Genomic DNA, 68,021 nt, shown 5'->3' on the forward strand with positions numbered 1-68,021 from the left:
CGTCGGATTTTGAGAATAAGTTCGAAGAAAGGATGGGGAAGTTAGAGAGAATGCTAAGTACTGTGGTGGAGAAAGTTGCAACTGCTGGACAACCGACAGAAAAGCCATGTGGAGCGTGTGGTAGCTTTGGCCATGCGAGCTTGCAATGCACCGGGGGCAACGAAGATCTTCAAGCCCAAGCGAATTCTTCTCACAACTTTTACAGTTGTTCTGATCCACTGCCCCATTTGTCCAAACAGGACCCCTACTCGAGCAACTACAATGCGTCGTGGAGAGATCATCCTAATTTTCGTTGGAGAGACCAAAGCAATCAAGTGCAGCAGCAGCAGCAGAGTTATAGACCGCCTCATCAAAGAGGATTCCAACAAGCACCACCACCTCCACAAGAAAATCAAGGAAAAGCTCTTGAAGAGATGATGAGAGAGTTGATTGGCTCACAACAATTGTTGCAAAATAATTTGCAAACAACCAATGAAGCGGTGCTAAAACTTCAACAGTCTCAAGCAGAGCAAAGGATTCAGATCGAAGGGTTGGCTCGTCAAGTGTCTCAGCTTGCAACGTCCGTGAATCAACTCAAGGGCAATCAAGGCAAGTTACCATCTCAAGTCCAATTGAATCCGATGGAGAACGTTAGTATGATCACTTTGAGGAGTAGCAAGGGGTTGAGTGAGCCCACAATCCAGAATACAAGGAGTGGCTTTAGCAAGGACTCTGGAGCCGAATCGCAACCGCAACAATCCGGAAATTCTGGAGAGAAAATCGATTCTGCTGCCCAGAATACAGATACGTCCGGTTTGGCCAAACAGAACGGTGACTCCACAACTGTGCAGAAAGGAAAAGAGGCAGAACACGAGTTGGTTGAGGGTGAGCAGACCAAGGTTCATAAACCTTCGAGCCTACATGATCCCAAGATCGAGATACCTATTCCCTTTCCTAGAAGGTTAGCAAGGAAGAAGCCTGAGGAAGAGATCAATGACTTCATGAAGATATTCGAGAAGTTGGAGATCAATCTTCCATTCCTCCAAGCACTCAAACTCCCTCATCTGAGCAAGTTTTTGAAGGACTTCATCGCTGGAAAGTCTAAGAAATCTGGAAAAATTGTGATGGGCGAGAACGTGTCAGCAGTGATACGAAAAGAGTTGCCGCCTAAATGCAAGGATCCAGGTATGTTTTCTCTGTCATGTTTCATAGGTGACACCAAGATTGAGCATGCCATGTGTGATCTAGGAGCTTCTATTAATGTCATGCCTTTAGCTGTTTATAATAGCCTAATTGGTGTGAAGTTGGTGCATACTAAGGTGGTGATTCAATTGGCTGATGGGTCATATGTTCATCCTGCGGGTCTTCTAGAGAATGTTCTTGTAAAGGTGTATGATTTTGTTTATCCTGCTGACTTTTATGTGGTGAAGATGAGTGGTATGCAATCGAAAGAGTCAGCTGGTGTTCTGTTAGGCCGTCCTTTCTTAAGGACCTTAGGGCACTCATTGATGTTTATAGTGGTACTATTTGTTTGGATTATCATGGAGAGAAGTTCACTTTCAATATTGATGATACCATGAAAAATCCTCTTATTGTTAAAACTGTTTGTGCCACTAACATTACTGACCCTTCTGTCCAAGAACATCTTGAGACTAAATCTGTGCAGGACAAGTTGGAACTGACCTTGATCAAAAGAGCAACTGGTCTTGATGCTCGTGGGATGAACAATGAAGAAGTCAAAGAATCTACCAAGTCTCTTCATGCTCACTCGAAATTGGCAGATTTTGGAAATACGTTCTGTTTGCCCAAACAGGACAAGCCCCTCTATGCTCAGTCGGAATTGATAGGTTCTGGACATACGGACTGTTTGCCCAAACGGAAGCCACGCGACAGAAGTCTGCATTTTGATGTGGAACCGCCCGACTTAAAAGATAAGTGTGTGGAGGAGCTTCGTCTTGAAGCTTATGACGTCACGATGTGGTATAAGGATCGCACCAAGATGTGGCACGACAAGAACTTGCAAGGAAAGACATTTACAGTTGACCAAAAGGTACTTTTGTTCCAGTCAAAGCTACGGTTGATGACCGGAAAATTGAAGACGAAGTGGATTGGCCCCTTCGTGATACAGTCTGTTTGCCCAGACGGGGCGTTTGAGATTCGCAGTTTAGACACGGCTAAGATATTCACCGTGAATGGACAACGTTTGAAGCCGTACTACGATGCCTCTTCTTTAGTTCCAGCGGATTCTGTTTCGCTGTTTGTTCCAGACATCTTTTGAGCATTCGAGAGTCGAGCCAACGACGTTAAATAATGGAGCTTATTGGGAGGCAACCCGACTTTCTTCCCTTTTAATTTTCCGTTTTGTTCTTCTTTCTTTAATTCTCGTTTTTCGTTTAGTTTTTTTTAAGTTTCTTAGTTTCCCTTCCTTAGTTTTAATTTTTTTTTGTTACGTTTCAGTAAAAAAAAAAAAAAAACAGATCGACGGGAACGTGGCTGCACTACAGGAAAGCATCACGAATTTGACCGCCACGATTCGACAGGAGTTGAAGCGGCAGCGCACACGGTGACTTCCTTCCTTGTCTTGCTTTGTTTCGTGTGTTTGTGTTGTTTTTACCTTTGTTATCTTTTCGTTGTGCGTTTGTGTGCTCCTTTGCTTATGCTTTGTTTTGTTTGCTTGAGGGCAAGCAAAATCTAAGTGTGAGGGGGGCGTCTTTGAGTTTGTGTTCTGTTGAGTCCGTTTTTTATGTCGTTTTGTGTGTTGTGAGCCTTGTGATTGTTGAAGTATTAGTGATAAACATGCTGCCCGGTTGAGTTGTGTGATGAACGTGAGGTTTGATACTTGAGATTTGGGATTTTGAGATTGAAAATTTGTGTTTTTATTGGATGACATTTGGGATGACAAATAAGAGCAACAATGAGTAAAAAGCCACATATAAGTGAGAATTGAGCTTATTAGAGTAGAGCACTCTCTACTATCTTATTCTTGTTGAGTGGTTTGTCGTTCATGAAGTTGTGATATGTTGTGAGTCATTGGTGATGCATGATAGAAGGCACTAGGGTAGCCATTTGGCCTGCTTTTGAATTCCTACCTGAACATTAACCCCTAGTGAACCTCGTTTGAAGCCTTGAACCTTTTTGTTCTTAATAGTCACTAAAAATAATTAAGCCAATGCCTGTTTTGGACTTTCTCTTGACCCTGTGATGCTTGTTTAATCTTGAACCTCATTCCATCTATTATTAGAGAGAATTACACTGTGTATTTATGTGTCGTTTGCCCAAACTGATGTCTTGTGTAAAATGATACGGATCTGTGATCTGTTTGGCCAAACAGTGGCACGATCAGATCAGTCTTGATTAGATGCAGGATTGGGAGATAGAATTATGGGGAATGTTATATCTGATGATCATGTGTTGGAAGTGAAAATAAAAATGGGTGTTGTTGTATGCTGTAAAAAAAGAAGAAAAAAAAAGAGAAAAAAAAAGAAGAATAAAAAGAGAAAAATAAAAGAAAGAGAGAAAGAAGTGCAGCACCAAATTTTTGAAACACGTTGGAGTTTTTGATGAGTTTTCCCCTTAGCTTTGTAGTGTTTCATTCTCTCTATAGTCTTGATTGTAGGGATGATGGTTTGGATTGAACATGCACACTTTGAGTTTCAATGCTTGAGCTTAGGACCCCTAGGATCTTGCCAACATCATGAATGGTCCTTAGCCCCATTAAAACCAATGAGAAAAGACCTTTTTGAGTTACTGTGTGACCATGACATATCACGACTAAGTGGATTTTCCTTCTTGTGTGTGAAATTCCAAAATAAATTCTTGAGAGAAGAGTGAACCTTGAGAGGAGCTCGTTATTGCTTGTTTTGGACTAGATTGACAATGAAAACACTTGTTTTGCATTTCATTTTCTTGATTTGAGAGTTGAGAATCGATTGTGAGTTGCATAGTTCGATTTGGCAGTATGTTACGTTACTAGTGTTTTGATGATTACTTGGCTATTGGTTTAGTTGAGTTCGTCGTTGTTTAGTGTCTTCTTTCTGTTTAGTTTCGTTTGCTTGTTAGTTTGTTCTTTGCTTTTGGAGTCTTTTGTGTTGTGTCGAGGGAGGAAGTTGTCTATAGTGGCTAATTTTCACCATTAAATTCTTCTTTCACGTCATACTTGAGGACAAGTATGATCTAAGTGTGAGGGGATTTGATGTGTGTATTTTAGCTACTTAGTTTAGTGTGTGTTTCGCCATGATTTTATATGATTTTACATGGTTTGTGACATTTTGGTGCAGGAATTGCATGAATGGTGAATGGAAGCTGGTGAATGTTAAGAATTGAAGAAAGGCGTGAATTGATTGAAATAGGCGTTGATTTTGAAGAGAAAGTAGAGCTGGGCTTGGAAGTTATTTGTTTTAAATTATATTAAGCCTTAAACTCATTTGTTAATTATTTATTTGGACATATGCGTTTGCTTTCTTTTAGTTATTAGAAGATTAGATTTGATATTATGTTAGTGGGCTTTTACGCCACTTATTTCCTTGATTAGGTTAGATTTTGTTAAAAATACCCTAGTATATATATTAGGACTCAGCCGCAATTTTGGACTGGAGGCGAGAGTTTGACTTTGATTATAATTAGGAACACACTTTATTTTCATTAGTTAGTGCAGACGATTTTCTTTTAAGTTTCATGCATGCAAAGTTTCAATATTTTTACTTGCTTTCTAGCTTTGGAAATTGAATTGTGGAGAAGATTGCGGCTGTAGTGTTCAACCATTAGCACGGTTCCTTTCAATTTTTGATCAATTCAATTCTCGTTATTTATATTTTCGTTCGTATTTTATTTTTTACAATTTCGATTTGTTTATTTTGTGTTTGATTATTATTATATTTTCTTTTATTTCTTTAGTTATTGTTAATTTAATTATGAGTAGCTAAGCTTTTAATTCGGCGAGAATAATGAAACTCTAATTTAATGATCTGTGAGACCTAATTGGTTTAAAATTGATTCCTATTGATTCCGATTAATTCCTAGGTTCAATGATAATTCTGATTTTATTTAAGCCTGATCAACTTAGATTAAATTGGATTACAGTCAGTTAGTTCCTGCCAATCCGTAATTGTTGGAATTGGACTAATTAGTGATACAACTACCGTGTTCGTAGGGGGAATTAATTGGTATATTAATTATTACTAGCGTCTCTAGGATAATTGATATAAATTGGGTTCCTTCATCTTAATGCTATTAGAATATTAAATCTAGGTCTGGCGTCTCCAGCTAGGTTATATTTTAATAAGGGAAATAAGCAGGTCTGGCGTCTCCAGCTGTTTATCGACACAGTAAGTAGGAATTGGGGTACGTCCGTTGCGTTTCACGGTATCCTATAACTGGTTGGTTGATAGGGATTGATTAATTATTGCGTCGAGGATCAGAGTTGAATTAGAGTGGATTTATTTGAGCCGAATTACCTTTTTAATTGATTTACTTCAAACGTATTTTATTTGATTTAATTTTGCATTCTTAGTTTAATTAATTGCACTTAAAATTAAGGCGTGGTGGCATCACCGTTTTTTTATAGATTTAGGGAATTGATGATTAATCTGCTCTCTGTGGGATCGACCCTGCTTATCAGTGTACTAATTTACTCTTGATAATTCTGCAGGAATTATTTTGGTGGTATACGACGTCCACCATTTTTTAATTCTAATTGTGGGGCCCACCTTCATTTCTTCTTCTTCTTCTTCTTCTTCTTCTTCTTCTTCTTCTTCTTCTTCTTCTTCTTCTTCTTCTTCTTCTTCTTCTTCTATGCTTCCTCCTCCTCCTCGAGAAGCATAGATACAATTATATACAATCATGCAAAAAAATTCCTAAAATTGGGCAATGCAATTATGTACCTATAACTTTGAGGCCAAGAGGGGGCCGGGCAGGATCAGGATTCATGAGATCATAGGAAGGGACTCGCGATAGGCCGGTGATGTCAGATTCATTGTCGTCTTCATTGTCATAGCAAACCCTCTCAGCCTCGTCACCTTCATCGTCTGTTTCAATCTCAATTGCCGGAACCAAACCAGAGAGACCACCTTAAATTAACTCTGAGGTTTTGAAGGAAGGTTTCTTTTTTCTTGAAAATTTTAAACTAAATTAGAATTGACCTTTTCTGCAAGGGGACGATGCCTGAGTTGTAGGAGAACTATGAGAAAGAATTATTTTGAACTAATAAATAGACTATTTTCACGGGAAAAAATTAAGACTAATTGGATCCGAGTGATGTATTGGCACGAGCGCTGCTATCTTGAAGCAACAGTATTAATACTAGTGGATTTCCTATAGAAAAATAATCGGCCGATGGCGAGCGACGACGGTGGAGATGATGAGGGAGATGAATACGAGGGTGGCGGCAGCGATTTTCCTGGAGGAGTGGGGGTGGGAGGCGGTGGATGGGAGGGCAGAGGAGGAGGAAGAAGCGTAGAAGAAGAAGAAGAAGAAAGGAAGGTGGGCCCCACAATTAGAATTAAAAAAACAAAAAAAATTACTAACTAACGTTGATTAACGGTGTTAGTCAAGAAGGGGTTAAATGTGCGATTTTTGGTAGTTTAGGGGGTAAGTTGCACACACAGTTAGTAAAGGGAGTAAATCGCTCTAAGGGCTCACGCTTTAGGTGTTTATCTGCACCTTAACCCAAGAAAAAAAGACCCTTCTCAAAAAGGAATTCGTCAAACAGAAGAAAAAAAGTAAAAAGGAAAAACGCAGGACAACCTAAAGCTTTAGCACACGTTTATTTAAAACGTACAACGTACACTCATATATCTAAATAGTGATAATATATGTTTTTTACTGTTAAAATATTTTGATTAAATAAAATAATAGTTATTTTTTATATTTATTTTATTTTTTGGAGGATGAGAGGGAGCCCTAAGACTTGAATTTTAGACCTTATTGCTTACAAATTGAAGTTGCAAAGTTTTAAATAAATAGTTATATCTATTGTTTATATCTCAAATATAGAACATTTAGTAATTAGATATATATATATATATATATATATATATATATATATATCTCTGAAGTAAAAGTTTTAAATTATTAAATTCTGCTTTATAAAAGTATATATAAAACATAATGCAAAATGCAATTTCAAGTAATTCCTTTTAATTAGTTTATGCTTCCCTAATATCCTTCTTTAGCAATATATTTGAACGGTTTAAACAGAGATGTTACTAGAAATATCTCTTAAGATGAAACAGAAAGTGTTGCCAAAGCAAAAAGGAACTATTGAGAAATCTATATATTAAGATAAATATTAAAAGTAAAGAACATATATAAATTAAAACAAGATAATATATGATTTAAAAGAGAAAATAGAAGTAAAAGATTTTGGGCACATAAAAACAAGGCAAAGAAGTAATGTGGGGATGGTTGCATGTGACTTTTAGGAGTAATAATGAGGTGGTCAGCATGCCTAATCATCACCAAATTAACCATTACCGGATGACACAAACACACGACAAATGTGCTTAGCATTCCTCTTTTTTCCATACTTTGGTGGGCTCTTTTGTCCCTCTCTTGCTCCTCTTGTTTTAGAACTATTTCAATATGCTTCTCTCTCTACCACTATATCTTCTTAAACGTCTTTATTACTTCCTCTATCATATCAATCCTTTCTTATAGAATTGAGTATTACAATTTACATTATACTAGTAATTAATAAATATACTTATAAGAAAGATAATTGCAATTTAAATCTTAAAATTTTTAACTTTGTTGCAAATTTAACGATCTGCAATCTAAATCTTAAATTTTGAACTTTGTTGCAAATTAATTTGACTATCTTTAATGCGTTTCAATAATGTCTCAACTTTTCGATATGTTGCAAATTTGTTCCATCTATTTTTTTCGCACGAGTTTGAGTTGAGAATTAAACATACTTGAAACGTCGAAACTACTCAAATTAATTAAGCTAGGGGTTTTGAAGCCCTTTGTACGAGTTATTCTTCTTTGTTATCAATTTCGTCGCCAGACATTTGTTGGCTGAGTAATTGAGTCGGGAGTTGGCGCGACGATTTAATGATTCAAATAGCACAATTTTGAACTTTCAACGACGAAATTGATAATTTAGGAGGGCAACCCAGCCAATTAATGAACTTCAAATGCGCGCCCTCAATCAATTTTGAGTTTCGAAATATCAAGATGGATATCCAAATCTCAACTCCGAACTCTTGCAAATAATAGAAGGGACAAATTTATTACAAATCGAAAAGTCGAGACATTATGGAACGCTTTAAAAATTGGGATTAATTTACAAGAAGATCTAAAAAATGCATTAAATAAAATATTATAAATATATAATTATATATTCTTTCTTATATATAGCTAGAACAAAAGATGCATGTAACATACAAATAATAAAAGAGTAAGTGATCTTCAATGAATTGCATGCTATAGCCTAGCTATAGTTGGAAAGATAAGATTCAAAAATTTTTTGAAGTCTATATATATAATTGGACGTCATTTGTTGAGTAGTGTTCACTTATATATGCTGTGTATAAAGACAAACTCAAATTAAAGAGTACAAATAAAGAGATGGTAATTTTTTCCCAAAACTGCGACTTCACATGCAAAACGTGAGACTTGGTATAATTATTCTTTAGTTATATATTTTTGATTGAGGTGATTTGGTATCATTATACCACAAGCATGGTGACAAAACAATAGATACATATAATCATCTCCAGTATTACCTCAGCCTTCTCTTAATAATTCATTTAATTTCCTTCCTTTTATCTGTAAAGAAATTACTAACTTTTTTTTAAGGGTGAAAAAGGAACTAATAATGTGAAAGTATACATTTGCTACCATTCAAAAACAGTGTAATTATCCATACATCATTTGGTTTGGACATATATAATTAATGAGAATGTCCTGTGTTAATGCTCTCTCTCCCTCTCTCTCAACCACAATTTCAATACTTCGCAAATATTATTTAGCTTTTCTCCATTATTGAAACAAAATTAACCCTAAATTTCAAGAAAACATATAACCTGTTTCTTGCTGGTTTTAGTCTAAAATGGAAAGGTGCAAATCAACCCAATTACTTAACCTAATTTGATTTTTAAAAATATTAGTAAAAGCAATATAATAGCGACACTGAATTGAGTCTTTAAATATGATCATGGGTTTACGTACTCTTAGATAATAATTTACACGACACGACGACTATCAAATAACTAATATGACTATCATTCTATTGCATATTTAGAATTCGAGAAAATTATACATTGCCTTTAACAATATACACGTTTTCATATTCATTCATTAATCCATTATCTTTTCTATCTCTTTGTTTAAAGGAATTCGATCTTAACGACTCTCGCTAAACTGCTCAGATTACTTTGCCAAATTTATCTTCCCATCAATTAGATGAATGTCTACGGGTAGTGGCGGAGCCAGGATTTTTTTTTGGGGGGGGGGGGGGCTGAACTGTGGATTTTTTTGGGGGGGCATTCAATACATTTTAGACATTTTTTTACTAAAATACAAATATAATAATAATAATAATATAATAACAACATTTTCATAGATAATATAGTTCAAAACATTTACTAAATTTTATTTTGAGGGCATTCAATACATTTTAGACATTTTTTACTAAAATACAAATATAATAATAATAATAACAACATTTTCATAGATAATATAGTTCAAAACATTTACTAAAATTTTTTTTGGGGGCATTCAATACATTTTAGACATTTTTTACTAAAATACAAATATAATAATAATAATAATAATAATAATAATAATAATAATAATAATAATAATAATAATAATAATAATAATAATAATAATAATAATAATAATAATAATAATAACAACATTTTCATAGATAATATAGTTCAAAACATTTACTAAAATTTTTTTTGGGGGCATTCAATACATTTTAGACATTTTTTACTAAAATACAAATATAATAATAATAATAATAACAACATTTTCATAGATAATATAGTTCAACATTTACTAAAATTTTTTTTGGGGGCATTCAATACATTTTAGACATTTTTTACTAAAATACAAATATAATAATAATAATAATAATAATAATAATAATAATAATAATAATAATAATAATAATAATAATAATAATAATAATAATAATAACAACAACATTTTTAGACATATTATAATTTTTTTTTTCAAAATTGGGGAGGGGGGGGCTCTAGCCCCCCCTAGCCCCCTGGCTACGCCCCTGTCTACGGGAATTCGTGAGGGTACGTATTTTTTGTAGAATTAATTATAAGAGGTATTTATTATATAACCAACCTGCACGCAGACCAGACTCTACACCACACAAAAGTGGAAAAATAACCGCATACAAGCGGGACCACTATCCACATAAAAGTGGAAAAACTACCAATACAAAGGTGGGACAAGTATTCACACGCAGGCGGGATTAAACCTAGGACCTTTCACAAATAAGAGTTTTTGGGTGCCTCAGCTTTGTCACTTGAGTTAGGCCTCATTGACCTGAGGATATGTGTTTCATATTTGGGTGAGTTTAACTAAATTTAGATAGGTTAATTAATAAGCTTGTATAGTTAATTTTAGTAAAAACGCCTAAGCCATCAATCGATCTCGTATCCTAGAAAAATAAATAGTTCAAAAAAAAAAAAACTATTTCTTGAATGAGGCATACTATCGTGTATAACGATGTATTTATTTTAATTAAATTTTAATTATTATTATTAGTAAGTTTAAATTGAAAAGTAACAAATTTTATTTAGAATTAATAATCCCAAATTAATAAATCTTAATTAAATTCTAAAATTAGCAATTACTTAGTACTCTAATTCATTACTAATTGCGGCTGTTTGCATCAAGCGTGTGACCGCACAACAATTTTTGCCTTGTTGAATTTCGACAATTATTTTGGATTGTAATACAGTGGAGAATTTGTCTAGTATTATAGGCCAAGTGTTTTAAGAACTCTCATCAGACTTTCTCTTAACCGTATTAACCAGGCAATTCGGTTTCAAAATCTTCCAATAAATACTTAATATTCATTTGATCCAACAAAAAAGAAAAAAAAAAGAAAAAAGCCTAAAAAGTAGTAACTGTTAACAAAAGATAATAGCAATTAATTGTTGTAGTCCGCAACCTTTTCATTCCAGTGAAAAAAAATACTCTCTCCGTCCGTCAAGATTATGTCACAATTATTATATCGGGCGTCCGTCAAGATTATGTCACTTTCCTTTTAAGGCAATGGTCACACCATCCTCTTTCATATTTTATCCTTACTAACACTCTTTATTTACAAAAAAATTCATCCAAAAGTCAATTTCAACCACACATCTCATAAAGTGGTGTACTCTTTCTTCACTATATCAAAATCATCACTAATTTTATTAAATCTTGTGCTCAATCAATTTGACATAATCTTGACGGACGAAGAGAGCATGTTGTATCTGAGGAATAAAATCTGTGTATGTGGAAACTTGAAGAAATTAAATTGAATGCAAATCTGGAAGAAAGAATAAGAGGAAAAGACGTGAATTTTTTGTAAAAAGAGATTGTTTGTCCATGTCTTTGGTTGGTACACCACATTTCTCTGTCTAAATTAATTTAGGTTTTTATAATATAAAAAATTGGCATGCACGGAATGCCAAGGTGATTATTGGGGTATGCGAGGAGTTTAAGAACAATATAAAGATATGTGGGCTCCGCTATTATTAGTCAACATTCAACACTCAATTCCTCGTTTTATTTCCCTTTGCAAACGACCCCCTTCTATCTTTACATAAATACATAGACATAGAAATGATTAGGGATGGTCGGCCGGGTTAACTCGCTCGAATTCGGGTCAAATTCATCGGACATTCTCCTATCACACTGCAGGTATTAATGGGACGGATCGGATTGAGATTGAAAAGCGGGTCTGAATGCAGATCAGAATGAATTTGGGTGTTGATCGCGGATCTGGATCGAATAATTTAAAGTAATTAATATTGTGATAAAAAAAAAATAATCGACATGAAGAAAAATAATTTTTGAAACATTACATTTTTCTATATCAATAATTACTTTTTGTTACAATAGTTTAACTTTACCAAAATAAGTACATCGCGGCTGCGCTCTTCGCTCCGAGCCTGCGTCCTCCACTGTTCTACCAGTCAGCACTGGTTGAAAAATATGGATTATTCGAAATAATTATTATTGTGATGAAAAATAACAATCAACATGAATAAAAGTAATATTTTTAAAACTATTACCTTTCTTTATATCAATAATTAATTTTTCTTATAACGATAATTGTTTTTATGGCCTGCCCATAAAAATAACTCACGACTCGCCCAAGTCCCGACTCAACCCGTCTTTTCCATACACTTGATATCACAAGAGACCAACTCTTCTAAAATTATTTAGGAGATTTGAATTTAATATGGTTTTATTAAAAAATTCTCAATTTTAATTCAACCTAAAGTGTACTACCAAGATAACAAAGCTAGTGACTACTTTGGACTAAGTCTTATTTGTTATAGTAAAATTAGTACTCTATTATATTGTCATTATGTAAATAAGTGATAGTATCCGTAGATGTTCTTCTATGAGTTAGCACAATATCTTGGTCAATATCTTCAGATGTTTTAAGTTGCAGTTGAGACATTCAAAGCCTTCATACTTGCGAAGTTAGCAGATAACTTTGGAGTTATCTTATGCGATTTTTTCGGATATACATGACTACGATTTTACAGATTTAATGAAAACCTTATTGGAGCACAATTACAGATACATCAAGATCATCCAAGCAGAGTCCTCATCGAGCTAAAATTTATGTTTTCATCTACAACTAGGAAATGATTAACTTGGCCTAAAATAGAATATTGAAGACTTGATATCTATATAGGGAGGCCATATTTCGTTCAAGATGGCTGGGGAATTTCGTTCATAACAGCTTTCACAATGTAGTCGAGAATTCTTGTTCCTGCTAGGTGTCCATCGGACTTGTTATAGTCTGTAGTACATTCATTGATACATTACTTTTATTTGTCGTCCTAGCAAAAATGTGTTTGTGACTTATACACTTGAGCATACATTGTAAAAGAGTTACATACTCTTCTTATTGTTGGTTCTTGTTTCTCAATGGATTAGGTGCGCCTAGAAAGTTAGTCGTTGTCTAGCTTTCAGTTATTCACCGTTGATGAGGTTTTGGGAAGATGTAGAGGCTACTAAGTAAGAGGGTATCTTATTGTGTAAGTCCTTTGTACATCTTAACTTCATATAGCGGATAATTTTCCTTGGGCGAGGCCCCCCATACGTAGGTTGTTTAACCAAACTGAGTTATCATTCTCTGTGTTTCATCTTTCGTACTCATATTCGTTGTTACAACACATCTCACCACATGTTTTATGGATTAGTCATTATTTCAGTATTCCACGAAGAAAGCTTAGTAAAACTATCGATTTATGCATTACACACGAAAAGAAAATACATCCTAAACACTATTCAAAAGTTCAAGTATCATATCTAATACTATAACAAATAATGTGGTGTAAAAGACAAGGAATAAATTTAAGACAATAAATAAAATTTATTAATTAAATTACGTTTTATAGAAGAAAAAGAAAAAAAATTAAAAAAAAGCCTTTAAAGCACAAGAACGCAGACTAAGGGTTGAGCCCCATCAAAACCTCTTTTAGAGAAGGCCCAATAGAAAAACTCTAAAAGAGGAAAAATAGTACTTGTCTAATACAAAGACGAAGGGAAATGAGAATACACCACAAAAATCTCAAAAAAAAAAAAACAAATGAAAGCGCAAAGGGAACAACGAGGTCAGACTCTAGCGCACCGGAATAACGTAAAAAAATCCGCAGAGGCACCTATAGAGACAGAGAAAAAAACAAGAAAAGTCCCAAGCAACCAAAACAAAGAGCGAAGCCACCACCTTGTGGTCATGGGGGCAGATAACCATTATGGGTGAGCATTCGGTTCGGCCCGAACCGCCGGAGAAAAATTATGCGAATCGACTTGAACAAATTTAAAGCATAGGATTGAATCGGAACCGACCGAAACCGACTCTCGGTTCCGGTCCGGTTTGGTCCAAATCGAGAAAATCCAACAGTTTGAGAATTTTTTTAAAACATATTTTAACTTATTTAACAACAATAATCCAATACACCAAAAAATAATAAAATAAAATCCATTGACTACCTCCAATAAAAAGTTACAAAGTACATAAACAAGTTAAACAACCACCAAAACAAAGTCACAAAGTTCATAAAATTGGAATCCAAAAAAAAAAAAAGTTCACAATTTTCAAGTCCCTGCTTCGTTGCTCTTTCCTTGAGTCACACTACCTTCACTTTTGTCATTGATGGTAAGACTCTTCATAGCTACAAATCAAGACTAAAAATAATCAAAAAGTTTAACTTAATGAATAATAATACAAAGTTTCAATGCAACATATATCATAAAATCGAAACAAACTTTAATGAATTACCTTCTTCGTGCTTCATTATGTCTTCTAAATTCTCTTCAATGATGATTGACTCTTTTGACCTCCTCAACCTATCTTGAGTGCATATGAGTGACTCAACAATCTCGGCTGATAAAGAACTCCTAAAAGCATCAAGCACATTTCCTCCTGTACTAAACGCAGATTTTGAGGCCACGGTAGAAATAGGGACAACCAATACATCACGAACAAGATGACAAAGCACCAAAAACCTATGTTGATTAAGTTTCCACAGCATCAAAATATCAAAGGTTTCATAATCTGCAGATACTAACATCTCATTACAATAAACATCCACTTCATCTATTGCGGAGATTGTTCCACTTTGAACTTTCTGCCTCTTGAAACGCTCAACCAAAGCATATTTCATGAAACCTTGAGATGGTTCCTTGTCTTTTGCTTGTTGAGATTGTGTGACAGATAGGGCTGTAAACGAGCCGAGCCGAGCTGAATACTAGCAAGCTCGAGCTCGGCTCGTTTAAATATTCGGGTGTTCGAGCTCGGCTCGAGCTCGATTCAAGCTTTTATCTTGATGATCGAGCTCGGCTCGTCATCCACTCACTAAGCTCGGGCTCGGTTCGAGTTCGGCTCGAGTGATTCTCGATAATATCGAATTCAAGCTTGAGCTCGAGATCGGCTCGTTAGATGTTTGTATATATGGTGTTTAAGCTTGAATTTGTTATAAGTTTAAGAAAATCTTCTTAATTAATATGTTACACGAGTTCGAGTTCGACTCGTTTAAGGCTCGTGTACTAACTCGATTGAAGGCTTGACTGAAGGTTCGTGAACAGGCTCACGAACATGTTCACGAACAATCGAATTCAAACATGTTCACGAGCTCAACGAGCCAAGCATGTCAGGCTCGAGCTCGGCTCGATAAAAATTTCGAGCTCAAAATTAGGCTCGAGCTTGACTTGTTTATTATCGAATCGAGCTCCGAACGAGCTTTATTCGAGCTGAATCTCGAATAGCTTGCGAGTAGCTCTGTTCATTTACAGCCCTGGTGACAGATGTGGTGGCAGGTTGGTGTAATTTATTGTAAACGCCATAAATCTCATGCAAGCTTTGCATCACACCTTCGCCAACCATCCGTCCACGTTCTTCACCCCACTCTTGAACAAGTGCATATTCTAGGAATTCATACTTGTACCGGGGATCAAGAATAACACTAAAAAAGATGATGTGGTTCATCTTATTTGTATCTCCCCAATACTTATCAAACTTCGTCCTCATTTTTATCCCCATTGACCTCACATCTGCATCCTCACTTCGCATCCAATCATTCAATATCATACTAACAAAAGTAATCTCAGGCACAAATTCATTACAAGTTATATAAAGAAAACCCGATATTCTAACTCTTAACTCAAAAAAAGCAGCAAGAAGTTCACACATTCTCTTTCCATTTTCCCAATCTATCCCCGATGGAACACCCTCATTAGCCCCAAGATCAATGCTAAAAAAAGGATCGATCTTTCTCAACATACGCATCAAAGGCTTTCTCAACACTCAACATCAAATAAGTCGAGTTCCACTGTGTAGCTACATCTAAGCATAATCCACCCTTGGTTTCAATGTTCTATTCTTTACAACATTTCTTAAATTTCACAATCGTAGCTAGGGATTGCCTAATATATTTCACTGCACCTCTAATCTTACTCACTGAATCGCCTACCTCTTTCAAGCCATCCTTGACCACCAATGCAATTATATGAGCATCACATCGCATGCGAAGGAATTTTTCCTTAGCTAGACAACAACCCATTTTGAAGCTAATTTGGTTTTCAAAAAATTCAAACATGTATCATTGGAATAAGCAGTATCAACATTCACAGCAAATACCCTAGCAATTCCCTACTCATGCAAGCAAGAATCAAGCTGCCTACCTAAATCCTCACCCCTTGCCTTTCAATAGTGCAAAAAAAAAAATTGATTATTCTCTTGTTCAACTTCCAATTTTTATCAATATAATGAGCAGTGACAAACATGTAATTCATTTTGTTGCAAAGAAGTCCAAGTGTCTGTAGTAATGTCAACACTTTGATCACTTTCAACAAAATAAGACCGAAGTTTAAGCTTTACATCTAGATACATTTGAAAGCAATCTCGTGAGATTGTCCATCTAGAGACGAGCTTAAACTTAGGCATGCAGAGTCTTCAAAAATTCCTTAAAATCTTCTCATTCAACCACCCTAATAGGGAATTAATCCTTATGACCATGTCAATTAATTTCCTACTACACAGCTCCTTATCAAACTTCCAACTCTTAAGTTCCCCCACAGTCTCCCCTTCACCCTCATCACATGTTGCAAAGAGAATTGACTTTGTCTAATACCAACATAACGAGGAAGTTTTTTGCATATTTTCAAATGTTTCATCATAGATTTCGTATCGTTTTTTTGGTATCTGTGTTGTATTCTTGGCCACAATAATTGCATTTAGCTCTCGGTGCTCCATCTTCATCTGTAAAGGGAGTGGAGTGATCCCAAACTGGTGAAGTTTTTTTTCCCTGTCTGTTCTTTGAAGTGGACTCATTCTCACGTGGATGTTGTGTAGCATTTTGCGGAGCCTCAGTGGAGGTTGCAGGGAGTGTACATTCAGCTTCATATTCCCGACTTTCCGAAGACACCACTAATCTGCCATCATTTTAGCATTAGCCATTAAGCATTTACCAAATATGAAAATATAAAACTAACAATCTGAATGCAATCTGAATATAGCAACATTCCCCAAATTTGAATAAAACTTTTATCATTTCGAATTAATGCAAATCTGTATTTAGGGAACAAACTTTTATAGCAAAAATTTGAATAAAATTGACAATCTGTTCCCAACTTCCCATCATTTCGAACTAATGCAAATTTTTGTTCCCAATCTGTTCCCACTTCCCAATCTCAAATCTTGAATATAGTAATTAGCAAATTTCGGTTCTTAAGAGTTAAGACTTACTAGTAACTATCAAGAACCAAGAACAAGAAGTAACAAATTTCTATTTGCAATCTGAATATATGCCAAGAACAGTAACTACACATACAACAAATATATTTAACTAAATTCACAGCATGTTAGCAACTAGCAAGAAATAGAATAAAAAAGGAATTAATTCACAGCGCACTGGAAACTGTAAAAAAAAAAAAAAAAAAAAATCATGCAATCACCCCTCCCAGGAACAACATACAAAAAAATAAATTAAACAAAATCATGGCCATAACTTATACAACGGAAGTCCCAAAATATATGCCACCACAAAAACCACCATACCATGTCACTAACAGCAACCTGAAACTTGCTGCTTCAAAGCTCGTGTAACTGTCCTGAAGTAAACCATCCTCCCATGACATAGATTATGCTTCCACTTGAAATCTTGAAATGTCGAATCCAGAAAAGAGCCAAACAGATAAACCTTCACCAAAAAATGATGTCGCGGACACATATAACCCAAGGAATGAAGAAAAGAAAATAGGAACAACTGACGGGTAATATGCTTAAAGCTATGCGTAGATATATCACGAGAGACCTCATCAGTAATAGTAATAGTAGGAATAACGTAAAGCCACCATCCCTCGGTCATAGATTGATTAACCATTCTATCCACATCTAAAATTGCCCTATTTGAAAATGCGAGAGACTCGAAAATCAAAATATTTAAGAAGATTTAACGCCCTAAGAAAAATAACTATGAAACCCAAGGAACAAGCATTGAACGAGTCTAAAAAAGACGGACCACGTACGTAGAATCAACCTCTATCCATAGTTGTAGACATCCTCGAGTGTATACGATTTCAATTGTCATGATCTCCGCTAGAAGTTATGCTTCAAAAGCATAACCAACGTCGCATTTAAGATGAAAACAGCCACGAACCCAACTTCGATGATCCCGAAAGACAACACCAGCAGCAATCATACCGGGAGAACCAGACGTCCAGTTATCAATCACAAGCCACCAATAGACATTCACAAAATTTGGAGGGGGCGAAGCACAAGAAGAAACACCAATTTTGCGAATAATAGTGTAGTCTCTCCAAGAGTTAGACATATGGTCTAACTTAGCATAAGATGTATCGCTTTCCTTGAAAACTATTCGCACGATATAAAGAAGCCTTCTGACATTGAAATTATCTCTCTCAAAATGACATTTGTTTCAGACATGCCATGGCCCCCAGACCAGGGTGATAATCCCAAGTTTCCAAAAATTATTAAGCTGTAAGCTGAATTCGACATTCCAAGCGTAACACAAGAAAACTGTGGATTTCTGACAAACATGATTTTCGTACCTCAATATCGCATGAATTGTTGTCATTTTTTCCCATGAATTGACTGTTAATATGTGTTTGTTTCCCAATTTTGAGTTTTGTTGAGATTTGATGCTTGGTGTATCTTTTGGAGTGATTTAAGGAAAAATCAATGATCAATTGAAGGATTATGAGGACATAAGAGTGAAGTACATCTTGAGAGGAATCCGTGAGCATGAATGGCGCCGGAATCAGAGCTCGAACGAGGAAGAACGGAGCCAACAAAGTCGGTTGCGCAGGACCCCACAACCGCGGCAGCCGGCCGTGGCTGAAGAAGAACGGATCGCGGTCCCACCCACGATCGCGGTGGTGACCGCGGCTTCTTGCGCCTGGAGTACAGAATGCATTTGGCTGGCACCCGCGGTCCGAGCCGCGGCCGCGGCCCTTGACCGCGGTCTCCTCTCCTTCCGGCCGCATTCTCGGTCGTGGTTCATGCCGTGGTCGCGGGAAAAAGGCGGGTTTGCACCCTTTGGTGGGCCCAGAACCCCCTTTTTTCCCCTTTTTCTCATATCATTACACACACCAACTCCACCACTCCAAAAACCCTGCACACACTAAACCCTAGCCTCCATTACTACATTCAACCACCAAGATTGGAAGGACATTGAAGAAGAGAGAAGATTGAAGGAAGCTTATTAAATAGGATTTGTCACCTCTTACTCTCTCTTTCATTTATGTACCCATTTGATTTAGGTATGTTATTTGTAAGCATGATAGGCTAAATTCTCCCTTGATTTGGGGATTAGGCTAGATGGATGTTGTATTGGATTAAATATTATGCTCAATATATATCTTATTTGTTTCTATTGCTTTTTATCTTTTCAAGCCCTAGGTTTATATCTTGTATGGATTGTTGGCCACTTTCTATACATTTCTAATTTGTGATTTGAATCGGGAGAGGATAATCATAATATATTAGGAGCTTGAAACATATCAACTCAATAAACCGGGAGGTTGAGAGTTGGGTGAGAGTTTGTCGATCTTTGTGTGCTTTTGGGAGTTATAGGTTAAAAGTTGACCGAAGACGGCAACTATGACCCGTAATATACCGTTTTAGTTGTCCGGGAGGAGGTTAGAACTAATTGGGAGATCACTCTAGATAATTAGGAACATTGAGATTAATATTGAGCTAATTGAAGTCCATTACTTGTCCATTGATGCCTAGTCCCTAAATCACCTTCATCACTTGTTTAATCCACCTTGTTTGTTTGATTTACTTTGTCTTTGAACTTGTTAAGCAATTAGTTAGATAATCAACCCAATCACCTTATTGTTTAGTCTAAATAACCTTAGTGCAATGAATTAGGATAATCACTAGAATTGAACTACTAATCCTTGTGGAATACGACTTTGCTATCCTTATATTGCAACTACACCGTACACTTGCGGCGTAGTGAAAATAAATAGCGAACAATATCATGGCGAGTTAAACTACGTTGCCAAAATAGTTTTTGTTCCATGTTTTAATCGCGTCCCGAAGCCTCTTAAGTTTAAGCATGACTTTAACAATGGGGCATCTAGTATCCACTTGACAACTCCAAGAGTTGGCGACCAAGTTCCAAAAATCAGAGTGGAGCATTCACATGTTGAGAAATTTGAAGGGACGATATACACGACCAACATTGGATGCACATTGTAGAATAATAGAAAAGTGATCCGTCGTTAATCAAGGAAAAGCATGGGTGTTAACCAAGTGCCATAATTCAGCAAAGGACTTAGAGAAGATAGCACATGAGCGGAAAATAAGTGTCTACCAGACCATGTCAACCGCAACCCTGAAGTAGAAGTAGAAGATTTGATGAACCGTAGCATCAATGCAATCACAGAAGTCATGATATGAAGCCGCATTAGGGTGTGGGCGCTCATTCTTTCATGTGCCCCTTTTATAGCATTAAACTCCCTAATAAAAATAGTATTATCATCCGTACAGTTGAGAAGGCCAGCCCAAAGTTGGTGATGAATAATCGGAGACTTTGAACCAATTAGGACCAATTAGACCTCACGAGTTTAAGTGTTCATGCTTAAATCATCTTGCCCAAATCAGGCTAATATACTTAGCTAGACATAAATGAAATAAACGAGGCAAATGACATAAAAGAAAATATACTTAGATAAAAATGAAAACTAAAATTTGAAAATTGTACTTACAGCCAAAAGTGTCGAGCAAAACATCAACAGAAAATAAAGATAACATACCCAACACGGGCGAGTTCTTGCTTTCCTCACAGTCTCTAGAAATTACAAGCACGCCAATTGGTCTCTGAATGGTACCATCCGAAGTAAAGCTTTCTGATATTTATATACGCGAGCTGGGCTCGAGAAGGCCCAGTCCATACAAAGTCGGCTGGAGTGATGAGTCTCTCATCCTCACGATTCATCCATATCTTCAAGCCTAATCTTTGATATTCGAATCTTTGTGGATAGGGTACAGGTTAAACTCTATCGGCTTCATGGATCATCATCACCTTCTGCCCTTGATCATGCGCCCACACGTCAGTCCTACTGCACCTATCTCTTGTGTCGTCTTATGCCCTGAACCTTCCATCCAATGCTATTGGATCTCGCGTGGTACTTTGGGCAAAGGGTTGGGTCATTTGGCCACCTTTACTTCAGACTTTTGGTATTCAATGGTGATTGCTTTATGTCCCAAAACGCCACTGTTTTGGTGTTCGTACCTAGCTCTCTCGCAAAATACAACTGCATTATGCTATAAATGCACCTATCATGCCCAAAAAGGGCCTCTCCTCCGTACTATGCCTACCCATGCACAAGACACAAATTAAAATAAAAGAAAAATATTATATCTAAACCTAAAAATAGATACGAAAACGAGCACATCACTTGTTCATTACAAGCAGCTTATTCGTGTGTGTGTGTGTAAATATATATATGACGCAAAATGATATATATCCTTTTCAAAAAATAAAACCTAAAAATACCTACCATTTATAAAACATTTAAATTATACATATTTAGGACACTTTTACCCTTATGTACCATTTATTTTATTTAAATTTTAAAATCATGCAAATAAGAAAATAAAAAAGAGAAGCCCATCTACCACCTGTCGGCTGCTGACTACCACTGCTTGCCACTGTCAATTGACGATCACAGCATACTAGTGGAGGCAGCAGACGACCACAGCATGCCACCGTAGGCCGACGACCTGCGCCATCGCCAATCATCGTGCTTCGCAGATCTATACCACTACCAACGATCCACCACCACAAATTCATAAATTCAACACCACAAATCTTGAATCAAAATGAATGCTCGGCCTTAGCATACTCGACTTGATACTTGTTGATCGAGATGTTTAAATTTGTTTTTGCTTTATTTCTTATTTTTTAATTATTTTTATTTATATTTTCATCAAAGGTATAAATTACCTGAATGAGTATTATTTATATATTTTAGTTTGGTTTATTTTTTATCTTTGAGAATGATAAAAGCTATACAATTAATCCTATACATGAAGGTATTCATTATTCTATTTTCAATCATATTTGATCAGTCTCACCGGATCTCCTTTATCTCTATATATAATGAATTGGATCTTTTGTCTTAATATTAATTCCATATAATGATCCAGTACTGATAGTTAACGATTTTAAAGGCACTGTCCCATTGCTTAGACCAATTTAGTTTTTCGAAAATTTGAAAATGCATTAAATTAAGAACTTTTCATTTGCGTCACTCTAGAAATTCATAAAAGAGAAATTGAATATTACCTTAATGATTTGAAAGATCGCGTGTAGGGTTGTGAAATTAAACAAAAACATATTCCATGTCTTCCTTTTTCTTTTGGGTAATGCTAAACAGCCAAATTGTGGCCACTCACAATTTATTTAAATAAAACATAATTTAATTTATTTAACTTATTTTTTAAAATAAAAATAAGATTCAGTTATTTTATCATATTCTCTATATTGTAGTTATTTTTTTTGTAATTTTTTTGTAACTTTTTTATTTTTATTAAAAAATAAATTAAAAATAAAAAATACAAAAAAATTTAAAAAACTAAGTACAATGTAGAGAATATAATAAAATAACTAAATCCTATTTTTATTTTAAAAAATAAATTAAATAAATTAAGATTTTCCTTATTATACTAGTTTGTGAGTGGCCACAATGTGGCTGCATAGATTTATTATTTTTTCTTTTGTAAAAAAAGAAACATATACGTACTCCCTCCATCTATATACATGAACTTTTTAAGAGGGAAATGACACGTATTTTAAGAAAAGTTGTTGAATGTATTGGGAGTGGTGAAAAATTATTATAATTGATATAATTTCGTTGAATGTATTGAGACTAGAAAAAAAGTTTTTGAGTATTGTGAACGGTGGAAAGTTATTGTAATTAGTATTGAAAGTTATAAAAGCATTAAAAGTAAAGACAAATGAAGTATTATCAATTTTTTTTTATAAACATCGAGACGGAGACGGAGGGAGTATATGATAATAGATCTGAACTAAAACACTAAAAAATGAAAAATAAATATACTCATAGTCATAAGTTCCATAAATTAGAAAAATCAATCAAACTAACAGAAAGTGACAGAAAAGCGTACGAAGGATAAATTGAGGAGAAGACAGTCTTTTTGTAGAATTTACGCATTCTGGACATTCCAATGTGTATAATTAGGAAATGGTGTATAGTAATATAACATCTTGCCATCTATTTTGCGATTGGACAAAATTATTATTTTTTGGAAAAGGACATAAAAAAATAATACCTGAAAATAACAAAAAATATTATTTTTTGGAAAAGGACATAAAAAATAATACCTGAAAATAACAAATACCAGACAGATAATAAACAAATACAATCATAAGTCATAACATTATGCTCTCTGCAAACAATGCTGTGAAGCATGCATTATTTATTTCTTTGACCCATATAAAACATGCATGAATACCTAAAATAAATGTAATTTTTGAAGATTGATATCCTAGAGAGGTAGATCGATGGGGTTAGGTAACTTACGTTTAGGGTGTGGGGTGGGCCACACAAGAAAATCTCTCAAGTGGGCCACCACAAAAGTGGTGGGGTACTACAGATATTTCTAGTCACAGCAACTTGTATTATTGATTTAGTTTTTGTATAAAAACAATATTATTAATATATAAATTAATACTCATTTTTACATATATTGTAAAGAGTCTTATAAATTTGTATAGCGAGACCGCCTCATACGAATTTGTTTTTAGTGAAACACATTGCTAAAACATACCCACTTTAAGTAATGTTTGTTTGGAATTTAACTTTTTAGAAGGACTAAATTAATGGCGGTGCTTAGAGCCAAAGTCTTGTTAATTAAATAATACTACTTATACTACCATAAGTAGTATTAATAGGGTAAATAAAATAGTAAGTAAGGATTAAATTAATAGAAGGGGATGGGGATAGTGGTGGTCCATCAAGTATGCTAGCTGCTCACTTGCCTTGCATATCAAGCAATGTTTGTATCCTTCTACTTCTCTCTCCTTCCTCTCCCTCTCTCTCTCTCTAAAACATTCATGGCAAAAGAATCATGATCAGCACTCCAGCTCGAAACCCATGTGAGTTCCTATCATTTTTTGCCATTCTTTTACTGTTTTTATATCTTTATTTTATATTAACCTTTTTCTTTTTCTTCTTTTTTTGAGGGGGCAAGCTCGTATTTTAACTGTCCCTCTCGTATATAGATTATTCCCATTTTTAATGTTATGGATATATATATATATATATATATATATATATATATATATATATACTTTTGAACAGTTTGATTGAGATGAAATTTTCGGTTAATAGTAATTATGCGTTCCAAAATTCTTTATATTAACTAATTCAAATGTATCCTACAAAATAAATCTCTTTGCATATGTTAAAAGACAAAACTTATAGACACAGAAAGGACACATATATTCCACTTAGAGTGATTTAGTCCTAACACTTTAATAACTTTAAGTTCGTTACACATTATTTTTTAAAATATGGTTTATCCATTAATTTGAATGTTATTCGACATAAGTGTGTGATTTCAGAAAATAAAAATAAAAGAACACATCTTAAATGGACAAATTATCTTTTTCTGTTTTTTTTTTCTACCCTATGGCGTTGCGTATTTAACACAATTTTGCTAAAGCGTTGGTTTTCTATTTAATTTGTTTCAAAGCATGTCAAATCAAGTCACACTAGACCGCCTTCTATTACGGTATATGAAAACAATGAAAATACTAAATTTATATAATAATACAAAGATAGGTATAGTTAGGTTAATATGAGTTTGGGTTGGCTAAATGCTTTTGAGTGTGTGGCTTAACAACTTTTGCTTTACCAGTCAAGAAGACTCACAACATACAAAGCTACTCACCCCCTTAGACAGGGAGACCTTTATTTACTACCAGAATCCAAAACCCCAAACTCTCTCTCTCTCTCTCTCTCTCTCTCTCTCTTTCACACACACACACACACACAGAAACTGGCTACAAGGTGAGCTTAAATTAGCAAAGAGAGAGAGTTAAAGGTAGTATATAGGGCGCCTTTTCCTTTATCTCTCACTACTGGCTTCAGTTAAAGTTGACGGGAATTCTGGTGTTTTTTCCATGGTTAAAGCAGGTTTTATACCCAAATCCCACCTCCTCAGTTTTCTTCCTTTTTTTTTAATTTTTTTTCGAGATTATCTATTTTCTACCTCTTCCCTCTCATCACTCTATAAGAATAGATTAGTGGTTCAAAGATTGATTTTTTTCCTTCTTTTTGGTTTGAAGAATTTTCTTTCTTGATATTGATCATGCATAGTAGTATGTATCATTCTTGAATCCTCCTTTTCTTTAAAAAAATAATTGTCTTGATTATGTTGTGCTTCCAGAAAGTATGATTGAGCAGCATATGTAAACAGCGAGGATTGGAATTGTGAGAGTTTCATTAGATGGCGGTATCATCTACAGAATAGTGGGAAAATATACCAAAAAAAAAAAGGATTTTTGCGCCATGAATAAGAATAGTCAGCTAGGATCCGTGAGCAGCTCTGATCTCATCGATGCAAAGCTGGAGGAGCATCAATTATGCGGATCCAAACAGTGCCCCGGCTGCGGACACAAGCTCGAAGGCAAACCGGTACGGATAATATTCTTGGCTTCCTCGGCAAGATAGGAATTATGCTTAATTGATTTAATTAATTTGTGTCATTCCCGAATATTATGCAAAATAAATAAATTAAAATGAAGTATTTGATGATCAGGATTGGGTAGGGCTACCCGCCGGAGTGAAGTTCGACCCGACCGACCAGGAGCTGATCGAGCATCTGGAAGCCAAGGTGGAAGGGAAGGATTCCAAATCCCATCCCTTGATTGATGAGTTCATCCCAACCATTGAGGGAGAAGATGGGATTTGCTACACGCACCCTGAGAAGCTTCCCGGTCAGAACTACCTGCCTTAATTCCATATTGCTTATGCCATAATTCAACGAGTTGGTTTTACTAAAAACCCCTTTTTCTTGCAATTTTTTAGGGTTTTTGTTTTCTTGAGCCTAGGGAATATATATGGTGATTTGTTGCACCTAAAAAAACCTAACTTTGATTTTTTTTCAGGAGTAACAAGAGACGGATTGAGTAGGCACTTTTTCCACCGGCCGTCCAAGGCGTACACCACCGGCACGAGGAAGCGCCGGAAAATCCAGACGGAATGCGACTTGCAAGGTGGCGAGACGCGGTGGCACAAGACCGGCAAGACGCGGCCGGTGATGGTGAACGGCAAGCAGAAAGGGTGCAAGAAGATCTTGGTGTTGTACACTAATTTTGGTAAGAATCGGAAGCCGGAGAAGACGAATTGGGTGATGCATCAGTACCATTTAGGGCAGCACGAGGAGGAGAAAGAAGGGGAGCTCGTCGTCTCAAAGATTTTCTATCAGACTCAGCCGCGCCAGTGCAACTGGACCGAGAGGGGCGGCGCCGCCGCTGCCGGCGACGACATACGGAGAGACAGTGGGAGCTGCTCTTCCTCTAAGGAAATCATCCCTCAAAGAGATGATTTCTCCGCTGCTGCCGCCGCCGTCACTATGGCCGCCGCCGCTTCCGTCCCAACTTATACCGGCATTGATATTCATCACCTCAAAGCCGATCACTTCGGCTATCTCCCCTACAGAAAATCGTTTGACGAGGTACTCTATTTAATTATCATCTCTTAATTAACTCGAGATTGCACATTATTTTCACTTCCAAATTTGGATATATTTTTCCACTCAATTTTACAATGCGTAACAACATCAAATAAACTAGAAAAGAGAAACTTTTGAGCTCGTCAGCATTCTGCTCTCATATAGCTAGAAAAGAACATCTTAATTCCCACATTTCCATTGCTTCTGCCGAAAGCATGAAAATCATATCCAAACTTTCTTGATAATAACAGCCCGCTAATAAAAACTTAACCAGTAATTCACCCACCAAAAGCCCACATAAAATGCAGCCAATAATAAATTTTAATTAATTAAGGAGATGAATAAAATGGGACGTTTGCATCATCAGGCTGCAGGGAGCATCGGAGAGGCGTCAATTGCAAGGGAAGCAGCAGCAGGCACATGCGAAGAGCGTGACATGGGACAGCATCACGTGACCCATGAGCGTGACATCCCGCAGCATCACGTGACCCATGAGCACCATCACCAGATTGCTGCCGCCGCCGCCGCCACCGCGTTCCACATAAGCCGGCCGTCGCACTCCATCTCCACCATCATCTCTCCTCCTCCGCTCCACCACACCTCCATTATTCTCGATCAAGATCACCCCTTCCATGTTCCCAGAATCATGCTCCCCAATGAAAATTACCAGGTAACTATGTGTGTGTGTGTTTTTTAGAAAAGACAAGGTGATGAGGTTGTTTGTGTATGTGTAATAAATTCAGGAGCCCACAATTTTCTTGAACTTCAAACTGCACAATAATTTGGATCTTTGATAAAGCATATATTTTCTACATTAATAAAATCAAGAGTGAAAGCTACATTTTTCCTTGAAATAATAAAAGAAGTTACTGAAAACCGAACATGCATAATGAACCATGCAATTCTGTGTCTGACAATGATGGCCCGAGTCAAATTAAAAAGTTAAAAAACACAATTCCTAGTTAGTCTCTTCCATGTTCATTTTATCTTGTGCCAAAGAAGCAATAAAATTAGAGTTGGGAGTTTCCCATATCTTTTAGCAGACAATGCATGATCATATACATGATTATGTTTTCATGGACAAAGAAAAATAAATAATAATTATCTTTCGGCGTCAGCAACATCAACAGCAGCAGCAGCAGCAACAACAACATCATAAACTTGGGGGAAGGTCTGCATCTGGATTGGAGGAACTCATCATGGGATGCACCTCAACTGACATCAAAGAAGTAAGTTTTACAATTTTCACCTTTTTTGACTCTCAAAATGCAGGCTTCATATGTGTCAATTTCGGAACTGATTAAAAGAAAAAGGTGAACTAAGATATGAAAATCTGTTTCTCTAATTATATTTGTAGGGTTAGAAGAGAATTAAAATAAAAATGTTATTCAAATGTGGTGATTAAAAAAACCAAGAAAATTAAAGAGATACTAGAAGCCTTTTCTTTTTCTTTTTTCCACCCCCTCTACTTTATCTTCTTTTTCTTTCCAATCTAGAGTTTTAAGATGATCTCCACACCCCAATATGACCATCTTTCTCTCTTCAATAATATCGAAAAAAAGTTGGTAATTTTCAGTTTAGATAAAGAGGTAATTTGGCCAAATTAATCTTGTATGTATTGTGTGTAGTCCTTTTCTGATTTTGTTGATATTCTTTACCTTTTTTTCTTTTGCCAAAACTTTTCTTGCTTGTGTCATATCAAGTGCATGTATGGATAAAACCTGATAATTAGCATAGTGTGAAACCAAAAGCCATGAAGGGCGGCAAGAATCCCCCTTTGATATGCTTTTTCTCTCATAAATAAAAAGTGATTAAATGGAGCTCACTTAAAAAACCCTTTAATTTGCTTATAATCTGAAATATGTTATTGTTAACACTAGTAGAATTAGTACGAACGAATATAATAAAGATCAAGAAAAGCTATATCATTAGATGTACTTTAGAATATAATTAGAATAGTAGTATAACACTTAATACATATTAGAGAAGAGGGTTCGTCACCCGAAAACTTTCCTTTATGCTCGTGGTATCCTAGGAAAGAAAGAGACAGTTTTTTCAGTTACATAACTTACTGCATGGAAATTCGTGCTTGAAATCAAATTTGGTCAAGTTCCACAAACATTAGAAAAAAAAAAGAGATTAGCTTATGAATGCCTAGTAAATTTTGACACGAATAAGCACGAAACAAACGAGTTAGCGTCCAATCTTATCGTGTTTAATTGTGTTTTTATCGTGTAGTCAATACGATAAAAATAAGATAATTTCGTATCGTGTTCGTGTTGGATAATATATATATATATATAGTAATACTTTTTATATTTTTATGATTTATTTCTAGTTAGGGTTTGAATTTATCAGGTTGTGTACGTGACGTGTCAAATCATATCGATCATATATATTCTTAACAGATCGTGTTTGTGTATGGTCTTACCTTGACACACAACAACAACAACCCTACACTCACACATTGTTAGTCCCTAACTTATTATTGATGATGCATGTATTTTAGGTTGATTATACATACACACAACACACGCAAGAGAGAGTGTAATGAGATATATATATATATATATATTATATAGTATATATAATGGTGATGATGCATGGCATTGCAGGAGTCATCAATGGCGAACCAACAAGAAGCAGAATGGTTGAAGTACTCGACATTCTGGCCCGACCCAGACAACCCGGATCATCATGGATAGAAACAAACAACCACAAATCATTACCATAATCATTACTTGTAAGTGCTGCCAGGGACCAAAATACACTAGTACCATTGTTTTCCTTGTTTCTTTTTTCACTCTAAATTTCAGGGGTCACAAACTGAACTAACTGTTCAACAAAAAACCCATGTTGCAAAAGCAAGAAAAGAGAGAAAAAGAAAGGAAAGGAAAAAAAAGGAACCAAGAAAAAGCCGGCTCTCTTCTGACGTACACAAAGAGGAGAGAGAGAGAGAGAGAGAGAGAGAGGGAGAGTGAGAACCAAGGAAAGAAAACCCCGACGTCCAAAGCGAAAAATTCTTGCTGCATGAAAATCATCACCATGATGATTACTATACCGTCTTTATACATGTTTATTCCTTATTATTATTTGTTCATTTTTAAGTTATTTTTTTGTATAATTATTGCCAATTGTATTACACCAAAGAATTATAGATACTAAAGCACATGCAATATTGGAAATGGAAACCGTGTTTATAATTTTTTTAGTACCCTTCCATCTTTCGGACGTGATTTACATTAATTTATTACTATAGTATAAAAGTGTCAACTCGTATAATTTTGTATATAATTGTAATATTCTCGCTTATTTAAATATCTGAGTATAGTGGTGGATTTTGTAACAGTCATTTTAATCCAAAATAAAAAGTGAAAAGAGGGAAATTAATCTTGTCGAAACCGAGAGAACACCGAGGAATATAAGTGATTAACGAATGTCCAAATTAACTTCCCAAGAAGGAAGTTCGATAAACTTCTAAAATTACGAGTAGCAGTGATTAACGCGTATGCAAAATATCAAGACAAAGTGGATGTAAACTAGACAAGTTCCAATGGTAACAGAAAGATTTTATTTGTTAATTTAAATGGTACAATTGTCAAAGTTTTAGTATTAGTATATATCTGCATCATGTATGTTTTGTACAGTGAAAATTCGCTTATGTATAGATATTCCTATGTTAAGGTACAAATTTACTGACTCAAATTTAAAATTAAAAAATAATTAAAAAAGAAAAATGAGATAAAATGTGTGGTCCAAATATACTATGAGGGGAGTGGGATCTACGAGATCCCACCCATATATACATATACATATACATATATATATATATATATATCTATATATATTCCTTTGTTATCACAAGAGTGTGAGTCACTTTTTGTGGCACGAGTTCTAATAAATATTATGTAAGTGTTATGAGCAGAGGAATTGGTCCACTTTTATTGTAGTGTTATAATAGTGTGATAAAAATTAAGGAATTTGTGGTGGATCATGTGTGGTAAAGTTGTGAATATGTTGATAAAGTACGCGTAAAAAATAAGGGTTTGTGTGGAGTAGTGGCTAAAAGTAAAGACTGTATATTCTTATGGATGTACGAAAATGACAAAAAAAAATACACATTTTTGTAAAACATAAAGAATATTATCTAAAATCATAATTTTACGCATCATTTAGTTTTGTGTATATATTGCGTATAGCTAGATTATGAACTATAGTGATGCCTTATTTCACTATATATATATAGTAATGACATGATGTGCAATCTTATTATTAAAATGCGATTTTATAGAAAGGGAAAAAAACAAAAAACCAAACAGGAAACCCTTGAAAGCACAGGAAAGCAGACTAAGGGCCGAGCCTCATTAAAACCTTCCTACGAAAAACCCCATGGGAAAAACCGTAAGAAGGAAAAAGAGTACTCGTCAAAAAGAAAAGGAAAAAGAGCAGAAGAGAAGGTTTCAGGAACTCCGGCCTAACCATCGTCACCAAACCAACCCGGCTCAAGCAAAAAGAACAGAAGCAAAAAGCCTGAAGAAGACAGAAGGCCGGTGAGACGTCGTCACCCCGGCCCATGCCCCACAACATAAAAAGAGGCGGGAAGAAAAAGTCCGGTTAAGCAGACAACCGGAAGAAGACAGGAGGCCGGTGAGATGCCGTCGCCTACTGATCCCAGAAGGTAGCAAACTAAAATAGCATAGGGCCGGTGATACGCCGTCGCCCAATGCTCCACTAAAAAAGAAGAGACGGGAAGATTATGGCCGGTTATACTCCGTTGCCATAAGAGATCCCACGAGCCCAGGACTGAGTCAATCCAGTATAGGCCGGTAAGACGCCGTCGCCTAGACCGAGTCGACCAATCACAATACTCATCACCAAATCTGCAATGACGACTCCAATTGCGAAGGAAATAGCTCAACCACCGAAGCAAAGAAACGCAGAGACCCCAGCCAAACACCGAAGACGCGTGCTCCAGACCCAAAAACTCGAAGATCAGCAGCTTCCAAGACAGCAGCCGCCTACCCCTTCTTTCACACCCGACCTGTCGCCACACCCAACGCCAACCTTGTCCCACAAAGACCGTAAAAGCCTCCTTCTCCAGCTCTGAATGCAACCTTATTACAATTGAATTTAAATTATGATGTTAAAGTTACCTAGATGTTATTATTATTCATTTAATTAATTTTATATACTCCCTCCGTCCACCAATTCAAGGCCTAGGGCAAGTGTAAATTACACTTGCCCTAGGCCTTGAATTGGTGGACGGAGGGAGTAGTTACTAGTCTAATGGAAGGTATACAGAGTATCTTACAAGCGCGCGCACACACATACACAAAATAATCTAACTGATGCAAGGTTTAATGAGTAAGTGAAGATATATGAATGGTGAATATATATATATATATATATATATATATATATATATATATATATATATTCATTTATTCGATATTGACACTACAAGAAAAAGTAGTTTTAGTGACAGTAAAAACCGTGGCTAAAAGTGCAAATACTCTCACTAATAATTATTAGTGACGGAAATTTGCCCGTCATGGCCTCTCGTTACTGCCTCTCTAGTTAGAGGTCAATAATGACGGGATATCATCCTGTCACTAAAGTATTTAGTGAGAGTAATTTCACCGTCACTAATAAGTATTTAGTGAGAGTAAATTTACCGTCACTAAAACATTTATACTGTCATTAATATATTATCGTACAAGTTTCAAGACTACACTTTCATGCTCTTTTTTTTCTTGCATCGTGTCTGTATATATGCGAATTTATAACAAACATGATGTTGGATATACAAAACATAAATTTTATTATTCAATTTGATTTTGCAGCTTTCAATTAGCTGAAATATACAAAACTAGATGTTGGATATACAAAAGTGAACTTGAAAGATATCACTTGTCAAGAATATAAACAGATTCCAATCAACTACACATTTATTAAGCCTACATATTAGCCAGCAGAATGAAGATCTCTATCTCAACTTCATTTTTTCTTTTCCTGTTTCCCAAACTTCGATCAAGGTTTCAACGACATAAATGGATAGCAGAAAAGTAAAACCTGCAAAACAGAGTTAAGTTTTCTAAGAGTCTATTCGAATGTATAAGACAATTGCTTCTCAGTTTTCTAATATCATATAAAGAGAAGTTAACCAAAATTGAAAACAAATATGATCTAATTAAAGAGAAAATGCAATAGAAAGAAAGAAAGAAACCATGATGATACCAGAATATATAATTTGGCATGATCCCATACACGTTCAGATGCATTGCAACCACTTCTCTAGATCCTTTATCAGTATTATTACATTTCACACATGGACACCGTATTTCACACACTTCACCCATCTTTGAAAAAGCATAGTCCAAAAATTCGACCACGCCAGCTTTATATTTTTCATTCAATCGATCATTCACAAAATTCATCCATTTCTTGCTAGGTGCCATCTAAATGATTATTAAAATAAGGAAATCGATTAGAATTTGCTAGGTGTCAATTTCTAGGCATCCTAATAATGGAGATAGAACTACCAACATCACCAACCAAATGGAAGACTACAATCACATAAAGTACGAGGAAATATATATTCACATAAAGTACGAGCAATGATGGAGAAGCATACCTGTCTCAAGAGGAAATTATTGCAGCTTTTTTCCCGAAACTTTAAATGCTTCTACCTTTGGTATCTTTGAATCCTTAAGCTACAAATATAAAGGAGAAAAAAAAAAGAGTTTTAAGGAAAATAGCAACAGAGTAGGTGAAGGTTCCATATATGTACGTACAGAGCAATTGTGCATATATTTATGCAAATATACTAAGAGTTGTAGTAGCAATCTATCGTGCTGGTATGTACGCAAAATCTAGATAAAAATATTACAAAATCTTGTGAACTACTAAACTATCCAATTATGAGATTATGCCACTCTGTTTTCTTTAATGCTTATCACTTTATCCCGCTATTGATTTCAAGTAATAAACTTTAAATAATTATTTATCACTCACTGAAAATATAAGAATATAATTAGCAGCAGCAGCATCTGGTAAATTAATTACTAGAGTGGTATGCTGCAGATGCTTATCCCACATCGATAAATACAGGGCAAAACTAAGTGCTGACTCCTAAAATGGAAGAATACGGTAACACCTACTGAGCAGAACACGGAAGGCCATTAATAAACAGATATTTCACAGGTTTATGAGTTGAACTATACCGGTGACAAAGAGCTTCTTTGTTCTAATATTGGTAGCCGGAATTGAAGCTGAAGAATCCTCAGAGGCTACGGGATTCTCACCTGTAAAAGCACACAGTTATTTCCTTCACCTAGAAATTACTGCACTGGTTTAAGTAGATGCTCGATATCAAGAACTATGCTCCACAATAAAAAAAATAGCCAAGGTGTTCAAATTATCAGGTCCTTAGACACTACCCAGTTAACATTAAGCATAACAATTCATAAAGAGTTTTTTTAGGATATAAAAGTCTTTAATTAGTTGTGCATGAACATGTCAAAGTAAAGCAACTATTCTGCAAACTATAGATATATCTCTCCTCATATACATTCCAATAAAATCATATCAGCAGCAATGGACAAAAATATAGCAACAAGTAGCTTAATTCTAAATTTACATCTACTTCATATATTCCTTCATAGGGATGAGCTTAATCTCAGCTGCAACAAGAAGTCCTAGAGTACCCTGAGACCATGGGATAGCATAGAAAAGGGCAGAGTATTCATTGTCTTTCATTGCTCTGACCAACCGACCATCTGCCAAAACAATTTCAAAAGCCACAACAGTATCCAAGGACAGGCCATAAATATGGGAGCTTCCTTCGATACCGTAGCCATTGATCAGACCTCCAACAGTAAGATCATCGCGCTCTGCAACAACTGCAAGAGACAGATTCATCGGGACAGTGACCCTGGAAACCTGGTCAATCTCCAGAACATTTCTGAAGATTAAAACCTCATCACAACATACATACGCAGACTGAAATTAAAACCTCATCACAACATCACACAGCTTATAGTCTACACATCTATCCTCACAAACCTTCATCTACCTACATAACTTGAAAACGTACAAACACAATTTCCATAAAACAGCAAAGTTCACTAACACCTCGTTCAGATACAAGATTTACTACTCAAACACAAAATCCAGGATCACAAACCATCAATTTCGAATAATATCACAGAAAAGCAGGAACAATAGATCGGACTATAAACAAACAAGCAAATGCAGCAATTTCATATTGCTCCATCCCCTATTTTGCAACACGTAGAAAATTGGAAAGAAGAAGAAGAAGAATTCAATGCATAACTAAAAGTTACCTTGTTAGACAGCTCAACGACTAAAAGCCCAAGCTCTCAACTGATGTCTGAATCAATTTCAAATGAAATTGAACCTCAAGCCAAATCCTCGTATGAAATAGGTGAAATTGAAAATGGAGCTAATCTCCTTGTTGGATTGAAATTCAATTGGTTGAGTATGTGGAGAATTGAATTGGGGATGAAGAATTATCGAAAATTTGAGAATTCATTGGATTGCTGCATCTTCGTTCTTAGCTAGCTAGGTGAGAGAGAGAGAGGAATACTATTTTATCTCTCTCGACGAATATGAAATGGTTTACTACGAGGTTAGCTTTTTCTTTTGCATTTTATCTGTTAAAAAGCAAAGTCAGTTATTATTTATATATATAGAAAATGTGAATCAAAAGCAGAAAATTAATTTTATAATTCACCCTTTTTTTGTCTTATTTTATTTTGTGGAAATTTGAAATCAATCTAGAACCTCCAATGTGTACAAAAGTAATAATTAATAAAAAAAAAAGTAATAATCAATCAAAAGTGCTGTAAAAAAAAATGTGTACAAAAGTAATAGTCATACAACGATGTCAAATTAATTAATCAATAATTAGAAATATGATTTTTCTCCCCCAAAAATAAAAAAGAAATATTAGTTTCCGCTTTTAATGACGGTGGAATTGTTCCTTAGAAATAATTCTGACCTTTAATTAGAGAACTATTATTACTCTCACTAATAATATGTTAAATTACACAATTAGTGAGGGTAAAAATCCCATAACTAATTTTTTCGTCACTAAAGCTCCTTTTTCTTGTAGTGTGAATTGATTCGAGATTATTCGAGATTGAATTGAATCAATCGAGATTAGCAAGGTTAATTAATTTTTATCATAGAAAATACTAAGACTAATCTTACATATATTACGCTATCCCAAAACTAAATACTAGATCTAGTCTACCAACCAAATAAAAAATGTCTGAGATTAAATCTTATTTAGTTCATCAAAACCGAATACCCTTAAGTTCTCATTGACGTAAAAAAGGTCGCGCATTTCTGTCGTAATCTTTTCATAGATTTATGAGATAATTGATTTGAGCCTACAATGCCCAAGTACTGGTATTTTTGAAAGATGCTTATTTCAAAAGGTTAATTAATAAGATTGTAAATTACACTTGTTGCATATTATTCATCATAATGATTTTTTAAATTTTGTGACTACTCATAGCGTCGGTCGCTTGCTCGTATGTTGCTGGAATTTCTTGTGCACTGAAATAAAAATGTATTTTCTATAAAGTAGTTTGGGCTTTAAATTTAATTATTTTTACTTGTATTAAATATTTGTATTCGATCCATAATATAACGTCATCATGGAAAAATCCCCTATCTTGCTAGCTATATTGTGTAAACACAGTGAAAAAATTAAATGTATATGTTAGTAGTATTAGTAATAATAATATTATTGCTTTTATTGTAAAAAGTAAAATTAATTATTAAATAATTAATCCTAATCAATATTTATTAACTAGCTAAAATAAACTGAGCATTAATAGCTATTTTTTAAAAAATCATCATAAATACAAAATAATAAAGCCCAATCAACATTTATTAGAAACTAATCATAAGTGTAGTATTTCAAATAAGTTGAGAACACAACAAAATAAACCGAAACCGGAAAACGAAAATACAAAGAAAGAGATACTAAGATTTTGTTTTTGTAATTAATTAAATTTGGTGGAATTCCAAAGTGAGTTGGAACTCAAACAAAACATCATGGGCGTGTGGCTAAATATATATAGGAGAGTTTAAATTAGGCAGTGGGCCTCTAATTTACTATCTTTAAAAGATGCCTTAGATTTTGGTTGCACATGAGAGCGAGGATGCGACCAAAGCAAGATAACTAGTGACAAAATTATTATGGATCTCATTTATACAAGTAAATAATATACTACTATTTTATTGCACACAACAAGTTATTTTCATTTTTGTGTGCTCTTTAAATCTGCTTTAATTATTCTATTCCAGATTCGAGCTTTTGCTGCAAATTGCTTCTTCTAGATATGCTTTACTTAACGAGAGAGAGAGAGAGAGAGAGAGAGAGAGAGAGAGAGTTTATTTATTTACGCGTTAATTTATATATATTATATGTATCTTTTTGCTTGCATGTAGGAAAAGCAAGTCGACATGCAGCTCCATCGTAGTTTCTAAAGGGATAAAGACGTCTGATTTGGTGAACATCAAGGTTGTATATTTCATTTTTTTATTATTAATACGAATTTAAGGACAAGATTTGGTTGGGCTAATTTATATCATTTTTTAGTAACAGCAGAATCTCCCGACTCACTGGAATACTCTCCTCAATTCTCATTTCTTAATTATCGCAAATTGCAATTCATTAATTGGCTATATATATATAGAGGGGTGTGTGTGTGTGTGTGTATTATGTATATATAAGCTGTAGACGACGGTAGACCCCCAGTCATTAGCCTTGGAAAGTTACATATCTCAAAGTAGCATCCAATGCATATTTTCCTTTTTTCCTTTGCCTTTATTTCTTTCCCCTTTTTTTAAATAATAATAATAATAATAATAATAATATTTTTATTATTATTATTATTATTATTATTATTATTATTATTATTATTATTATTATTATTATTATTATTATTATTATTATTATTATTATTATTTCACTTGCTAATTTGCCGGTCTTAAGGAATATGCTATGAAGTTTGCAAGGTGGAAGAGGTAGCAATATCAGTATGGGGATATCATTTTAGTAATTGCGTTACAAATTAAGTAAAATGACAACTATATTAGACAATTAATATCAAAAGTATAGACGTTGGCTTAAAACTTGAATCCAACTTGAGTTACAGTACGACCCATGTTCTCTAAATTTATTTTTAAAAAGTCTTAAAAATCTTCGGGAATTGATTGATAGGTGAAAATATTCTCGTATGCGGAAAAGGAGATGATGCAAGTTCATGTCGAATATAAGGTATTAAGGATCGAATTTGAAAGATTCTTGTACTACGCATTGTAGCAAAAAAAATAGAAGTAAATAAAGAAAAGGAAAAAATTGATGGAGGTGTAAGAGTAAGTGGTGTGAGAGAAGTGTCACTTTCCACATGCAATATAAATAGAAAGAGAAACAAGGGAAGAATTAAATTAGGTGTATGTCGGGCTGTTCATTCTATAAAGTTTATATTCATTTCTTTCGCTTTTTTGGAAGATTTTGATGCTTTTAAAAGTATTACGACTATAGTACTATAACTAGTGTTGTATTCAGATTCGGTTTCCCTGAACATGTTGCGCCACCAATTTCTCATCAAAGTTGTAGAAATGGGTTGGATTGTTTATAATTTGAAGCCCAAAACGATCACGATTTGTGTTTATAACATGTGGAACTATACTTTTCTTTTTATTATTGAATTGGTTACATAAATGATGGTGTAATAATAGAGAGCTACAAATGAAGAGCTCATTGTGATAAAATACTTTGTTGCATAAATTTTCTACAGTTGAAGAAAAATTGAACTTGACTCGATTTTTCTTTTTCCCAAAAGCGAGTCGATAAAAATACATTGGGCGAGTCGAATTCATTACTTGCTCAAGTTCCACAATATCTGATTAAACAAGCTAGAGTATTTAACTATAATTAGTTACCTACATGTAACCAAATCGAGTGGAATCGAACCTGAGTTGTTGTAAACTCGATCAATTTACAAGAAGCTCAAAACTACTTACTACTTACAATAGTCGAGTCCAGCTCAAATATACCGAATTTGCCATCGGATTGAGCTCAAATTAAAGAAAAACAAGGGGGAAACTCGACCGGTGTCGACTCAAGCTCGAGCTTACCAATGTATCGACTCGACTCAATTCGATCTGATATACATAAATAAAGAAGCATATCCCACATTATATACAATGCCCAAGTCATGATTCTTTTTTATTTATCCTTGATCTACTTGTAAAACACAGTATTAACTTACACTTGTCTGTACGCACTTCAGCAGCTCTTGGATAAGGGTAAAATTCAACAAGCACGCGCTTCAGTCAGCTGCCTCATTACAGGTCCACAATTACCTGAAACTCTCAGAGATGCAAAGAGGCACGACAACCTAGCCATCATAGGACTCGTGTTCGACCTTCTAGACACGACTGCAAGCTCCTTACTTGAGTTGTCATTGCAAGGACTATCATACCCTTCTAGATCAGCTTTTGTGATTAACACAGCATCCCCGGATGTGCAGACCGTTCTTGAAGCCATGCATCGCTGCTGATATTCTTGAACTGCCTGAGAAGCATAATGACATTTTTAGTTCAGAGATTTTGAAAGCACCAGATCAAATAGGCAAGCGACATGAAACGAAAGTGCAAGTCCCCAAAATGCAATTCCATCTTGTGATCAAGTACAGTACTCTGTGTACCTTCCATTGGATTGGAGCTAACAAGACCCTGGGTCTTCTAGACCGAACGTATTCAAGTGCAGCAGCGGGAGTCATATGCTTATATTGAACCTGAATATCATGAACACTGTCTTAGTCTCCAAAGTAACATCTATAGACCTTTTTCTGTTTAAAAAAAATTGAACGAACCAGATAACAGAGAACAATGGTTGTGCTCCTTCCTCGCCCTGCTTTGCAATGAACATATGTTGTTTGACCACTCAACGCATTTCCTGCAACAGGGAGTGATTAAAAACTAATAAAATCCAGATGCAACTGCTGACAAAACTCACACTATTATGTACTTGACCAACATAGCATAGAAAATAATTAAAGGAATTACGCACTGTGAATGAAATCCACTGCACGGTTAATATCCCCAAAAGAAGGAGCAAAGAGATAATCCCTAGTGGGGATGACAAGATGGTCTATCTCATTAGCCTGAAAAACGATAACACAAAAGTGAAATAATTTAGATAAGTACTGGCAAGAAATTGAAGTTTTACCCCTAAGCTCATATACATAATGAAGTAACCATTACAACTGTGGGCATGCCTCAATTGTTAACAGCCTCATAGAAGAACAAATTCAATGTTCTTTCTTCAAAATCAAAAGTATCTCAAAATCAGATATAAGCCACAATCAAGACATGGTCTTCTGAATTTAATTTGGACTGATCACTTGTCTTCTAAAGGAAATTTCATTGCTCCTAAGCAACACAAGTATTGTAGATAACAATTTATAACGTCCACAGGTGATACTCTTCTTCCAACTATGAGCAAAAAAGAAACTAAAACTGACAAAAAAATAGCTATTTATAGCATGACAAGGAAAATCAAAGCCAACCAGAATCAAACTAATTCAAGATATAACAAATCTTGATAAACCAGCCTTTGCCTCCTCGCTGCCCAACCATTTCCAATAAAAACTCATGCAATGTGCAGAGGACCCTTATTACGATCCAAAACACGGAACAGTGAGCATCAGACATGAAAGTGCATACCCCAATTCACTAATCCCGGAAACTGACAAATACAAAGTGCATTTAGAAACCACTTACATAGTACAAAGATGTCGGGACCAGAGTCTCGTAGGGCTCATTCAGAGTAATTACACCCCCAACTCCAAGCTGCTTCAAACGGGGTACATCCTTTGGAAATGGAACAGCGCCCAGCAGTAGAAACTAATGTTCAACACAGAAGCTAATTCTTAGTATGTATATTACATAAATCAAGTGGATATGAAAATAAAAAAAGTTCCAGGCCAAAATGAAAAGACAATCATTAAGAAATGAATCACATGCAAGATCAGTTTGACAACCATCATCGCCAAAAATTGATAAAATAGGATAAACCTTAAAAACTTCACTGAGAAACGTGCATTTCCACTTCCACAATACAAATCCCAATCCATAATAGTCCTATGACTAACAAGTATGGCTATAAAGTTGAGCTCAAATCGGAAAAATAAAAAATAAAATAAAAATGAAAAACTAAATTAAAAGGAATAATTATCCAGAGTCATACAAGCAAACCAAAAGATGCTGTACAGGAAATTTAAAAATAGTGTAATTAATTTGATCCAGAAAGGCACACCTGATCGATTTGATCCCACCACCGGAACTCCGCTTGAACTTTGTTGCGGAATACGTTGTACAAAAGGGTCGGATAGAACAGGATCCGAGCCCCGGCTCCGACTAAAGCCCTTTTTGCGTCAACCCTAACCGCGATCAGCCTCGTTTCGCTATTTCTGCTGTACTTGCTCTCTATCATACTTTCCGCGCCATCATCGAGCTCCTCGATCTTCATCGCAACCAACAGGACATAAAATTTTAGAGAACTGGGCGAAAACACGAAACCCAGAATCCCAAATGGTAGAAGCTACTAATTGTGGCTGTCAATTAGAGAAAAGTTCAATCGATCGGAAGGATGAAACTGCTGAAGGACTTCACTGATAGCAAATTGATAATCATTTAGAAATTCGAGTAAAAATTGGCATGATCGAAGGCCAGAGGAGTGAGAATTTGAATGATCGGGTGATGAGAGAGACGAAGATGGTGGAATCGAGGAGAAGAAGAGGTGGATATGGTAAAGAGAGGATGAAAGTCAAAAGAGGGATTTGGGGAGATGAGCTGCGTTCTTGGTTCTTCTATTATAGATTAGGCAATCTATTTCTACCATTATTATTATTAATTTATTATTATATTATATTATATTCCTTTTGTCCATTAAAATTCAAAAGTATGGTGATTTAATAAATGATCCAGAGCTTTACATACAGTAGAGAAAAAGACACCAAAGTTTGGATAAGAAATTAATAAGGTTTATCAAGTTTGGATTAATAAGGTTTATTGTGTTAATAATGTTGAAAATATAATTATATAATCAGAATCATTGACACAAATTTTAATAAATTGATTTATTATGTTGCGAGTGAAATAAATCTATTTATTATAGGGGTTTTGGCAAATAAAATCACGAACTATTTTGAATTTGCAATTTTAACGTGACTTTTGAAGTGTGGCGAATTAAATCACCACCATTTTAATTTTTGCAATTCCGTCCATCCAATTTTTTTCCGATCGCCAAAGTGTCAAATTGGAGCTTACGTGGATTAGTAAAGACGACGTCGTTTTTATGAGGCTTAAACAATGTCGTTTCGTACAATTTCAGTTAAAAATTTCTCCAAATTTTAAAGTAATTGTATCATGTATTTGCACCATAATTTCCAATATCCAACAATTTTATAGAAAATAACATTGTAACATGAATATTACGTGGCGAACTAATCCACGTAAACTCCAACTCACAATCCGATGACTAGAAAAAAATTGGGAGGATAAAATTGCAAAAAATAAAAAGATTGTGATTTAATTTGCCACACTTCAAAAGTCACGTTAAAATTGAAAATTTGAAATAGTTCGTGATTTTATTTGCCAAAACCCCTTTATTATATGAAAACACAGTTTGTGGCAAAATTATAATTAAAGAATCAATCAAAGGGTATTCATAAAAAATATTCTATATATATCTTAAATTAAAGATAATTGCAAGATCTTTGATTTGGTATCAAATAATTATTCAACTCTTTTATTAGTATTCTAATAAATTCTAATAATATAATTTATTTTTCTACTTATCAATTGAAGCTTTTCTAATAAGATGACATAGGTAAGGAGCTAATTTAGAAAAAATAATTTTATGCATGATTAGCTCATGTTTTAAAAATATATATTGTGATGTGAAAACTCTTTTTTTATTATTTCTTCGTTTCTTTTAATTTGAATGATGTGTTTATTCTATAATTTTAGGGAAGAAAATAAAGTTTTCCATCAAATAGATGGAAAATTAAAAACGATACTTTTCAAAATTATAAAATAAAATTAAGGATCTTTACCGAGTAATTGATGTAGATTATTTTATTTTTTAAGAAAAAATAATTTACATTTACTTATATTCTAACTATATTTAATATTTATTTTTTATTTATTTGATACATCATTTAATTTATTTATTTTTGATAAATTAACATGATTAAATAAAGAAATTTAAAGGCTGCGCCACAGGGGGCTCGAATCCAAGACCTTCGGTTTTAGACATTAACCCCTAATCGCTTAATCGATACACACACTACATCATTTAATTTTGATGCAAAAATATGTTCGACGTGCATCGCACGGGCGAATGTACTAGTGTGTATAATGTTAAAGTAATTTAAATAGAATAAAGGATCCACATTTTATAAGGTTATATAAAATACGTTTACTAAAAATAAAAAGGAATACTAAATTAGGGAACAAACTAAGATGAAAATATGGATACTAAATAGTGGGACCCACTAAATGAAAATGAAAATACCACATTTTAAAATGTATGTATCAAAATGAAAATACCACATTTTATTATGGACCCACTAAAATAATAAAAAGATTACACTTTTTGTGGATAGAGACATAACAAAAAGGGTCAATTGCTTGTAAAGTACTGAACTTTTATTAAATTCTGATTTTGCATACAAACTTTAAAATGATTATTGAACTTTCATCAAATTTTGGTTTAACATACAAATTTTAAAAGATAGCATGATAGTTACAGAACTTTCTTCACATTATGATTTTACATACAAACTTTAAAATGTAGCGTTTGCTCAATCTAGACATAAAAACAACATGAAAACAGACTATTGCTACCTAAACATGTACTCAAAAGTAGGGGTGAGCAGAAACCGAACCGAAATGCAAAACCGAACCGAACCGTTTTGGTGCGGTTCGGTCCCGAATCTATTGGTTCGGTTTCCGAAAATTAAAAATCGATAAGTTTTGGTTCAGTTTCAGTTTTCAGTTTTTGGTTCGATTTTAAACCGAACCGAACCGATAAATATTAATATTTTATTATATATTTATATTTTATAATATATACTCCCTCCGTCCCTGAAATAAGTTCCTCTTTTTCCTTTTTGGGACGTCCCCCAAATAAGTTCATCTTTCTTTTTTTCCATTTTTGGACAACTACCCCACCACTAATAATACTTTATTTATTCTTACTTTTCACTTTTTCACCACTCCCAATACTAATTATAACACTTTTTCATCTTTTCACCACTCACAATACTAATTACAGTATAACATATTTTTCTTCACTATCAATACACTTTACCACTTTTCCTTAAAATCCGTGTCGTCCCCAAAGAGGAACTTATTTTGGGGACGGAGTGAGTATTCAATTTTCTAATTTTTAATTGGTTTATATATTTATATTTTATATATTTTATAATATATTAATTGGTTTTTTCATAAATTATATAATTATATTTTTACATTATTTTACAGGTTTTTAATTGTTTTTTTTTTCAAATTTTTTTTTTTTTGCATTGGTTCGGTAAACCGAACCGAAACCGACGGTTTTATCGGTTCGGTTTGACACCCTCAATTGGTGCGGTTCGGTTCCAATTTTAACCATCGATTCGATTTTCGATTTTGAATTTTTGGTTCGGTTTTGCACCGAACCGAACTGATGCTCACCCCTACTCAAAAGAGCACAAAAAATAGGCTCGACACTCAACAATTGATTGATTTGAACTTATGTGCTAGTTTTGTAGTTTGACGATTTTATGCTTGAATAGATTAATTAGTGGACAAAACATAATTGAGTTGAATGATCAGAAGAAGAATTGAAGTTTGTCCTAATACAAGTTTATGAATGAAAACAAATCTAAAATCGAACTTGAAACGGTGGAGAACGGGTTAAAACAAAAACATTGTGCATGCAGTCGACCCCCTTGCCTTCCCCGTGGTCGCGGCCCTTCAAAGGCAGCAAGGCGCGCCTTTTCTCGCTCATTTGCTCACGTTGTGTTACCCTTTCCCTGAAAGTTGACCACGTGGTCACGCCCAACCTCGCAATCGCGGTACGAAACCCTTCTTTGCAAATTGCTCGAAGCTTTTAAAAGCGACCTTGGATTTTTCTTGGGAGACTCTCTCTGTTCCTGATACCAAAACAGAGCATTCCTCTTAGCTTTTAGGGTTAATTTCTGATGCAATTTATTCCTTTTTACCTACACTAATTTACATTCAATAGATGGAGACTTGTTTTTCCATTGCTTTGTATTTATCATACGGATTTACTGTTTAATTCTTTTTGCTCTAAATTAATATTTAAATTGTGGCTTTATTGCAATTTGATTTCTTATTCTTTAATTTTAATATTCTTATTAGATTGGAATGAGATTCAGTACTGTACCACACTTTATGTCTCACTTTGTATGTCACTTTCAATTTTATTTAATTTCTTATATATTTTTTCTTCAATTTCAATTTTGTATGCGTTAGTTTAATTTTTTTATTATTAACTAGGGTTTATTCCATCAATCTAGTATATATAATTATTTTTTATCATTTAATTTCACTTTTATTAGCTAATAATAGGTTGATAAATTCAAAGTCATGGTATATACTTTTTAAAAATTTTAATTTTTTGAAATAAAAATTAAATATAATTCATAGTATTATACTCCCTCCGTCCCGTTAATCATGGCTCAAAACTTTTCGGCACGGGTATTTAGGAGAGTAAAATTAAGAGGTAAAGTGTGTATCCCACAAACTTAATTTAACGTTAATTTTAATTAAGTATGCCAGCCTGCCACTGTTCTCTCTTCCCCTATAATCTCCTTCCACAGTCGGCTTCCTCCCCTAATTAAGTCCGACCGGCGAAACAACGGCCAAAACCACCACGCCACCGCCTCATTTCTCTCTCTACTGGAGCCTGTAACCCGACCCCCTCTTGCTCCGATTGATAGCAACAGAGCCGCCGCCGGAGCTCTATATAACCAAATCCACCGACACCACTTTCGTCTCATCTCCCTCCTCTAATTCCCGCCGACGGCGACATCACCCACCTAACGCCGCCTCCCTTCGCCCACAAACCCAACAACAGCAAAACCGCCCCAAAAACTCAACAACAGAACCTAAGAGAGAGAATGATTTCAGAGATCTGCTGCACCCTTTTCGTACACCGCCCTTGGCCGAGGCATCCGAGATCTGCAGCACCCTCAGCGAGACCACAACGACAACAGAAGGTCTGAGCCCTCTCCGGGAAGGCACGAACGTGGAGGAGAGGGGGAAGCGGCAGGAATAGAAACAGTGGAGGAGAGGGGAAGGGGCCGAAAAGAGAGGGAGGTCGGCGTCGCAGTGAAGGGGCGAGGTTGGTGGCCGGCGGCGGAGGGAAGAAGGGTGGGGAGGAAGAGAGAGAAAGGTATCAGAGAAGGGTGGGGTGAAACGGTGGGTGGGGTGTGTTTTTAGGATAGATTTTTAGTTTAAATACTATGGTTAATTACATATTTAATTATTCCCTAATTATGGCTCAAAAAGGAAACGAGCCAAGTAGTTTGGGACGGCCCAAAAAGGAATACGAGCCATGAATAATGGGACGGAGGGAGTAATAAATTTTATTTTTATAAAAAATATTTTTAAAATAATAGATATAAGCATGGGATATAGTGGTACTGGTACACATAAGATTGTGGGACACTGGATCTCATCCAAGATTAGATTAATTATTGCTTAATTATGAATTAGTTTGTCGCCTAATAATTTATTTATATTATTGAATTATTGTTTCCTTCAATCCTAACTTTAGAACTCTACCTTAGAATTATAGAGTTATTTATTGCCTAGTTTATTGCTTCTTTATATTTAATTTTTACCTAGGTAATTTTATTGCGTCCTCTTCTTTACACATTATTTAATCGGATGTGGAGTGACAAATCAAGCTTATGTTTAGAGTGTTTAAGTTTATTTTCTCGTTTGATGTGTGTAGCATGCATGAACATATATACTTGCTTAAGCTTCTTTGAGAATACGATTTAGATTGACTTGTCATCCTAAAATGACCTTGTAATACGATTGCGAGTCAATTTAATACTCCCTCCGTCCACGAAATGAGTACCCATTTGGGGGTGACACGAGTTTTAAGAAATTGATTAAGTGTGTGTAAGTGGAATAAGGGACCCACTTTTATTGTGAGTGGGATGTGTGGGGTACACTTACCAAAAAAGGAAATGAGTACTCATTTGGTGGACGGACCAAAAAGAAAATATGGGTACTCATTTCGTGGACGGATGGAGTATGTGTTTTGAGTTGAAACAATAATATTATTAAATATAGCTGATTTAGGGAGTTATATTTATATGATTTGACTTTGACATAACATGTATTTCATGCGTTTTCTTCTTAATTTTGGCCACGTGCAATGATAACTTGAATGTTATAGATTAACATTAATTTTCCTATAATCCTATTAACATATATAACTCTTGAATATTACACAATAAACTTGTAGTAATTTAATTAATTAGCACACTACCGCAAAATGTTAAAAATTAATGCCAAAGGATCATAGACTGCAATATTCAAATACCATGAAACACTCAATTATATATATATATATATATATACTAATAAAATAAATATTGAACTCAACTCAAAGAATATTTATCAAGCACGCCATATGTCCAGTGCTTAATTAATGACACTAATTAGGGATGTCAATCGGGCCAGCCCATCGGGTTTTCGGGCTAGCCCTATCGGGTTCCGGGTTAGTCGGGTGCGGGCTAATCGGGTTGGAGATTTTTTCGGGTTGTAAATCTTCAACCCTAACCCTAAACTTTCGGGTTTCGGGCTAGCCCATCGGGCTAATCAGGTTAAAGGCGTAAAAATAAAATTATCACTTGTATTTTATTATTCCTAATGATCTAATGTATAATGTATAAAATATACATAGATATTAAAGATATAAATTATATATCAAGGCATGAAATGCAAAAATAAAAGATATTCAAGATTACATAAACAAAATTATATTAAAATGAGATAGTAAAATTTAACATGTATCAATGCACTGGAATCAATCTGAATTATTACTGAATAATTAGTGGATTTGCCATGCACGTCTCATTGACAGAAAAAAAAAATTGGTATCACTTTAAAATGAGATACTAATAATTAATTTCTAACTAATGAGATACTAATAATCAATTTCTACAAAAAATTCGTAATTAATTTCACTTTTTTTAATGAGATTGCACACACACACACATATATATTCTAACTAATTAATTTCACTTTTTTTTAATAAGGCTACATATATATATTTAAGCAAATACCATAGATCTAAACATAGTAGAAGTTGTAACTTGATGCATCAGTCACAATTCCGTCAGCCCACCGGGCCAGCCCATCGGGTTTTCGGGCTAGCCCTATCGGGTTCCGGGTTAGTCGGGTGCGGGCTAATCGGGTTGGAGGTTTTTTCGGGTTGCGATTTTTCAACCCTAACCCTCTAATTTTGTCGGGTTATTCGGGTCGGCCCACGGGTTTCGGGCTGCATTGACATCCCTAACACTAATTGAAGAGCACCAAATTTTACTTTATTGGAACATATATATACCATTACAAAAGACTACAAACTACAAAGTACTTTGCACAAAACTCGAAGAGAAAAAGGTGATAACCAAACAAAGAAACAATGGCAAACATCAATTCCGCAAAAATTAATTAGGAAAAGGCCAGTCAACTCAGCTGACGATAAAATAGGATGGGAGGGGGAAATGAAAACCAAACAAACAAAACAAAACAAGATCATCAGCATTTGGGAAGATCGGACGGTGGAGGAAGGAGCTTTTGATTTGGAAGCTTCCCATCCAAAACAAGCCATGCCATCTTCAAACCCCAACTCGTGTGAACTTCAAGATGGCAATGCATGAACCATACACCTGAATTATTATATGAATTAAATCAAATCAGATTTTTATGTACCATAAAATTATACTCATATACAATTAAGATTAGATTGATGTTAGCTTAGCAACCTGGATTATCAGCGAAAAAACGAATGGCAACCCATCCACCCGCCGGCACACCAACCGTATTCCTCTCAACTGGGTCGACCAGATTGAAGCTATTCGGGTCATTAACCGGGTCGTAGTTTCCGAAACCCTGTCCAACCACAAAAAAATTGAATCCATGGAGATGGAGGGGATGGCTCTCAGCTCCAAGAATACTGGTATCCTGCATCACCACCTCCACACTCGCGTTGAACGGCAGAACCACCAGCTTCGTGACATTCCCCACCGCCGTGTTGTTCGGAGGGGTGCCGGTGTAGTTGAACCAGCGGAGCGGGCTGACCGGAAAATCTGGGCTGTACACGCCCCGCGACCGGCCCGTGAAGTGGGCCTCCAGGAGGGCCGTCGTGGGCTGCACGAAGCTCACGTTGCTAACGGACGCCGCGAATTTGGTCCCGTTCGGGCCCTGACACGTGGCGTCCGGCCTGTCGCACGGGCTCGTGCCCAATCCCACGGTGAAGAAGAAGCGCCTCTCCACCCTCCGCGGCACCTTCGCGGGGAACTCCGCGCTCGCCAGGCTGCGGAGCTTCCCCGCGAAGCAGGTGGCGAAGGAGGTGTCGTTGAGAGGCGGGAGGAGGGGCTTGTAGAGAGGGAGGTTTTTTATGTGAAGGGATGGTGCCTCGTACTCGAGAATTCCGGCGACGGTGGAGTTGTCGAAGGTGCCCTGGCCGGTGACGTAGGGGCGGGCGGTCATGAGGAAAGTGGCCGCGGGGAAGCGTGGTTTGGTGTGGAGAAGTACGTTGGTGGTCTGGCCCGGTGTGATGAGTATGGTGGTGGTCTGGAAGGGCTTGACGTAGACTGCGTCGACGTCGACCACCGTGAGAGTGTGGTTGGCGATGCTGAAGAAGAGCTCGTCGTTGAGTGCGGCGTTGATGATGCGGAGGAGGTACGTCTTGCCTGCCTTCACCTTCAATTTGAATGTATCTAGTTCATGCATGCATATATTAATTCATTTCTAACGTAACTCATCAAATAATTAATAGGAATAGGTTGTTAATTAGTGTTGTACCTTTGGCAGAACAGTTGTAGAGTGGGCCCGGAAGGCCGTTGATGGTGTAGGCGTCGGAGACGTTGGGGCCGCCGCCGCTGGCTAGAGCTTGCTTGATGATGGCTTCCGGGTCGGCATTGAACCATTCTCCTGTATATATATATATGAGCATTAAATATGCATCTAGCTAGTTAGTTGAAATTTAAATAAAAAATGAGAAAGTAGTACCAAATATGATGGGGATTTCCTTGTAGGGTTTCTGGAATGGATAATCAACATTTATCTTGGGGAGGATGATGATAGGACCGTAAAGAGTAGCTCTAAGCCAGGAAATATGTGCATGCCAAAAAAGGGTTCCTCTTTGGCCAACAAGTGTGAAATTGTAGACATAGGTTTGGGCAGTTTGATGGGGCACTGTGTGATATACGCCGGCCCATCTGCCCATCCACTCCGGAGTTGCCTAATTCCATGCCTGCATGCATATGTCACAAATTAAATAAACACAATTTTCATTTGATTATTTGTATGATTGAATGTATATATACCAGTGGATGGTGATATTGTTGGGGACATGATTGGTGACTTTTATGAGTAGGCGATCTCCCTCCCTTGCTACTACACGAGGCCCTGGGAATTTCCCGTTCACAGTCACCATGCTCTTCGTGTGGCATAATCGTGTTACATTTTGCATTTTGATCTGTAGGAGATTCAAGAGATCAGCAAGCTAGCACTCATATGCATATATATAATATGCTACACACACACACTAGCTACTAGTTAATTATATCTATATATACGAACATTGAAGTCGAAGCGCCTGGTGATGGCATTTGCATGGTGAGGAAGCAGGCACAACGCCATCAATGCACAAAACAGTGCTATACATGCAACTAATTGAGGGCTACCCATTTTTCCTTTTTTTGTAAAGGCTAACAGTAACTGTGGATTTATGTATATATGTTGAGTTGTGGATGTTTGTTTGTTTGTTCCATTGAGGTTTTATATATAGGATGGGGTTTCGATAATTAGGTGATGAAGAATTGAATTTTTTTCAAAAAAATATTCACTAAAAAGGGAGAAATTTTAACAATATGTAAATACATTGGACCCTATCTATTGTTGGAACACAACATCAGAGTGGTGTCGAAGACAATTCTGCTGACATTAATAGTTCATAGCCTGTCAAATCTTTCCTTATTCGCGTTGCTACCTCTTAAAAATTTCAGCTATGATCTATATCCAATTCTATACTAATATTACACTTGTTTATCCCATCTCAAATGTCCTATTTCATTTTAGAAAAAAATTAGCTCCAATATTAGTTTTCCACCTACTATATATGTTTAATTAATTAAGTGGATTCACCATTTTTAGTGTTATATAATATATATAATTAATATGGAAATGGTGATGTTTTAGTTTTAGTCAACAACCGGCTGGGTTACGTAATTGAGTTAACTTTCACATGACTGCAATCTATTTTCGATTAATTAATTTATGCATAAAGTGTTGAAGCTTCTCATAAACAAGAAACGTATACTTGGTGTTCAAGCATATAACAGAAGTATCTGTGAAGAGAAATTTGTTGAGGAGTCATACAATAAGTTATGAACGATGACAATCCTACTCATGCAAAAATATTAAATGTCACACTTCCTATTACTGTTTATAGTTATGAGATTAAATTTATAATGTTTTTTTTGTGTGTGTGTGTTGGCCTAGTGATGGGAGGTTAATGCCCAAGATCTGAGATCTTAGGTTTGACTTTTTCGTCGCATGGTTCTTTTTTTTTATTATTATTATTTATGTAATTGATCAAAAAAGAATTATAATGTTTCTCATCTGATTCTCGGATTTTATTATATAGAAAGCATATCTTGCTCCACTAATCCAGCCTATCATGGGCCCATATATTAAAAAAAGACAGGAATAAGCTCAACTCAATTCAGCCCAGTGGATATCTGGCCCAACTTGGAACTAAATTTAATCTGAAGCTCATCGTACTTGCAAATTATAAACTTTAAGGAAATCTGCAATTTTTTGCGTTAGAGTTGGAACGCTCAAATCTTCAAGTCCAAATCTCTTTAATGCAATTAACACTTTTTAGATGTGTATTTTGCATGTAGGAATAAAATTATAGTCATACATAATCATATTTTTAACCACATATTTTCATGTACGGGTGAAATCTGTATTTATTCTAGGACAACCATCAAATTTACTATTTTGATAATAGTTATTATTACTATAAATATTATAGATATAATCAATCGTAATTAATTTTTAAAAATTTGAAACTTCAAAATTCAAAATAAAAAAATAGTACAAGAAATTGAAACTAGAGAAGAAAACTAAACACAAATCATACAAGCATGCATGACACCAGAAAGTATGATCCGATTGTTTCATGACTTTCAATTGCGACTTATTTTTACACGGCATTAGTTTTGAGAAATGAACCACTCACAAAAAGTAGGAGGGCCCGGCCCATGCGGCCTGCCGGGTCACCCGACCCGCGGGCCAAAAAGCCCACAGGGCTTTCGGGCCTAAATCGGCCCGTCAATATAGAAGGTGAAAGTTTCGAAAATTTATATCTCCTCCCAAATTCCAATGGACCCAACCCAATCTAAGTCCATTTCTTCAATTGACGACAATGACGAGTCGAAGTCTAACTTAGGATTTAAATTAGCAATCAACAATCAATATTAAATTATTTTTACTTGAAAGATTTATTTATTTTTGGTGGTTGTTATTTTATTTCAGTTGATTTGATTACTGTATTAATTAATTTGTGAATAAATCGTTTTCAGTTTTTGTTGTTTTTGCAATTAGTTTTTGTTTTTTAGTTGTATTCATATTGTTTACATTTAATTTTAGTCAATTACGTAATTTAGATGTAGATTGTTTAAGGCCCTTTTTGTTTCACCGAATTTGTCTTCAATTTTTTTCTTTAAATTTGATTTAATTTATTAATTTTTGGACTAATATATTTATATATATATATATAGGGTTAGCTTATATTGAGATTTTAAATATTTTGAGATTTTGAGATAAATGAACATATCAATAAATTCTTTGAACATAACCAATATAACTGATGAACATATGAATCTATTTAATTTATTTAAAAAACATGCCACTTGTAGGGATTGAACCCCAGACCAACGCGCGTTCATAAAAATTAATTGACAAGTTCATCAAAATGTACTTATATGTTCATTTATCTCAAAATCTCAAAATATATATAAATCTCAATTGAACCAATTCCTATATATATATATATATATTAATTTATCAATTTTTGGCCCATTTTGGCCTGACCCGCCCGGCGGCCCGTATAGGGCCGGGCTGGGCTTCAATGTTCAAGGCCAGCTGAAATTTTGGGCCGGCCCGACCCGGTCCAAAAAATTGCCTAGGCCCGCTGGGTTGGGCCAGGCCGGCCCGGCCCGCAAGGTTTGACAGACCGTATACCACTTTTAATTTATTATAAATTTTAATTATGGTTTAAGTGTACACCAGTCAGGTGCATAAGCAGAAAAAATTATTAACGAAAGCTATTATTTTTAAATTTTGAGAAGTTAATTTGCATGCAAACAGGGTTTGATCGTGTGAACTTTTGCAGAAAATATCTATATTTTTTCAATTAAAAAAAACTCCCTTAGTGGCTCAGCTATTGAAAATATGGGTGACCACCACACAGAAAACATAATCACAAAGCAGTTCATTATTGAAAGCATCGTATATTCACGCGTGACAAAAAACATCTCACGTCCCATTTTTGGCTTTTTGCTTTTATTTTCAGACCTAGTCTCCCTTGCGCAAGACATGCATGAATACCCAATACTCAATCATAACTTTTCACTTAAATTAAACACTATCATTTTAGTATCTACAGTTGGTTTAATGTCGGTATAACTAAGTACTCGTAACTCGTATAAGCATATATATACAGCAATAATTTATTTAAATGTAAGTATGAGTATATATAACAAAAATTATATCCTTAGATAACATTTATAAATAATGGATATAAAGACCCAATAGAATTTTTGGTCCAGCAGCCATAAAAGCTAAAGTTCAAGATTTTAAAAGTCCCTTCCCCACATTAATATACTGTATAATAACACAACTCCCATTTGATTAATACACAATAAATTTCTCATCTTCCATTTTAATTTGAAGTACTACATCCGATGCATTGACGTTATTGTTCAGTTTTGTCAAAAGAAAAAAGTTATTGTGAGTATTATTTTCTTGGTTGAGGTCTAGCTAGCTTTGGCGCCTTAGTAAGAGTAATTATTCGCTCTCAAATAACAAGTCATTATTCCAACAATAACAAGGAATTGATCCATATTACATTTATTAGGATTTATAAAAAAGCAGTGATGTACTTTAAATAATTGATACGGAAGGTAGACATTAGCCTTAACTAGCTAGCTGCTTCAAAAATATTCAAACATAGTAAGTAATAAGTCAAATAAAATGAAGAATTTATTTCCAAAGCTGAACTCTCCATTTTTTAATTATACACATTTACTGCATTTAGTTTCCAGGTTATAGTTTTTACAGTCATGCCAAGTGTTCATACTTTTTCACAAGACTTAGACTTATATTTTTTTAATTTAAGATGATCAATCATAATTCACCATCTCACATGTCAAAAATTTGACATGGAAAATTAGGTGAGAATAGAAAACAACAAATAATAATATCTGCATCGTATGGTTGTTCTCGAAGCACAAAATTTCAAAAAAAAAAAAAAAATCGGTAAACCTCATTTTTTTTTTCTTCCAATATGTGGTGGTGGACTGTGCAAGAACAAAAGGGAAAATTGATTTCATATTTCTTATGTTCATCAATTCAAATATAAATGGAGTAGCGTTTATCTGAAAAAAATTTGGAAATCCCTCAACATAACTAGATTTCTTTTGGCTTTAATTTCCTTTTTCTTTTAATTCAAAAGAACAGCCATATTGTGTCGTTTATGTCATATATTCACTTCGCTCCATTTTGATAGTTCCTCGTTTTCTTTAGATGTTTCAAGATGTCAACTACTTTCTAATTTTAAATTGCATCAAAAAATTATTTTATAAAAATAACTTTATTTAATATTGATATATGGAATAATAAATAAGAACAAAATAGAATAATTACATATTAATTACAATTTTTAAACATCATTAATTGTATTTTATTACTATATGTGAAAGAAGTAATGTGGACTAAAGTCATTAAACCAAACTAGTATAAACTAGCCCAAATAACACACAACGAGGTGCAGGTGGAGGAGTGGTTCGTGATCATACTGGAGCCCTGATTGTTGCCTTCTGCACCCCCTGCAATGCTACTTTTAGTTTTGATGTTGAGTTAGCTGCCCTGCTCGAGAGTATTAGGTTGGCTATCTCTTTCTCTACTCATATCTGGGTTAAGATGGATGCGGCGACGATCGTGTTGCTCATGTCTGCTGGGCGCCACGGTCATGCTAATATTCGTCACACTGTTGCTTGGATCCAATTACTTACTCAGCTTCAGCGAGGCCGTTTCACTCACATCCCCGCGGGGGAAAACCGACCTGCTGATTTTATGGCGAGGAGAGGGCATTAGGTTCAGACGTTGACTGCTCTTGATTGTTCTTCTGCTCCCCGACAGTTTCTTGCTCTGGTTCGGATGGATCAACTTGACTATCCTAACTTTAGATTCACTTTTCATGTTGATAGTTAGTTTGCTTTAGCATGTTTCTTGTTTGATTCTGTTTCTTTTGTCTTTTAGATGTAACCACTTTTGGGTTACGTTTCCTTCTGTTTCTGTCTGGTCTGTTTTCTGTTTCTCCTTGTTGTTTCTGTTGGGCGTTGTCACTTTTGGCAGCATCTTGTATGGGACACTGGTTGATGTTTTATCTGTAGGTCGGGGGGTCTACCTAACCCCTCACCCCTTCGGGTGTTTAAAAAAAAGTCCAAATAACAAAATAAATGAAAATACAATTCACGTTAGGTTGGTGAGACTTTAAATAATGACATTTTGTAAGAAAGAAGCTTTGACGCATCAACTTTATCGCTTGGACTAAGTCTTCTCAACAAAGTAATGTGAAATATAAAAGTGGGACGAAGAGAGGGAATAGTAAATATTCCTTTCGTCCACAAAGAGTGTGTAGTAGAGTGGAGGGCACGGATTTTAATAAAAGAATTGGAAGATGTGATTTTAATGTTAAAGGAAGGGTAGTGTTAATTGTAAAAGTAAATGGTGAGTATTTTGTAAATATTGAGTGAGAACGAGGTTTAATAAAGGGAGTTTCTAAAAAGGAAAATAAACAATCTTTGTGGACGGACGAAAATAGTAATAAGCACACAATCTTTGTGGACGGTTGTGTGCTCTGTTGGTCAAACTGTAGAGTGATTAATGCCTAATGACAAAGATTTTGGATTTGAATCCACTGTGACGTGGCCTTTTAATTTCTATATTTAATTGTCAATCTATAAGAAAATTATACTTCCTCTATCCCCTCAAATAATTTCCTAAACTATTTCATGACACTATCTCACCTCTAATAATATCTTATTTATTCTTATTTTTTACTTTTTCATCATATCCGATATTAATTATATTTTCATCACTTTCAATACTAAGTACTCCCTCCGTCCCAATAATGAAGACACACTTCATTTGGGCACGGAGGTTAAGGTGAGGTAATTTAGAGAATAAAGTGTAGTGGCCCACATCATTAGTGTATTTGATTAAGGAGTTAATTAGGGGCTTTATTTACTTTACTCTCAACTCTCTCTTCTCATCTTCTCCGACCACCACCGCCACCGCCGACCATCACCACCGCCACCTCTGAAAATCAAAACTAGACCACCACCGCCACCGCCGACCATCACCACCACCACCTCCGAAAATCAAACCCAGAAAATCAAAACTAGAAATCACAAATTATCCAAAAAAATTAGCACCAAAAACTGATTTAAAATTAGCATCAAAATTGCAAATCTGTGACTGCAAAATAAAAATTGGCAAAGAACAAACAATTCTCATACCAAACAAAACCATTCCCATTCTAAAACAAAAATTGGCAGAAAGTGGGAGAATGTCGGCGGAGATGGGAGTAGATCCGAGTCTTCGACCTTCATCGCGGTATAGGGCCGGCGATAAATTGGGCGTCGAACCGGACTCCTGGAACCCTCCTCAAAAGCACCGCCGGACTCCTGGAACCCCTGTAAATCGCCGCTGCTCTCATACACATAACCAGACGACGGCGAAGGCAACGGAGGTAAAAGATCAAAGAATTCTTCGTCCTCCGAATCAGGGACGAATTCAGAGTTCAAATAGGCCTCCCAACCCAATTTATCGGCCATTTGAACGATGGGTGAGGTGGATTTAACAGATGGTGGAGACGGATTCAGGGTGAGGGCGGCGGAACCCTAGGGTTCTAACATGAGGGCGGCACAATTTTCGGAGGGTAAATAATCGGAGACAAAGAGAGGCGTAGCAGAGGAGTATGAGGACGATAGATCAGATCGGAGAAGGGCGGCGGCGTATTGGAGGGCGGCAGATCAGATCGGAGAAGACATGGTGAAGGAGAAGAGAGAACATTCGAGAGAGAGGTGAGGCTGATATGAGAGAGGCGGAAGTTAATTCTAATTTGGCAACCCTAATTATTTCCATATATAGAAATGTGTCTTCATTATTGGGACAGCCCGAAAAGGAAAGTGTGTCTTCATTATTGGGACGGAGGGAGTATAATATTTTATCGTTATTTTTAATATATTCAATAATTTTATCCGAAAACTTGTGTCCCTCTCTTTCTTTCTCTACTCATATCTGGGTTAAGATGGATGCGGCGACGATCGTGTTGCTCATGTCTGCTGGGCGCCACGGTCATGCTAATATTCGTCACACTGTTGCTTGGATCCAATTACTTACTCAGCTTCAGCGAGGCCGTTTCACTCACATCCCCACGGGGGGAAACCGACCTGCTGATTTTATGGCGAGGAGAGGGCATTAGGTTCAGACGTTGACTGCTCTTGATTGTTCTTCTGCTCCCCGACAGTTTTTTGCTTTGGTTCGGATGGATCAGCTTGACTATCCTAACTTTAGATTCACTTTTCATGTTGATAGTTAGATGATTAATTATTTCATAATATATATATCAAGATATTATATTGATGGTTTAAAAATACATATCTATATATATCTACATTTTCAACACACAAATACACACACACACACACATACATATATATATATATATATGATTTTAATATTCTATTAATATATTACATATATAATAAGTATTTATTTATTTAAATTATGAAATTATAAAATATTAGGACCAATAAATAATTTAGGTACATATATAATAGAAACTATGTTAAAAAGTAAATAATATTATATATTATTTACATATAGATGTATATTTATCAAATATATATATATATATAGTATATTGTGAGATGAAAAGATGATGTATTTTTTGATCAAATTATAACGTCATGTTATAAACCAGAAAATTGACAAAATACATGTATTTTCCGGCAATAACCCCTATTTTGTTTTTTTCATATATATAGTTATCGATAGCCATATCGGATTTTGATGTGTCACGTGAACCTCAAATATAAAAAACATTAGTATTTTGAACATTAAAAGAGTGGACATTAAATTACAATTATGATCTAAACGGGAAGGACATTTTTGAAAATCCGAAGCTGAGCCTGAGCCGCACCTTGATTCATATAATTGGTAACATGTCAGCATGTGCATGGATTTTAAGTCCAGGTAGTGACATTTTAGTTACGTTTACCCATTAAAAGAAAAAAAAAAACAAATTATCCAGATCCATGTATTAAGAGCTGTAATTTAATTTGTAGTATAAGTGAAGACATTTAAATTGGTGCAATTAATTTGTTTTAGAGGTGTAAGTTGTATGAAGAGTGAAATGAATGTTAATCCATGGCCATGAATGAAGCAACCTACTTTCCTCAAACATACAACAAATTCCTCACACTACACCACTTCTGCACTTAACACATGAAGAATAGGAATAGCAGCTGCCTCCTCCTCACACTCTTCCTAATCCTCCCCATCATCGTCGCTACAGCCGCAGTCGTAGTCGGCGGTGGCATTGGCGTCGGCGGCGGCGGAGGTGTGTGGATTGGCGGCGGAATCAACCCTCCGACCTCCTCCTCCTCCGCTGCCTCAAAGCTCAGCGTCGCCTACGCCGCCCTGCAGGCCTGGAAAGCCGCCATTACAGATGACCCCCTCAAGATCACGAGCTCGTGGAACGGCCCCAATGTCTGCTCCTACAAAGGCGTCTTCTGCTCCGATTCCGTCGATTTCATGGGCAATTCCGCTGGCCAAGTGGTGGCGGCGATCGATCTCAACCACGCCAATTTGCAAGGCACGCTGGTGAAAGAGCTCTCTCTCCTCGCCGATCTCTCCCTCCTCCACCTCAACAGCAACCGCTTCAGCGGCAGCGTGCCGCCGTCGTTCAGAGACCTCGCCTCGCTCACCGAATTAGACCTCAGCAACAACCGCTTCTCCGGCGCCTTCCCCGCCGCGGTTCTCTACATTCCAGATCTCATCTATCTAGATCTCAGGTTCAACAGCTTCTCCGGTCCGATTCCGGAAGACCTATTCGAGAAGAAACTCGACGCCATCTTCCTCAACAACAACCTCTTCTCCGGCGAGCTGCCACAGAATCTAGGCAATTCTCCGGCATCTGTGATAAATCTGGCCTACAACAAGCTGAGCGGCGCGATCCCCTTCAGCTTGGGCTACATGGGGATCAAGGAGATCCTGTTCCTCAACAACCGCCTGACCGGCTGCATTCCCGAAGGCGTGGGGATGTGGTCGGATCTTCAGGTTTTGGATGTGAGCTCGAATTCACTGATGGGGCATTTGCCGGATTCTCTCTCGTGTTTAAACAATATCGAGGTTCTCAATTTGGCGCGCAACCAGCTCTCCGGCGAGCTGCCGGATTTACTCTGCTCGCTGCGGAGTTTGGTTAATTTGACGGTTGCGGCGAATTTTTTCTCCGGCCTCAGCCAGGATTGTGACAGGACCGCCGGCTTCGGGTTCGATTTCTCGTTCAACTGCATCCCCGGGAGGGAGCTGCAGCGGCCGCAGCCGGATTGCACGGCGGTTCCGGGAGGCAGCCTCAGCTGCCTTAGAATCCCTGCGGCGGGGCCTCTTGTTTGTGGGGGCTTGGTGGGGGCGGAGCTCACCGCGAATCAGCCCCCATGAAGCAGGGGCTGGGGTGGGCTGGGGGGTTAGGGTTACAGTTATGGCCAATATTTTCCAACAGAACAGGCTGTCCCTCATTAACTGAATAGTCCTATTTAATTTTATTTAATTTTTCCACAAAAGTTCTGTTTGGATGGGACATGTGGGGGATTAATTGAAGTGAACAAAGATTTTTAATTTGTTTATGCATTTTTTGGTATCAAGTGAAGACATTCTCGTTTATATAAATTTAATATGCTTGTGTGTGGATAAGTACGTACGCTTGGTCGTTAGTAATTTAATTACGCCTAATCTCATAGCGGAGTATTGTTTATGCACTAATTTAATGCTCATAATCCAAGTAGTGATAAATGAGGTTGGTTAGGTTACATGTGACTGCTGATTGGATTAGTTGCGTAATTTAGTTGAAGATTTTCCACGTGATTAGTCCCCCTAAATTATTTCTTATCTGCATTGCTACTCTCCCTATGAGGTATTAATAATCAATTAGAGGGAATGTTTGTTGAGCTTGTAAGCTCTGTAAAATAACTTATATTTATAAATCTATTCAAAGTGTTCGGTAAAATGGGTATTAAACAGTTTATAAATTCTAAGGGGGTGTTTACTTAAATGATTGATTATTTTTATTCTTAATACTAGGATTTCTTCAATCTCATATTTTCAGTGGGATATGAATCAAGAAAAATTAGATTAGATGATAGAAATAATCAAGGATCTTGAGATATCCCAAAGTTTCAGTCCATCAAAGTAAATAAGGGATTAACCTTATTATTTTTATCTATCGAGGTTAATTCTTCAAAGTAAACATCATAAATTCTTGCAACATCTTATAATGTTAGAGCTTATAAGCTCTTTGAAATAAATTTAATGAAAAATTATTATTAATTTTATTTTAGTTAAATACTCTAAGTCACTTATATCGTGTGTTGTGTGGATGTGAATGTGTGAGAATTTTAAATCTGAAATAAAAGTTGCAATTGTAAATTATCTAAATTAATGGACCATTTGTACTATATACTATCACTATATATCTTGTGATTAACAAATGGCCGCTTCCCCTAGTCAAGTAGAGTAGCAATTATATTGACCGTCCGTTTTTAAATCAAGGTTTTTCCACTTGTTTGTCATATTCACTTCAATCTAATCCTCTGGAGTGATTTATGGAGATAGTCTTACTTTTATTAGTTATATTATCATGAATATGATTATTTTCGTGAAAAAAAGAGAGTAATAAATAAATTAATATAAATTTATGAATAAACTGCTTGTAATGGATGAATATTACTATTCATACATTACAAGTGACTTATTCGTAAATTTGTATTGGCTTATTCGCTATTTTCCTTTTATACGATAAAATTGAACAAATTAAAATCAATCATAGAATTTGAATATTTGGCGTTTAAGATTCAATCTTATTTTTCACCATATTTGGTCATTCACACTTAATCTATTCTCTATATATTGTCATCATTAACCTAACAATCTTACAGGATTGATTTATATATATATATATATATATATAAATGTTAGTAATAGGGTAAAATACCTATATTCATAACATATATGTGAAAATTATCCAAGTTCATAAAAACATGGTGAATCTCCCAAGTTATAGTGTAGTGCTAATTAATAACACCCTTGGATGGTGATAGATTTGCATGAATTTTTGTAAAAATATCCATATTCATAACATATATGTGAAAAATTACTCAACTTCATAAAAATCTGGTGAATCTGCCCAAATTATCGTGTAGTACCAACACTTTTGGAGCTTTAGAGCATCCGCAGCGGTGGGTGCGATGGCCGGATTGAACCCGGCCTATCGCACCCACCACCGTTGCCGCACCCGGATGTGAAGGAGGGGGGGCATTGCTTCGCACTCGTGAATAGTGGGAGCGAAGGAGGGGGCGTGTAAACACGCGCCCCTTTTCGGCCCAAAAAAAAAAATTAAAAATAGCCGTTTTTGACCGTTTTTTTTTTCCCGTTGCCGATTTTTCTTTTTTTAATTTCTATACCCCCTCTATATATACATATACAACCTCATTCTCTTCTCCATCCTCTATCATTCATCCATTCTCCTCACATTCATCAATTCTCTTCATCTTCTAAATTATTTCAACAAATAGCAATGGAAGGCGATTGGAGCAACTATTGGCGTGAACATCCTCAAAATCCATCCCCCGGCGAATCAAATGCTTCCCGGCAAGGATTCTCGCCGTTCACGCAAGAATCGAATGCCTTTCAAGCGGCGGCCACCAATTTGAACCCCCGCTTTGCCGCCGTTGCCGAGCCCGAGCCCGACGTGGAGGAGATTGCTTCTATGCCGGCGGCCACCAAACGTAGCAACTATTATCCGGCAGAAACGGTGCTAATTTGCCGTTTGTATTGCGAGCACACCCACGACTCTGTGGTGGGTGTCGACCAAAAAGGGGCGAAGTTTTGGGGCTCCCTCTGCACCGAATACAACGCTAAAAGGCCCCAAGGATCTATTTCACGCGACGTCACGCAAATCAAATCTCACTTTCAACGGGTGTCGAAGGATGCGAAGAGGTTTGAGGCCATGCACAAAAAATGCCACGATCAATGGAAATCAGGCATGAGTGATATTCAAATCCTGGAGCAAGCAGAGGCAATGTGGCTAGCCGAGTACAAAGTTCCGTTCCGGTATCCGCATGCATGGAAGATCTTGCGCGAGTCCAAGAAATTTGCAAGTCTCGGCGAGGATGTTCACTCCGATGTCCATTCGGACAAACGATCAAAGGGGTCCGACGGTCTTCCCACAACGACTTCTAGTGACGCGAGTATCTCCACCCGGCCCCAAGGCCAAAAGGCGGCCAAGAGAGACAAGCGGAAAGGCAAGAAAAAGGCCGAAGAGACGTCGGAGGATAACCAAAAAGCTCTCGGGTACATGGCGAATATGGTGAATGCAATGGAAACGTTCTCCCAAGTTCAACGTGACCTCGCCGATAGCATGTTGATGAGCCGGGACACCTCTCAAATGAATCCCGACGAATTGGCGTTTCACATGTGCAAGGTGGCGGAGATCAAAAAACGACACAACATCCCGTAGATTTTTAGGATTTTTTATTTTATGTTTGTTTTAATTTAAGTAATTTAAGATTTTAATTTCTTGTATTTCTTTTATTTCTAACAATGTAGGATTTGAATTTTAATTCAATGAAATTTTAATTTCTTAATTATTGTAAAATGAAAACTAGAATAAAACTAATTCAAAAATAAAATAAAATCTATTGCACCCAAGTGGGTGCAATACCATTGTGGGAGTGGGTGCAATAGAAGTGGGACCCATTCTATTGCACCCACTATGGGTGCAAGCATTGTGGATGCTCTTATAAGATGTTTGAATAGTTTATAAGATGTAGTTTCTTAAGAGCTTATAAGTTGTCAAAGTGTTTGGATAATTGAGCTTATAAGCTAGAGATATGAGTTTTAGTTAGTGAGAGAAAATCTTTGTTAGAGAAAGAAAATTGAAAAAAATGAAATGAGAATGATATATGATGAAAATAAAAAATCATAATTGGGTTATTTTTGTAAAATGAGTGTTGCTTATAAGATAATGAGAAAATAAATTGGGGTAGAGGAACTTAGTTTTTGGAAAGCTTATAAGCTCTTAAAGCTTATTTTTAGAGCTTATAAGCTCTTTAAGAGCTTATTTTGTCAAACACTCTGAAGGAGCTTATAAGCTCAGCCAAACACCCTCTTAGTCTTACACAAAATCTCTTGTACATCTGGGTGTACGGTACACCCGGGTCGTACCCGATCCGGATCCTGACCCGGATCTAACCCAACTGAACTATCCTATCCGAATGTCAAGTGTTAGTGCCATTTTGATATAGTGTTAGTGTTATTTCGATATATTATTAGTGTCATTTACATGTAGTGTTACACTTAGTGTTAGTCAATATAGTGTTAGTGTCATTTTCAAAATAGTGTAATTTGTAAAATAAAATAATGTTAGTGTTATTTTCGAAATAGTGTCATTTGTAAAATAAAATGGTGTTAGTGTCATTCCAAGATAGTGTTAGTGTTAGTGTCATTTTGTATTAGTGTTAGTGTCATTTCAAAAAAAATGGATCAGAATAGTCCAATTGGATCAAGATCCGAATCGGATACAACCCAAGTGTACGATACACCCGAATATACAGAAGACCACCTCAGTGTTATCCATCCCAAACCAAAAGCCGTCCTGAATTATGGCCCAATGCATTATTCATCGCATTACGAAAAATAATTCAGATACAATAATAGTGAAAGAAGTGAAAAGAAATACGATAATACTAGTAATAAATTAACAGGTACTTCATTGTTCCCTTAGAAAGTATATATATGCATAATTTTTCATAATTTTTTGTAATTTGTATGGTGGGTCATAATTATTTATGATTTTTTTGGTAATACGGAAAACAAATTTTTGGATTCTCAGCTTGAGAATTAACAGGAAAACATAATTATAAAAGTGAGGCATGCAGGTGGCAGGCGTCCACGGTAGTGTTGTTGTTGGCAGCAGTGGAGAATTGAAGGAGGGGCGAGGCGGAGCGACCGGAGGGTATAGAAGGCGAGGGAGAGAGAAAGTGAGTGAGTTTAATTTAAAAAGTTAGCGTGTAATTAGTGTGTTTAATTAATTTGTTAATTTTCCTGATGTTTTTTCAAAATGAAAACGACTCAGGGACAGTCCGAAAAGGAATGACTCAACTTCGTTGGAAGAAAAAAGTATAGTATTTATAGCGATCAAACGAAATCGGTTTCGTAAACACAAAAAGATTAAAATTTCTTATTGCTAAAACAAAACGTCACATATATTATGAGTCAAAAATCACGTAAAGTTCATAATTATTAATTCAAATGAAATTGTTGATATTTGAGGGCATTATTCTAAGTTTAACGTGACTTGCACCTAATTTAACCGTCAGGTCCAAATCAGGGAAGCAAATCAACTTACACAATAATTGAATCAAGAAATAAAGAGCTCACATTTCCGAAACGAAGAAAAAGTTGATTATGGTTCAATTTTCTTTTTTTCTGATAAAGTTGTTTAATTATGGTTCTAGGACATAACTCAGTTGGTATATTAATTATGTAGTTTCTAGATTGCTAAGGTTCTTAGCATGGCAGCTAACTTTTGGATGCTTGTTCATTAAAATACATGTCACAGTCACACTAAGTTATGATATTCATTCTTGTATAAAAAAATTGTTTCTAAAACTTGGGGTGTTAGGTAAATGGTGGGTAGAGATGGTTGAGGTTATCATTATTTGAGGTCAAGGTTTTAAAAGCTTCTTTCCGACAATTTGAGTACTCATTTCAATTTCGGCACACTTCATATTTTCACGGGTGTGTATTGCAAAGTAATTGTTTCATTTCTCTTTCTTTTTTATTAGAAACACAAAATTCTTATTGAATCGTAACAAAACTACGACAAAGGTTTTTGTCTCGTCGAAAATGATCAAGTGGCAGAGTGGATATTTTTCAAGTCAAGGGTCTTAAATTTAAATTTCATCAACACAATTTAAATTGAGTTTGTCACATTTAATTTTTCAAGTATAATTTACCTCTCTTATATTATGCATACTATCGCACATAAATCCAATTTACACATGCTGGGTGTTACTCAATGCGCATGCACCAAAAATAGTAGTTGCAACAACATCCAAACACACACAAAAAAAAAAAAAAAAAAAAAAAAAAAAAACAAATGCGATTCTCCTAAATGGTTTGGAGACTGTCGCCCAAAAAATTAAGGTCAGCTTTTGATTGATTTGAACCAAAACCAAATAGCCGAGCACCCAAGAGAACTAACTCAAAAATCAAATAAGTTGATTCGATTAACAAATACTATTTCTTAAATACTACTACTATATAATTATGATACTATATAGTAGTAATAGTTAATATGGCTCTCATTAATGTTTAGTGGACTCTATGCAATTATGCATTAATAATTAGCAGAATTAATCTCCTCAAAAAAATTAGCAGATGTAATATACTACTATGTAGCCGAAATAATTAATATAAAAATATTACATTCTACCAATAGTAAGTGCATTCATGGACGAAATTTTACATTTTCATTTTCTCATCATACCTTTTATATGATAAACACTATGAATCTACTATAAAATGTTATGAATTCATAGTGAAAATTAAATGATAATTTAAAAAGGGCATAGCGCTAAAATCCATCAACTTTGAGCGAATTCTCATTTTTCTCATGACTTTTAAATAGTACTAAAATACACAAACTTTCGATTGAGTATGATTTTTTCCATAAATTGCACCCCTATCCTAGACAACAAGCAAGATTTATCTTCAATAAACAAGAATTTTCTATAGCAATGGGCCAATGGCTCCACAAGAAAGGATCAGTTGAGTTTCAGAAATCTAATGGAGCAATAAAATACAAAACAAACAAACCCTAGTAATATTCAGTATTTGCACACGAATGAGAGTAAAATAAGAAATAAATTTGAAATTCGGAGAAAATCAGGGCTATTAGTTAAATCAAGTGACTAAAACGACATCGTTTTATCTATTTTATCAAAAGACGTCGTTTTCAAGTCGGCATTAGTAAGCCATGTCACTTAGAAGTCAACAAAAATATGACCGGAAGACTTCACCGTGGGAAATATCAAACTCAATCAAAAATTTATGTATTTTACACTAACATTTGAAAGTCATATGAAAAATGAAAATTCGTTCAAAATTGGTGAATTTTGTTGTTATTTGCCTATTTAGAAAATAAAATGTTAGCCATTTATAAAGTTCGAATAAATGATAAATTTATTGCAAATCTTCACAGCTTTTTTTTTTTTTGGACTTAGGGGAGTTGGGGAGAGGGAGCAGTGGAGTTTGAACCCGAAACCTCACTGTTCACACACAAGAGGTCGCACCGCTTGGTGTCCCGGGATCTTCACAGTTTAAGAGCAAAAATTGTTCTCATTATATATGTCCTTTATTAGAATAAATATATTAGGCATATACTGCCTTTTTATTATATATACTAATAATGATACTATATTAGGCATATACTATCATGGATGACAAATAATGATACTTCTATATATCAGTGATGTGTTTTTATAGTTGGTTTTTCCAGTAGAGATACTGATCTTCTGTATATTGGTTGTCATTGTATGGAAATTGCTTCTATTTGAGGATATTCATTGCCGGAGTTAACATATATGTAGTTATTCTTTTTAATAAGAGCGAAGCAAAAATACATTTTTTGAATTTATAGCTATTAAGTCAAAAGTAATAACACAGACAAAAAATAAATTATCCTTTATGGTACCAAAAAGTTTACTCTGAAAAAAAAAATGAAAATATATATAATTGGTAGGTCGAATATGAAAAAAGTAGAATAATCTTAACATCAAATTATAAGTATTTCTAATTGACATTAAAATATCAAGAAAACCACGAAACATAGCTTAATTGATAAGAAGTTTTCCCCACCAAATAATAGATTGCAGGTCCAAATCATCATAAAGGAAAATGAGAATCATTAATTCAATAAAACAAAAGATAAACATGTTGTTTCAATAATTCGCTACTTCAAAACTCAATATCATTTCATTCAATTTAAACTATAATATGAACGTTTACTTCTTTTTTTTAGACGGAATCCCTTTAATTATATTACTTCAAATCATTCTGTGCAATCTTCCTTAGTCATGAAAGGTAATTCTCCATCCACCGCATC

At 35.5% G+C, this 68,021-nt stretch overlaps 4 protein-coding genes and 1 long non-coding RNA gene across 6 annotated transcripts; 2 read left to right on the forward strand and 3 right to left on the reverse strand.

The window, feature by feature from the left end:
• The first annotated feature begins 25,047 nt into the window (after nt 1–25,047).
• LOC130988532 (NAC domain-containing protein 75-like) lies at nt 25,048–30,120 on the forward strand. Of its 2 annotated transcripts, XM_057912414.1 has the most exons (8): nt 25,066–25,371; nt 25,625–25,872; nt 25,997–26,174; nt 26,346–26,914; nt 27,279–27,581; nt 28,030–28,140; nt 29,527–29,654; nt 29,728–30,120. In XM_057912414.1, exons 2-7 carry the CDS (start codon nt 25,747–25,749, stop codon nt 29,614–29,616), a joined length of 1,377 nt encoding a protein of 458 aa, XP_057768397.1. In that variant the 5' UTR covers nt 25,066–25,371; nt 25,625–25,746; the 3' UTR covers nt 29,617–29,654; nt 29,728–30,120. The 2 variants fall into 2 exon arrangements, with proteins under 2 accessions (XP_057768398.1, XP_057768397.1); XM_057912415.1 differs by having other exon boundaries at nt 25,048–25,371; nt 29,527–30,120.
• Nucleotides 30,121–32,708: 2,588 nt separating this feature from the next.
• On the reverse strand, nt 32,709–35,583 carry LOC130988534 (uncharacterized). The gene is made up of 4 exons (XR_009090128.1): nt 35,257–35,583; nt 34,135–34,215; nt 33,546–33,624; nt 32,709–32,983 (listed from the first exon to the last, which is right to left on the reverse strand). It is a non-coding gene; the product is annotated as an uncharacterized LOC130988534 (long non-coding RNA).
• Nucleotides 35,584–38,916: 3,333 nt separating this feature from the next.
• On the reverse strand, nt 38,917–41,856 carry LOC130988535 (phosphatidylglycerophosphate phosphatase PTPMT2-like). The gene is made up of 6 exons (XM_057912416.1): nt 41,277–41,856; nt 40,742–40,864; nt 40,029–40,122; nt 39,832–39,914; nt 39,664–39,753; nt 38,917–39,530 (listed from the first exon to the last, which is right to left on the reverse strand). Exons 1-6 carry the CDS (start codon nt 41,487–41,489, stop codon nt 39,270–39,272), a joined length of 864 nt encoding a protein of 287 aa, XP_057768399.1. The 5' UTR covers nt 41,490–41,856; the 3' UTR covers nt 38,917–39,269.
• Nucleotides 41,857–48,580: 6,724 nt separating this feature from the next.
• LOC130988536 (laccase-17-like) lies at nt 48,581–51,019 on the reverse strand. The gene is given in 7 exon segments (XM_057912417.1): nt 48,581–48,942; nt 49,039–49,995; nt 50,081–50,209; nt 50,288–50,461; nt 50,464–50,531; nt 50,605–50,756; nt 50,861–51,019. Coding segments are annotated over 7 exon segments (1,719 nt in total). The 5' UTR covers nt 50,969–51,019; the 3' UTR covers nt 48,581–48,811.
• Nucleotides 51,020–58,730: 7,711 nt separating this feature from the next.
• LOC130988537 (leucine-rich repeat extensin-like protein 4) lies at nt 58,731–60,550 on the forward strand. Its single transcript, XM_057912419.1, has one exon. It carries the CDS (start codon nt 59,084–59,086, stop codon nt 60,296–60,298), a length of 1,215 nt encoding a protein of 404 aa, XP_057768402.1. The 5' UTR covers nt 58,731–59,083; the 3' UTR covers nt 60,299–60,550.
• Nucleotides 60,551–68,021: the final 7,471 nt, after the last annotated feature.

The sequence above is a fragment of the Salvia miltiorrhiza genome, chromosome 6 (genome assembly GCF_028751815.1).
Source record: "Salvia miltiorrhiza cultivar Shanhuang (shh) chromosome 6, IMPLAD_Smil_shh, whole genome shotgun sequence".
Lineage (NCBI taxonomy): Eukaryota > Viridiplantae > Streptophyta > Magnoliopsida > Lamiales > Lamiaceae > Salvia > Salvia miltiorrhiza.

What these genes read in the sequence shown, in the direction of transcription:
- LOC130988535 (XM_057912416.1), bottom strand. Translation starts at nt 41,489, where the DNA reads ATGAAGATCGAGGAGCTCGATGATGGCGCGGAAAGTATGATAGAGAGC. An exon ending in TCCCGACATCTTTGTACTAT is followed by an intron (nt 40,123 to 40,741) that starts GTAAGTGGTTTC and finishes ATCGTTTTTCAG; the next exon opens with GCTAATGAGATAGACCATCT. An exon ending in TAGCTCCAATCCAATGGAAG is followed by an intron (nt 39,531 to 39,663) that starts GTACACAGAGTA and finishes TATGCTTCTCAG; the next exon opens with GCAGTTCAAGAATATCAGCA.
- LOC130988532 (XM_057912415.1), top strand. Translation starts at nt 25,747, where the DNA reads ATGAATAAGAATAGTCAGCTAGGATCCGTGAGCAGCTCTGATCTCATC. An exon ending in GCACCCTGAGAAGCTTCCCG is followed by an intron (nt 26,175 to 26,345) that starts GTCAGAACTACC and finishes ATTTTTTTTCAG; the next exon opens with GAGTAACAAGAGACGGATTG. An exon ending in TCCCCAATGAAAATTACCAG is followed by an intron (nt 27,582 to 28,029) that starts GTAACTATGTGT and finishes TTTCGGCGTCAG; the next exon opens with CAACATCAACAGCAGCAGCA.
- LOC130988537 (XM_057912419.1), top strand. Translation starts at nt 59,084, where the DNA reads ATGAAGAATAGGAATAGCAGCTGCCTCCTCCTCACACTCTTCCTAATC.